At 48.0% G+C, this 71,174-nt stretch overlaps 1 protein-coding gene across 1 annotated transcript; it reads right to left on the bottom strand.

Moving 5' to 3' along the window:
• Positions 1 to 21,269: 21,269 nt before the first annotated feature.
• Positions 21,270 to 46,211, bottom strand: LOC148222323 (axonemal central pair apparatus protein HYDIN-like). The gene is made up of 16 exons (XM_088172238.1): positions 46,123 to 46,211; positions 43,090 to 43,282; positions 42,756 to 42,887; positions 41,895 to 41,994; positions 40,553 to 40,671; positions 39,168 to 39,391; positions 35,543 to 35,616; positions 31,047 to 31,279; positions 30,139 to 30,239; positions 28,774 to 28,909; positions 28,167 to 28,331; positions 27,147 to 27,299; positions 24,448 to 24,686; positions 23,785 to 23,950; positions 22,284 to 22,493; positions 21,270 to 21,419 (listed from the first exon to the last, which is right to left on the bottom strand). The coding sequence occupies exons 1-16, from the start codon at positions 46,209 to 46,211 to the stop codon at positions 21,270 to 21,272; spliced, it is 2,484 nt and encodes an 827-aa protein (XP_088028364.1).
• Positions 46,212 to 71,174: the final 24,963 nt, after the last annotated feature.

Below are 71,174 nucleotides of genomic sequence, written 5' to 3'. Positions count from 1 at the left end.
AAACTTTTGAATAGAATTTTTCTGAGAAACAAATTTAAGCAATCTTTTTTTAATTAGTTAAAGAAAAAATATTTCCTCAGAGAGAAGTGGAAAAAATAACTATTTATTTAACAGGCAAAACACTTTTCAGTATAAAAATGAACAATATTAAACAACAAAACTTCTTATTGTTTCAAAAAGATGACAGATTCAAAAGAAGGTTTTTTTGTAAGTTGCAGCTTAACTTACTTAGTCTGGTATCAGTTCCTTCAGTACTGGGAAATGCCTTGGCCCAGGCCAGGCTTGGTGGGCTACGGTGTGAGCTTCCAGTGCTTTCTTGGGTTTTCAGTCCAGAGCAAATTTAAATAATTCAAGAAAAAAAAAGAAGAAAAACACACTCCAGGGAATTTTTTACTTTAATTGGTTAAGAAAAAAAAAAAAAAAAAAACACCTAACCAAAAAGCAAAAGAGAGTTCTCTCCCGCTGTCCACTGCAGACAACTAGGTCTGTGAGCAGGAATGCAGGAGAGTCAGTGTAGTTTCTGATAACTAATTCTGCACTTTTTCTCTCCTCTTTCACTCCTGGAATCAGTCTTAAAGCTGCAGAATTCAATATTCAACACCAACTGAACAGACTATTTAAAGATACAAGCATCATAAAATAAAAAGAAACAATTTGGCTGATAATAAAGCAGGGGGGAGCCCTAGGAAAAAACAGCAGTGTGAGTGTGGCTTTTCGGGAAGCAAAAGCACAGGGTGGGGCAACATGCTTTTCCTTGGCAGAAGTGGAGGCTGTGAAAAAGCTGGGGGTAACCCTGAAAAAAGGATGAATTTTTCTGCCCAATAGTAAAAGAGCGGTGCCAGGACTTTTGGCCCAACAGATCCCAGACAGCTCACATGGGGGGATTCACTGGGGCACGAGAGCACTTTGTGACCATTTTTGTAAAATTTTATTAAAAAAAAAAAAAACAAAACAAATTACTCAAAAAAAAAAAAATTGTAATAAATCAAATGAAACTAAGGAGAGTACTGGGTGCCAAAAGCTACAGTCCATATAGAGTTAGCATAGAACCACTGTACTTTGGGACCAAGGGAGAATGTGATTTTTGTATGTGCAGTGAAAAAAAATATTATTTTACTGCTGTTTGAAATACCAGTTTAAAGTTGTTTTAAAAGGTGCATTATCAAAGTCTGGACATCCTGAATTAACTGCCTGCTGCAACCTCATTGAACCTGAAGGCAGAACAGCGCTGATGAGAAAGAATCAGACACCTAGTTGATCAATGAAAACAGCCCAGGAGGATTGAAAAATTTCTCCAAAAGCCTCCAACAGTCAACATTAACTGATTTATTTGAAGAACTACCACTCAAGAGAAAGAGACTGGTAACACCTATTATTGAGGAGGCCCAAAAACAATTAGAACATTGGCAATGTCGTACTCATGGCTTAGAATGCCGCCCATGGATTTGTATTCTTTGCACTTGCTGTTTTTAATTCATGGTGGAGAGTAACTAGGGCAAAAGAAAAAGAGAGACAATTGCTTTGTTTCAGTTGTTCAGGGCGTATGCATGATCAGCTAACAACAGAAAGATTTTTTAGTGACTTCTATGGGAAACCATTAAGACATGAAAACGGGACCTTTTATGCCGCAATTCAACTAATAGAGAATCAGGACCAACTACTCCTTGCCATATTAACTTTTGTGCAGGCTAAAGAACAAGCAATCCAAAATATTATAAATCAGAGTATCATAACTGGCAATTGCTGTGGAGAAGAAGTCTATGTGCCACGTAGTAAATACGTCTCACCAGCAAATTGGCATCGCGAGTATATCTATTGGTGGAAAATAAGGTTTAGAAAACCAAAAAGAAGAATTATTTAATTGAAATAGTGTAATTTTGTTGTGGTTGGCATATCTCCGGAGCTTTACTAAATTGGAAAAAAAAAAAAAATTATTAGCTAATCAATCTAGGGAAAGAGATAAGGCAGTGCTGCAGAACTATAAATATTTTGTGCCATCTTTGGAACAGAAAAAGTTAAAATAGATCGTGCGAACCTTATGAGGCCAAGGGTACCAAAGAAAAAGAAATCCCAGGATAAAAACTTTGCTACCGAGAAGATGGACATCTCGGCCCTTGGCTGCAACCCAAGGGGCCTTGAGACAGGTAGAAAGTTAAAATTCCTGAGGATTCTTTTCATGGTGCTTACAATAATACCCCTAGCAGCTGGCCAGAACCATAAGACTGCATGGAATGGAAAAGAACAGGCCATGCAGGAACAAATTACAAGACGACAAACCACTCAAGAAGCAGAAATAAAGACACGAACCCTTCCTGATCCCTGTGACAAATGCAATCAATCCATGTGGGTCAAGAATAAGATGGAATCAGTATTTGTGGCACACCCATATATTAGTGCAGCTTGTTATGATCATAACAGCTTCTTAGAAATTTGTGTAAAAAGTTCAAAATTGTATTGGGTAAGAAAAAATTTGGGATTCAGGGGACGAGCTCCTTACCCTAATGATAATCAACTCGGTCCTAGATACGAACATTTTTTGTGTTTTGAAAAGGATGAAAAAGAAAAAGGGTCAAAGAAAAAACTAATTGGAAAACAAAAAGAAACAATGAAGGATAGGGAAATAATCAAAAAGAAAGAGTTAGAAGAACTGGATGAGCTGTATAAACAATTAAAACAGCACTATAGCGACTGGGATTTGCCAACTTCAAACAAAAATTTGTTTGTAGATCTGATGCAAGAAATTGCCACCGAATTAGGGTTATCTAAATGTTTTGTTTGTGGAGGACTTAGGATGGCTGAAAGATGGCCATGGAGAGGTAAGGGTTTGGCTCCAGAACAATTTTTAAAATGGAATCATACACAAATTTCTAAGACCCTAAGACGGCCTGAAGGCTGGGTCCTGAGTCATCAAGTCATTGGAACAGTTTGTATAACTCGGGAAGGGAGAAAATACACTGAAGTGGTAGGATATACTCCTTGCCTATCTACTTTAGTAGTAAATTCAGACAATAACACAAAGACCTGGCAACCCAAGAGTCCTACTGGATATTGGGGAATAGCAAAAGAAATGAATTGCGAGTGGAATAATCAAACTAATTTGTGCTGGCATAACAGTTCTGGAGCTAACCCCTACCAATCCATAAAAGACTTGAAATCTTATTGGGAACAACCAGAAAATACAAAAGAAAGATGGAAAGCCCCTGATGGAATATATTGGATTTGTGGGCAACGAGCATACAGTGAACTACCCCGAAAATGGGAGGGAACTTGTACCTTAGGATTATACGACCCTCCTTCTTTGTCAGACCAAGGTCTAAGGGCGATGTACTAGGAACACCACTTTATGAAACCTTAGAAAGAAAAAAAAAAAAGAGAATTAAATCTCGACTTTCCAATGGCGGGAGGAAACCAAAAATGGAAAGATGAAGAATGGCCTGCAGAAAGAATTATAGCATACTATGAACCTGCTACTTGGGCTCAGGATGGGTCTTGGGGGTATAGAACTCCAATTTACCTATTAAACCGGTTGATAAGGCTCCAGGCCGTAGTAGAAGTCGTCTCAAACCACACAGCAGACGCTTTAAAGTTGTTGGCCAAACAGCATTCACAAATGCGAGCATTTGTATATCAAAACAGAATTGCCCTAGACTATCTGTTGGCAGAAGAAAGAGAAGTTTGTAGGAGGTTTAATGAATCTGAGTGCTGTGTGGAAATGGATGACCACGGGGAAACCATCACCAAACTTGCTGGCGAAAAAGTGGCACATGTACCAATTCAAAAATGGAATTCTATCCTGAAAGCTGACTGGTGGAATAATCTTTTTGAGGGTGTGTGGTGGAAAAAATTAGGATTCATGCTATTGTGTTTTGTTTTAGGTCTATTGTTTCTGCCTTGCATGATACCATGTCTAATCAGACTAATACACTCAGTAATTCAAGGAATGCAACTTACAGCCATACCTATAGATCCAGAATTAACAACAAAAGGAAAAATAAACTCCTTGATGGTACTGAAAGCACAATCCACTTGCACTCGAAGAAGAAAAATCGAGAAAATAGTGACTGAATGCAAAGAGAATACCCTGGCATGAGAAATGTTAACCAAATTTGAGAAAAAGTGTGAAAAGCTGAATGCCACATGAAAAATGTTAGAAAAATTAGAAGCTAGTATAAAGAAACATAGACGATACCAAGTAGCAACTTTTTAGAGCACGAATCAATATAATCAAAAAGAGAAATGGGGGAATTGTGATAAATGTGATTCGTGCTAATTAAGTTGTAACTATATTAACAAAATTGTATTTAGATCAATAGAAGACAATTGTTACAGAGTGAGAAGGGGGAGATGGGTGAGACAGGATAAAAGACATCTTACAGATGTTGGGAGTCGAAGAAGGAGGTTGGAAGAAAGTCAGATAAGAATAGTCGAAGGACGAAGGTCTGATAAGCGGCATCTAGAAATACAGCTTCAACCTTGAAGCTGTCAAAAATGGAATGATCACAAGCATGGGACTCAATTAAAGTCTTGTTATGGAAAACATCTGCTCAGTCACACAGGGCGCCTGCGCTACCTGCAGGTCACACCTCGGTCACTGATGATGATGATGAGCCTTCACCGGAAATAAGACCCTTAAAAGGATAAGAGACCCCCAACCCATTAGTAGAGCATGCGCCGTGCAGTATAGTTACGTAGATCTTAGGAATAGAAACTAGGAGGAGCTTTCTAGAAACTTCTGTAGCCTACAGTATATAAGTGGGATTGTTAGCCTGGATGCTTTGATACGTGAGGAATGGCGAACCACTCCCCGTACCCCCGGTCGGAGGGGGGCCCCTCCCCGGTCGGTTTTGCTTATGCTTTATACGAACCTCAATTATACTAAATTACTTACTGCCAAATTTTGTATATTCTTAAATATATGCACTTTGATTGTTTCATCTCCAATACTTTGTCATCTCCAATACTTTGATTGTATTCATTTTGTTACTATTAAAAACTTACTATTAAATTTAATCTTGTTGCTTGATAAATTGAGAAAAATAGAAAATCATTCATAACACAGGCAAGCAGGGGCCCCGGGAGCAAAGAGACAGGAGGGTGACAACCCCCACCAGGAAGGCAGGAGCCCACAGAGCACTTCCAGAGGCAGATGGAAACTTGCTGGTTTGTGTGGGCTCAGCAGCGCCGCTGCCGCCACTTGCTCCTGCTGTTCGTGGGCTCTGCTGCTGCCCTGCTCTGCCCAGCACCTCGCTCGGCACAGATTGCAAAGTTCACTTTGAAACAGTTTCTAATTGCAAATGGCTACAAGTGCAAAAGTTTCTACAAATGGCTACCAGTCAAAACCAAAGGTGCTGCGAACAGGAGAGGCCCTGCTCCCCTGCTTTCCTGTCCTGGAGCTGGCAGACGATTTTTACCAGCTTGCTGGGATCATCCAGAAAGTGCCTCCGAGCTGGCTTTTAGAAATGCCTGCAATCATACCCCCACACACAAGGTGTGCAGGATCTCAAAGATTCAGTAAAACTTTTGGGCACAGATTAATACAAAATACTGTAACAGTATGAATCACCCCAGAACAAACAGTTTGCAGGAAAACACCAAGTCCCGTTAGCCTGGGCTGGAAAATGCTGCATTACCATTATAAGCATGTTTCTCTTTGCAATAATGACATCAGAAGGGCAGCTTATCAAACGCTGTTTCTGATCCACATTAAGAGTTGGAAACGAAGACAGTGTCCAAGCTATTACCACCTCAGATTGCTCATTGGGAGCAAGCTGATGTGATAATTGATAAAAGATTCGTGTTAATCACAAAAGCATTGGGTTTTGCATAAACCAGAATACTGAGTTCTGAAGTGAAGCATGGACACTAGATAAAGGAAATTATATGATAAAATAATTCTTTTTGAAATCACCTTGTTATGTTATATTGTGTTGTATTATGTTACATTATATTATGTTATATTATGTTTTCCAAATAAGTTATATCGGCTACCAGGTTGCAAAATCAGACTTCCCAATAGCCCTTCCTGCCTTTGTCTGATCAATACAGCCTATCTCAAAAACCAGACTTCCAGAACTTCTCTGGTGCTTATCTCAAGGATGGCTATCTGTGACTGATTATCAGCCAAAAGCTTTGTGAATTTGTGTATGGATATTTATTCAACAACCACTGCTTATGACAACAAAAACCCAAAAATTATTGATTACAACGAGAAACCACAGTATAAGAAGAGGCTGCAAACCAAGGTTCGGTGGAGCGTGGAGTGGGCAGTGACCCCTCACGTTACCCAGCGCTGCTTGCTCTTTCTATATCAAATAAAACAATCTAAATTTTGCTGAATATTAAGACTTTTGTCTCTCATTTATAACACTGATGACCAGGGAAATAGCTACTCCCATACTATTCTCCATCGTCTATTCTAGGCTCCTTCCCTGTATTTGTCGGTTCAAAGTAACAAACAGGGGCCACCATTTCCAACGGCTCTCCTGGAATGTGGAACGTCACAGCCCATCTGAGGAGGAGGGCCAGAGAGTCTCAGCCCTCAGTAGCCCCAAGGCCGAAGATGATTGCCAGAGCCCCAAAAGTACCAACACCGTGTTTGGGCTGGAGCCACCGTCGATGGAGCTGCAGCCAGGCGAGTCTGTGGACATGGTGCTGCGAGGCTTCTCCCGCATCACACAGGTGAGGTTCCCACCAAGGGCTGAGCCTGGGGAACCATCAGATCCCCTCCCCTGCGCTTGTTCCACAGTGCCTTGACATTTGCCTGGGAAAATGACATGGGGCCTTCCAGAAACTGGTTTAAGGTCACACGTTTCTGTGGCAGCACCAATTGCTTTCCTCGCTGGCCACCATCAGACCAGCTAAGGCTTTATTGTGATTCCACAGCTACCAAAACCCAGTGCAGTTCCCAAAGTAGGGGTGGAAGAAAATACTGCTCTTTTGGGGCAAACAGTGTTCCATGCTTAGGCAGCAAAGAAGGGCAGAGAAATGAGTTACACTCAGACTAGGAGCCCAAAAAGAAAATGAATTAAACAAGTGCCAAGTGATTTATCTGGGGTAAGCACGGAGTAAAACACAAGCCATGTGAAGGGAGGGAGTTTCTCACAAGTGCCTTTTGTGGTTATTGGGGTGCTGTGTTACAGACAACTGAGTGTAGAATAAATAAGCTGCATCACAGGAAGAAAAGGGGGCAGTGACTGTAACTCTGAGGCAAGAATAGGGCTTGTGGTGGGAGGTGGGTGCTGAGCCAATGCAGGGCATTTGCTGGATGCCCTGCCACCACCCACCGGTGACAAGTGGCTCTTGCATGCAGGAGATGCAGGATTATGTGATGTGTGAACCTGCCATTGGATCAGCCAGCAGGAGAGAGAAGATAATAGAAACAACCATTGCCTGCAAGTTTGTTGATCCTTCTATAGAATTATCAGCCAGACAATTCTGTTTCCGGGTGGAGAAGGTAAGTCTCTGGATTGCATCCTGACATTTCACAGCATGGCTGAGGGTGGTGTGTGCTTGTGTTAAAGCCCCTCTTTAGCCTTCCTGAGGCACTTTGTGAAGTGAGTGAAGGTGCTTGTAGAGATGAGACTGGTATTTAACATTCCCAACATAAAATTGCAGTTACAGCTGCACTGCCAAGGGAGAGAGAGAAAGGCCAGTTTCTCTGCTCACTATAAAGGGAGGTTTATGAGGGTCCTCCAGGGCACGATGATGTCTGTACACCGATGCTGTAGGGAAGCTGGAAAAAATGGAGATTCCTGTGAATTCCTCAGGCTGACAAGGAAAAAAACCCATCATCTCCTGTGTCTCTTTGCCTTTCTTTGCTGTTGGCATAGGTGCTTTATGGTATAGCTATATGGTATAGATCTGTGCATTTCCTGAAGCCTCACCTGTTTCAAAGGACCCCCAGACATCCTGCAGCTGCAGTGATGATAACACTGAGGCAGAGCAGGTGCCCTTTGGCTGCCTCCTCTCAGGGGCCTGTTCCCTCATGTGTACATGGGAGTGTTTCTCTGTCCCCCTGAGCATCCTGTGGGTTTCTAAACATGAAAAGCATCTGGTATAAAGAAAAATATCCTGTAAGTGTAGAAACAAATAGAAAGGGTAAATAGTGATGTATGCACTTCTGGGGCTGAAAAATGTGAGATTCAGCAGAAGCAGAAGGAGGTCTGTGGCTAGTTGAGGTTGTTTTTCCTTGTCTCCTGTTCCCATAGAAACCCAGGGATGTCCTGGCTCTGCAGTACAAGCCTTTGGCTTTAAAAAACACCTGCTCCCTGCCACTCAACCTTGCACTGGACTTGAAGCAGCCCTTTCTGGTCTGTGATGTGGACCAGCAGCCCCTCCCAGATGGCCAGGTGAGCAGCCCTGGACTCCTCCAGTGGGGTCTGAAGAGGAGCAATGTGGTGGAGCCTTTCTGTGGGAAGGTTCTTGAGTCAAGAAATTTATTCTGTAGCATCAGTAGTGGCCTGGCCTGAGCTGCAGCAGCAAAGCTGCTGAAGGAATCAAAATCTTATCTGAATTGAGAAGATCCATCCTGGCTTTAAGGCACAAGGAAAAGGAGCAGGCAACTAGGTCTGGGCCAGCCGTGCAGTAAAGGTGTCTCCCGGAAAGCATCCCAGCTCTCCAGCAGCCACCCCCTTGTATTGCTGCTGAGCACAGGAACAAGGGCCTGAGGGAATCCTGGACTAGACTGTGGTGCCTGCAGTCAGACCCTTGCTGTGGAGAAATGATTGATGAACCGAGGAGCCCATGCTGGGGTCACACTTCAAGCATTTACTGTTTCAAGCTGTCAGACCTTGGGACATCATCCCACAGGTGATTAATTACTGTTCATCTCCTTGCAGCCTGTGACACTCGATGTAGGGCAGACCTGTCATCTCTACATCACATTTGACCCAGCTAATGAACTGGATTTTAATAGCTGGAGGGACAAGAAGGTTCTGAAGATAAACATGGCCAACGGCCATCCTTATGTGGAGCATATCAGCCTTCAGGGAGAAGTCCACTTCCCCAATCTCCAAATCCATCCCAGCAGCCTGGAGTTTGGCTGCATCCTGGCTGGCACTGAAGAAGTGCGTTCTCTGCAGATGACCAACTGCAGCTCACTGCCTGTCCAGTACCACTGGTCATTCCCTTTGCACAGCCAGGTGAACAGGTTGAGGTATGTGCACCTTTGCCCTCTCCTTGAAACTCTCCTTCCTGTTGTCCTGTTTGTACTTTGCAAAGAACAAAGCTGATTGTGCACTGTACTGTAACAGTGGATAACAACTGGACATAGCCAGTAGGATAACTGGCTTTTCAAACTTATTCTTAGTATTCATTGAATTCTCATCCTTCTCTACAATGCAGCTCTGCTATAAACTTCTGATACATGTTTTCACAAGATTCTAACAAGTTAGTCTGAATCTATAATTACTGAGACCAGATTGAGTCAAAATGCCAAGAGGGATGACTCTTTCTCAAAGCCTGCAGTCACACAGAGTGAAGCAGTACATAAATCATCATGTGCATCCCCATACACATAACAGTCCAGTTACTGACAATACTACTTACAAAGGGAGATTCAACATGTGCAATAATTTTTTTACTTTTGCTACAATTTGCCTAAAAATAAGCTTCAAATAACATCTTGAACGTGTTTAAATTTAGGGATGGCATTACAACATCCTAAAAACTTCTAAGGGTACCCGGTTGTTTTAGTTTGAAAGACAGGTGTCTGCCAAGAAAGGTAGGAGCCTCTTTCTAAAATGGAGAATGTAAATCCCCTCCCTCCAAATCATTATAATTTTGAAATTGAGGGGCTATCAGGCAAAGATATGGGAATAACAGTTCTGTACTAGGAAACTTAAAATAGAAATACAGTATTACAAAGAACAAACCCAAAACCACTGACACAGGCAGAATACAACCTGACACCCCATCAGTCAGGTGTTGGTAGCAGTGCCATTAAATGGTGGCTGCAGTCCTCCTGCAGTGACAGATGTGGTTCAGTTGAAGCAGTGCTCCTGTAGAAGGGTGCAGTTTTCCTCCAAAGGTCCAGTGATGATGTGGAAAGGTCCGATTTTCCTCTGGAATCCAGTGGAAAAAGGCTGCCTTGATGTTTCAGATCTCAGTTTTTATCTAGGTAGGAAAGGCTTGGTTCCTCCCCCTGGCTGGAGCATCTTCCAATGAGATGATGTAATTTTATCAGTCATTCAGTGGGACTCAATGGCCCATTAACAGACGATATCGTCCTGGAGGAAGGATGGGTTGTGGAGAAGATAAGGATGACTGCCCCACCTGGTTTTAACAGATGGCCCATTAGCAGAGAATATCTCCCACAGAGCTAAGAATCACTGCCCCACCTGCTTTCAACAGATGGTGATAGAATACATACTTTTGGTCATTTCCTGTATTGCAACCCTAGACACTGGTGCTGGTGCAGTAGTACAAGAGAGCTGTAAGTGTGTATTACTAGTTGGTATTCATATTAGGTAAAAATGGCTCAACTCAGCTCTACAAAGCAGGAAACAAGTCCTGGAGAGTTGAAATGAAGGAGTTGGGACATTGTAACCAGTCTGCTTTTTTGTGAGAGATGCTCTTAAGTAGTAGTGGTAGTAATGTACTCATATCATGTAAACTTTGCTCCTTGTGATCTATTATCCACTTCTGCAATTTTTCCTGACCTTTTTTTCTTCTTCATTTCTTCAGTTGAGTGCCAAAAGGATACACGGAAGTTCAATGCTACTACCAAAATAATATGTATTTTTTTCAAAGTCAAAAATACTCAGAGCTTTTATAAAACACAACAGAAGTGTTGGAATGGTGAAACAATAGAAGATATTGACCAATATTTTTACATTATACTACATCAGCCAAACAAATGGATAGTAGGGCTTGAGGAAAAAGGTGTAAATGACCTTTTGTTAAAAAGGCTTGTTTTGGTCTCTAAGTGATAACTGTCGTCATCATGATGTAAATACTTCACAATCTATTTCAATTTTCCTAAGTTGTAGTATTTCATGACCAGCTACGATTTATTTCATTTCTGTTGTACCCATCACTGAATTATCTGAGCACAATCTCCGGACAAGACAAGTGGTAAAGTAGCAAAGGGCTGTATAACTGAGCAGCCAACAGGATAAGTCATATTGGCATATATTGGCTTTGCAAAATCCTCTGTGAGCGCTTTCGTTTCTTCTCCTCTTTGGTGTAAAATGCAACACATTTTCATTTCTTCTGATGACTCACCTCTGGAAGAAAAAGGCAGTAGCTGTTTTCGGCAGGGTAAGTTGCATTTACAAATTGGCTGACGTCGTTGGCAGCAGAACTGCATTTTTTCTTATAAAAGCTGCTCATCAGCTTGAGTGGGGAGAAGGTGCAAAAAGGTGAGAGAGGCTGATGGAGCTCTGATGGTCTGAGGATCCAATGGTGCAAAGAGCTGGAAGGTGAAATACCATCTCTTGAGTTCAGGGTCATTAGGGAAAAGGAATGTGTGCCTGAGAGCTGGGGTCTGTCAGCCACATTCACCTAGTAAAAGGGTTTTCTCCTGCACCCGTGTGTGTGGCCAATGCCACGGGATGGCAGCTCTTCCTGCTGTGGGGACATTGCAGCCTCCAGCTGCAGAGTATGCAATCTGAGCTGTGTTGAAATGTGTTCCCCAGGGCTCCGTTTTGGGGCTGCTCCTGGTTAACGCCTTAATCGATGATGTGGATGTGGAGTTTGAGAGCAGCCTCAGTAAATTTGCAGACTCTCCAGTTGGGGGGGAGTGTGGATCTGCTGGAGGACGGGAAGGTTCTGCAGTGGGACTTGGACAGACTCGATCCATGGGCCAAGGACAGCGGTGTGAGGTTCCACAAGGCCAAGTGCCACAGCCTGCAGGTGAGCAGTCACCTCAGCGTGAGCCCAGGTGTGCCCAGGTGGGCAAGAGGCCAATGGCACCTGGGCTGTATCAGCAGCAGTGTGGGCAGCAGGAGCAGGGCAGTGCCTGCCCCTCTGTGCTGGGCACTGCTGAGGCCACACCTCGAGTGCTGTGTCCAGCTCTGGGCCCCTCATTTGAAAAAGGACATGGAGGGGCTGGAGTGTGTCCAGAGAAGGGCAACAAGGCTCATGAGGGTTGGGAAAATGTCCCGTAAGGAGTAGCTGAGGGAGCTGGGTTTGTTCATTCTGGAGCAGAGGCTCAGGAGGGGCCTCAGGGCTCTCTCCAGCTCCCTGACAGGAGTGTGCAGTGAGGTGGGGTCGGTCTCTTCTGCTGGGCCTGCCGTGAGAACCAGAGGAACTGGCCTCACGCTGAGAGAGGAAAGTCAGGTTAGATTTTAGAAAAAAATTGTCCCAGTTCAGGCCTAGGAACAGGTTGGCCAGGGAGGTGGTGGAGTTGCCATCCCTGGAGGTGTTAAAGAGGCCTCTGGATCTGACACTGGGAAATGGTTTCTTGGTTTAGGGTTTGCAGTGGCAGTGCTGGGCTGACGTTGAACTGGATGGTGTTAAAGATCGTTTCCAGCCCTGATGGTTCTACAGTTGCAAGCGCTTCCCGTCGGGCTGAGGGGAAGGCTCAGCGCTGTCCCGAGTCCGAGGGCGGCCGCGCCCTGAGGGGCCGGGCCGGGCGCCGCCCTCAGCTCCGCGGGGCCGCCGCTGCCCCTCATCGCGGCGTTCCCGTCCCTGTCAGCCCGGCCATCCCATCGCAGTCAACCCGGCGATCCCGTCCCCCTCAGCCCGGCCATCAGCAGTGCGGACCCGCCTCGCTTCGGGGTCTGCCCGGAGCCACCCGCACCGCCGGGTCAGCGATACCTGAGCCGTGACCCATTTTCTCCCTCGGGAGTCGCCAGCCCTCCCACCGAAGAACGCAGCTGCTGTTTCATCTTTAGACTGTTGCCTTCCTCACACCCCTCCACCCCGCCTTTGCATTTTAAAATTTTGATATGTTCTTTCCTTTTTATATTTGGACTGATGTGGAGTGCTTGCTAAGACTTCAAAGCCGAGCTCTGATAATGAGCTGTAAATCACACACGGCTGATCTGGGGGAGGAGCTGAAATAGGCCAGGACACCCCCAAGTCCTCACGGCCTCAGCTGCTGCTATGGGCTTTGGTTTCCACAGGACACCAACAATCCGCACTTGTCCCCTGTGGCCTTTGGTCCCTGCGTTCCAAAGGATAAGTGCCGCCGAGGCTGCCTGGTCTACTGACCGTGCCAGCCATGTGCTCCGGTGCTGCTGAACACACACATTGACAGTCTGCACTTCTCCGGGAGTGGCTTTTGAGGTTTGAGGGCATGTGACTGGGTTCTTTTCCATAGCTGATGGAGAAGAGGTAATCTGTTTTATGCGCAACCTTTGCCAGGTGCTTGTTGAAGCAAATCTAGTTGCTTGTCTTTCCACCTTACCTTGTGATGCAACAACAGAGGTGAGCTATTTGCATCTAAGGAATGTAGGCTGGCTTATAAATACTATTTCATGTGCCTTCTGTAGGTTGCAAAAGTAAAAGACCCAGGTAAGGTCAAGATGTATCCTTGTATACATACAGTTTTAAACCCCTTGTGCTTCCTATATTGTATAATTGTCTAAAGATGTATTAAATGAAACTCTTCTGAAATGCAATTAGGTCCAGAGTGAAGCCATTTTTACAGCCTTCCTTTTTTGGGGGTGGTTTTTGTTGTTCCTTAGGCTGGTGGGGTGGTAGCAGTAGGACAAAGGGCTGAGGAAGGCTCGCAAGCTTCTGCCTGTTGTGGCAGGGTTGGATTGCAGGAAAATGAAATGCATGTCTGTTATCACTTCTGAAAGGCTAAAGGGAGATGAACTCTCTAAATTCTCCCTGTCTGATGGAAGCAGCAAAGGAAAGGGGACGATCAGTAACACTAAACAGAAAGTAGGGCTGGCTGTCTTTATTAAGATGACAATGATACTGCTTTGAGCCTTTGCTCCACTTTGAGAAGGAAAACGAATCCATTATTAAGCTGGATTCACCACCGACTCAAAGTTTCTACCTGGAGCCAAGTAATTTTTTGAGAAAATGTAATAGGTTGCTGTGATGCAGGACTCAGCACTTGGACTTGTTAAACTTTGTTGTTGGACTCAGTCTCTCCATCCAGCCTGTCCAGGTCCTCTGCAGAGCCCTCCTACCCTGCAACAGATTGATACATGCTCCCAGTTTGATGTCATCTGCAAATTTACAGTCCCCTCCCCTCTCATCCCACTTCTTTTTTAGTTACTTCTTCAACCCCACCCCTCTCCCAGCTCACGGCAACACTCAACAAACCAACCAGAACAAATCCAACCCATCTCAACAACACCACATAGAATCCACAATTTTCATTCTTTAACCTAATAGCCTTTTGGCTTCAGCAAAATACCACCTCATCTCTCACAATCCTTTCCAGTCACAGCCGGGCAGGGAAGGGAGGCAAATAATGAATAAAGGCAAATAATGAGTTGGAGGAGGACTATGGACAGCAACGTGAGCTGACAAATCAGGAACTTTTAAATAGAATGAATTTAACACTGACCAGACAGGATAATTAAATCAAGGGCTTCAGCAAAAAAGGAGAATAAAAGGAACTACACCCAAGGGAAAGTGCCTGCAGCCGAGAGAAGGCTGTGGTTAGGTAGCCGGTTCTGTTTGTTGTTGCTGCTGTTGTTGTATGTTTGCCTTGTTATACATACTAGTAAAGAACTGTTCCTCCTTTTCCCCTCTCTTTGCCTGAAAGCCCCTTAATTTCAAAGTTATAATAATTTGGAGGGAAGGGGGTCATATTCTCCATTCCAGAGAGGTCCCGCAGGCACCTGTCTTTCCAAACAAGACAAGCTGACAATTAACGATTTCTTGCCAATGGTTTAATTAACAATTAGTTAATTAACGTAGGTAATTAAGAGCAAGGTGTTCAGCGGAGCTTGCAAGGGTAGCTGCAGGGGTCATCAAAATCCAGTGAGTAAAGCTCAGCAGGGAAATTGCGTGGGTTCTTCATCGCCACTGTGGCGTCCACCCCATCTTCAGTGCTGGGGGGCTGAACTCCAACCGTGCCTCCAGACCTTGCCCTGAGCGGTGCAGCGACAGTTCCAACACAGTGGCATGGAGGCGGATGTTATACGTGGGGCCTTTTGCCACCTGCAGAAGGACAGAGAAGTCAGTGGAGGGTGCAGGTGACATCTGCTGCTGTGCCCAGCCTCCTGCCTGCCCCAAGAGCTGTGGTACCTCTATGGGCAGCAGCACATCCACGTCACCCCGTGACCGGTGGGCACTTTCAAAGCACACTTCAAACATTATGGTGTGTCTGTGAGGCAGGCTCTGTATCTGGTCCAGATTCACTCTGAAACCTTGAACAGATGAAAACAAAGCAGCTGAGATACACAAGAAACATGAAATGCATCATAAGCACGTTAAGGCCTTACAGGTGTACTGGCTGAAAGGAAAAACCCTATGCCATGCTGTGACCTGGACAAAAACTTAAAGAGTGCACCTGAACACGCCTCAAACACAGTGAGCCACTGTGTGATGGAAGCACAGCCTTACCTCAAGGCCTCTTTTGGAAACCTCTTTTGATCCATCAGAGGATATCACAGGCTGTTTCCTCAATAAGGGCTGACTACAAGTGCTGTGACAGTGTCAACTCCAACCAAAGCACTTCCAAAACACAGCAGACCCCGCTGCTTTGCAAAACAAGCCCACAGAGCGCCCAGAGAGACTTGATGCTCGTGGGAGCCAAGGGCAGAAGATGCTGAGAGGTGACATAGGTGATGAGCCCATCTGGCCCCTGCACTGAAGCGTTAGGGCAGTCACAGACAGCCCAGGTGCCCTGGGCATGGCTGCCCAGGAGAATTCTGCCTCGAAAGCTCCCAGCAGGGGCGCTGAGAAGAAAAAGCTCAAAAACCTCCCCAAGTTCAGTGGCTTAAGCTAATCTGTCTGAGACACTTCTCTCAAGCCCACAGCAAGTGTCTCCTGCACTGCTTACCTGTGCCCCGCAGGGCAGATACATCGACCTGGAAGGACACCGGCATCCGCCCAGGGTTGGTGATCATCAGAGTGCGCCTCTCAGTGTAACCCTTTCTTACAGTGCCCATGTCCAGGACATACTCGGGCAGCTCAACTCTGCAAGGAGGAGTAAGGACAGTCCTTAAACCACAGCCTGGCTACATGTCCAGGTGGATGGAGGATACAAATCAAGTGGCTAGTTCTTGATTCGCTGCTGTAAAAACTCAGCTCAAGCCCATGAAACCCATGGCCTGACCACCTGGCAATGACTTTGGGAAGTCAGGAGTATAGGTCCTAGGTTTTATCAGCTACTAATGGTACCTGAAAATGAAATTAGTTTTAAATGGACACTGGCCACAGCTCCTCTGCCGTGAAAAGCCAGTATAGGTGAGGACACTGGACCTCCACTGGTCTCAATGAAACTGCTTAGCCTGGTGTATGGCCTGAGCCTGAAATTGCTTTGGGGCCTAGGAATAAGATTTGCCTGCACAGGAAATCTTCATTGCTCTGCAACCCAGATCACACGATCTGTTCTGCAGAGCATCTTCTTCCTGAATTGAAGCACCCTGTACTTGTGTTGCATCACGATGGTGTAAAGGGACAGACCAAATGACCTAGATAAGCCCTGCCAACCCACCAGGATTCACGCCATCTGATTTTGGGTTTTAAAGGGTTTGCTGGCATGTGCAGTTCCCTTCTCCTTTTATTTAGCGTGCTCTGTTAGTTGGAACCAGGACATCAGCTGGGAATTGTCTCTTTCAGAGCTAGCCAGCAGGGACAGAATTTATGCTGTCTGGAAGGACTTGAAGGTCTGCACTGTCCTCAGCTCTAGGAACAGAACCCCACACCTCTGGGGAGCTGAGCAGCCCAAAGCTCAGCGTGGTGCTGGGGAAGGGAGGACACTCCACTGCTCACATGAGTGTCACAGCCGCCAGGACCACACCCTTTCTGAAGTCCAGGTTATTCCCAGCTCAGCAGACACAAGGAGCTCTCAGGACAGGGAGACATTGCTGGGTGTACCCCACGGGGCACCTGGAGATGGGGATGGCAGTTCCTACTCACTTGACAAGACTCTGGCACAGCTCTTTGTCAGGGAAACTGTTTGGGAGATGGGATATGAGCATTTCCTGCAGCTCCAGAGCAGCCTCCTCTATTAGCATTGTCACCATCTTTATCTGCAGCTGAGTGTCTGGCTGAAGAAAGGGAAGAGAGTGCCTGGTTAGCAAAGGTCTTTCCCAAGGTTTGCATCTGAGAAAGGATCCCACTCTGCTCTTGTTGAGAGGGGATGTGGGGTCCTCCTGTCTGCCTGCTCAGTGTCTGTGACACCTCCTGCTTTCTCAGCCAGGACCTCATCTCCATGCAAGTAACTCCAGCATCTTTGCCTGCCCAGCCACTGTTAGCCAAGTCTGCCTGATCTGGCCAGGCAGACAGACAAGCCAGGAACCTTCCAGAGCTCCTGATACTTGCCTGCCCCCAGCCACTACCAAGGCACCTTGGACAAAAGCTGTCTTGAAAGGGAACTGGGACCAAGCTGGTGCCTCTTGGAGATGAGCACCACCAGCACAGTCCCAGGGCACAATCAAGCAGCTGCTGCTCAGCTCTGCAAATCTAGCAGGGCTTGGACTGGGACCAACCAACTCCCCAGCAATGACCTGAATCTCCTTCAACGCACCATCAGCTCCATCCCTTGAGCATGGCCTTCAGGATCTCTCCCTGGGGTAGCCAGGAAGCTGGTGCAACCCCAGAGGAGAGCATGACCAGAGTGGAAGTCCTAGGAGCAATGCTGAGGTGACACATGGTTGCAAGTGGGCAGGGAGATCCCCGGTGCCATCAGGGCACCAGGACGCTGCTGTGGGCTGCAAGGGGCTCAGGTGCCATAGAGAGGGTGGCATGTGCCAAACGGGGCTGCAGCTGCTCTTACTACAATGCCAGAGTCAGGCACGCGGGGCTTCACGTTCTCCATCTTCAAGATCTGCTTCCTTGGGGTCTGAGTCTTCTTTTGCTCAACTGATTTATTCCCCTGACTGTACTGTTGCAGGTGTTTTATGAGCTGCTCATATTTTTCATTTCCTGAAGGAAGAAAACGTCCACAAAGAGAAGTGTGAGGAAAGTGCCAATCTCATTGAAGCTGGGAAGTCCCTGCCTCCCAACACTGGATTCTTCCAGAAAGAAATCCCTCAAGACATCGATGCAAAGTGGATGCTGCTGCTGCTCTCTGAATCCTCACTGCTTTTGCTCCCACCCATCACGTTTGTCCCTCCCCACAGAGGAGCATCTCATTGCCTGCAATGTCACACAAATCCAACCCTGTCAGAAGCCCTGCCAGCCTCTCTTACAGCTTTCCCAAGCCTTTCAGTCTAGCCATCATCCTTCAGGAGCCTGCCAAATGTGCTGGCAAGCTCTGCAGGACAGTTCCTGGGGCAAAGCCCACATGGGATCCTCTGCTCAAGACCCATGAAGCAACCAGAGGGCTTGAGTTGGTCTGGGAGTCCTGCAAACCTCAGGCTTGGTGGAGGTGGGCATAAGCTACCCTATGGCATATGGCAGGGAACAAAACCAGAGGGGCCCTTCCTAGGGGCAGACAGGCAGTGCCCACCTTCGATGTTCCAGGGCAGACTGACACTGATCATGGGAAAGAATGTTTCTCCTTTCAGGCAGATATTTTCCGGGTCCAGGTCACCCACTTTAAGCTGGAAAGTCCTGCTGAAGGCTCCTGGTACTCCTGGCATGTAAAAGAATTTCAGCACTTGCTTCCCACCAGGTGCAATGGAACCCTGCAGGGATGGGAGAAGAGGGAGGGAATGCGTCAGAGAGTCTGATGGGGGATGGCTCAGGGGACAGACAGGCTGAAAGGACAGGTTCTCATCTAGAAGAAACCATCAGACCACATCACTTTGTGATAAATCTATTACAGTGTTGGCTTTGGCAATTATTAGAGTAAATACTATGTGTTTTATAAATGTTGGCTTTCGTAAAAGAAGCTTTGCTAAAGTTTAGAGTTCTTCTAATGCAAAGGTTGCGTTGGGATAGCAATGTTGGTGTAGAGTTAATGCAATATTAACATTTAACCAATGAAGGAATGGAAACGTGTTGAATGTGCTGAAAAGTGACAAATGACCAGGACTAGGACAACTGCACATGCTCCAAAAAGGCGGGATGGAGGAAGAACTCCGTTAAAATATTTCAATACGAAGAACCATTTGTAAATACCTATGAGGCTGATGCAATACCCAGGGTTTATCAGGGGTGTTGATGTGTTGACTGGTGTGCCTCTGGCTGCAGCTAAGCACCCAAGCCAAGCACCCAGTGCTGTTAATTTTGCTTTATTGACTCTGTCCTCTGCTGTCTCTTACTAAATTTTCTTTAAATTTTAACTGAGGAGTGGGCTTTGCTTCTCACATCTTCTACATTCCTTGTGCCCAAAAGGTCGAGACTCTGACCCCAGGGTGCAGTGCTGAGCCCCTCCAAGGGCTCCTAAGGCTGCAGCCCCAGCACAGCCTGATGTGAGCACAGCTGTGCTGCTAACGGGGTTTGTCGTCTGCCAGCAAGAGCCTCAACAAAAAATTTTCTTTTGCTACTGGCGTGGAAGAGAAGTCCCTGCACTCAGCAGGGCCAGCAGCTCCTCGCATCCCTTATAGGAGACAGGCATGAAGAAATGGGAAAGCCAATCGGCTTCCTCTTCCCACTGCAAGGAGGGACAAAGGCAGGATTGCTGCTTTGGCTCAAAGACATCCAGGCAGGACTGAGCAGCTTGGTCAGTGGTGGGATGCTGTTAATTTTTCTCCTTGCTCTCCCAGGCCTGCTGCTCCCTGGCCCCCTCACTGCCCCACAAAGCTGCAGTACAGCATGAAAGCTGGAGGAGGCAGGGAGCAGCAAGCCTAGTAAGGGATATGGAAGTGGTGCTTAGCACTGGCAGGGAGGAGGCAGGGCCAAGGACTATGTCCTGTGTGATCACACAGCCTGGCTAAGGTGACCCTCAGAAACACTCCGGTGCCAGCACAACCTGAGATCCAAGCTGTCAGGGTCCCCAGAGGAACTGTGAGGAACCAAGTAAATTTTTATTTATGCCACAACATATGTTATAGATCCACTTCCTGATATGGGGTGAAAAATTACTACAGGGGCTGTACACATGCTGGGACCCTTAACACACCCCATGCGTAAAGGAGGTTGTGAGGAGAAAATGCAGGCAGGCTCCGTCTCTGGGGGGCTGCAAGAGACTTCCCCCTTGGAGGTGGGCAGATCTCAAAGCCCAGGAAAATGTTACCCATCTGACCAATAGTCTTCCTAAAAGGGCTGGGTTATGGGAGGAATCTTAGCATACAAAAGCAGTCAAGCACTGCCAATTTTTCCCTGCCGTTTTTGGTTTGATTGGGACCACCCCCTTTCTTTCTTTCTTAAGAAAGACTTTTCAGATACAATACTTGCTCTGTTTGCAATTTACTTTCATCTGAGAAATCTAGCAATTAGAATTCTCCTCTGTTCCCCTTACAGCAGCACAAGACACTAACTGTGAAGGACAACCACTCTGCTACTGGGACTGTAACACTTCAGACCAGGAGAAGCAGAAGCAGGCAAGGAGAAACGCCCCTCAAGGTTGGGCTGGAAAGTGCCTCCCTCCCATTGGCCTTTGCAGGCACATGTTAATGTCTTCAGTTCTATTGGTTGGTACAGTTGTTCCATCCCTGTTCTGCCCTTGTTCACCTTGTATGTACCCTTTCTGGAATGTTCTTCATTTCCTTGATGCCCATTGGCTATGTTTTGCCATATTGCTCCACCCCTCTTATCCTATTGTTTCCCCTGGTTGGCTGCCCCTCCTCTGCACCACTTCTGCCTGTTCTTATTGGACCTTGACCCTCAGACCCACCTCTTTCATCCCATATTTAACCCTGTGCCCTCAACCCAGTTTTGTCTTTGTCCTTGGACTGCCTTCAAGACCCAAGAAACCTTCCCTCAGATTTCCATGCCAAGACCCATCCTTTGCCTGTTTTCTCAGCTACTTTTTGTTTTTAGCAAGCATGCTCTGGGCTCCAAAAGCACAGGCCGTTCTCAGAGGAACCCAGTGAAGCGCACTGCTTCAAGTGACCAGCACACTTGTGCCTCCCACTGGTGTCTGCCCTGTGACAGCAGAGCCACCCACCCACCCACCAGCCAAGGCCACGAGGGAGTCTATCAGGAGAACACTTGCTTCTCTGCCCCCAGCAGAAATTACTTACAGCCCTCTCTCTCTAATGGCTGGGTTTGGGGTTTTCCCCTCTGACTTTTCCCCCCGCTTCCCTCCCTCCTTTTTTTTTTCCCTTTAAAATTCTCCTGGGCCACCTGACACAGGGCTGGGGTCAGTCGCTTGTGCTACTTACAATGGTGGGGTTGACCACAAACACGCCAGGCAGATGTTGCTCTGCAATGCTAAGGTTTAGCACCCAGTTGAATTCAATCTTGCCAGTGTTCGCCAGGGTGACTGTGCTGTGATGAAGGTTATTAAACATCTGGAGAGAAGGCATAGGAGCGGGAAGTTACAGACCCAGGCCTGCTGCTGGGAGTCTCCTTCCTCTCTCCCGGGGTTGAAAGCACACCCATCATGGGAGCAGAGACCAGGGAGCAGATACGGGCACCTGGGAACCTAAGGAACCCCCAGGCACAGGGCACCTGCACAGGACCAAGGAGCTCTGGCAGCACACAGAGGTGTGCTAACAACCATGTGAGGGCCAGTAATAAATGAACCAGGGGACACAGGCCCTCTGCACTCTGAGGGGTCACCAACAGCCAGGAGAAGTAGAGACAACACTGAGGCGTCTCAGAAGAAAAGGCACCTGCATTTAAGTATTGGCAAGCAACATACACACAACAAGGGCGTCACAGGGCAACACAGACAGAGCCAGCAGCTGGAAATATCTGGGGGTTTTCAACTGAAAAAGAGTGAAGTGAGGATTATTCTGAGACAGTCTCTCCAACTATAGTGACTGAAAGCATAACTTCTTCCCTTAATTAATGTGTGGATCAAGCAAGAGCTTTAGACAAGAGCATTTCCTTGGAGGTCAGGCTTTAGGAGTGGATCAGTAAAGGGATGTCGCAGGGACATGCCCCTCAGAGGATCCCCACTGGGACCCTGCTTGCTGCAAGAGGCAGTGTTAGGTACCCTGAAAAAGAGGCATTCCCAACATCTTAGAGAGGCTTGGAGATGGCCATATTAAACCAGCTTGGGTGCCGGATGTGTCCCTCAAAGGTTGTACTTCCAAGCCCCAGAGCCAACAAAGGGGCTGGAAGGGAAGAAAGCCCTGGACTGAGGTGGGCAGGAACCCGCTGGCCGTGGTTCCAAGGCAGGGAGCTGTGCCAGGGCACATGTGTGGTACCTGAAAGCCGCAGTTGATCTCCCGCTGGCTCAGGGAGTAGCTGAGGTGTGAGGCCTCCCCAGTCAGCCCCACCTCGTAGGTGGGGCCTCCCTCCACGTGGCACAGTGCTGTGACACTAGCAGTGGTGTTGGGGTGGCCAGAGAAGGTGAAGGAGACTTGCTGTCTCTCTCCTGGCTGCAGCACGCCCGACTGTGGCAGGATACTGAAAGCCTGGAGGACAGGAGAGATTGAGATGTTGAGTGTGGAAATGGATGCAGAAGAGCATCTTGGAGCAAACTGCAGCTATAGCCAGAGGGGCCTATTCCTCAAACACAGCCAGAATCACCCTGATGTCATCCTGCATCCATGCCACTGACCAATGGAGGGACCATGGGGAAAATCTTCTTCCACACTCACAGATCAATGCATTCATTAATCCAGTACATTCAAGTGAACTTGGATGTCTCCTGGCAGTAGAAACTCTCTCGGATGCCCAGCTTGCCTTTAGAAAGCATTTCTTACTGCTTTTAGAAAAGGAAGAGACTCAAAGTGAGAGCTCTTGGAGCTCAGGGATGTCAGCGAAGGACTCCAGCCCAGATCATCTGACTCCTGAGGCTTTTCCCCTCGCTCTCTGACATATATGCTGCATTCTCAAGGTGCTACAGCAAAAGCTCCTGCAAAAATTTCCTATGGACCACCTGATGAGGTCCAGGGGGAGCAATGCCCTCCATAGGTGCTGCACAGCATCCTTGGGCAGCCCTACATGTCCTGCACAGCCTTTCCAACAACCAGTTGTTTCAGCAGCGCTTTGTGATGGGTCTGGAGGGATGTGAGGCCCCTCTGTGTGCAATGCTGAGGGCCACCAATGGGACTGGGAGCTACAGCCCTGCTTGCCACACTGAAAATGTGGAAGAGAGAGATTCCCTCTTACTCTCTCCACTTCGAGGGCACTCTGTGGTACATCCGCGGATAACCTGAATCCCCCCAAACCTAGTGGGACGTAATACTTTTCACAAGTATGTGGCGGCACCTGAAAAACAAGCCATTTTCTATGCTAGGAGGAAGAGACAGCCACTTTGCAAAGTCTCCGTTTGTAAGACAGCTTCAGGGCCACCACTGCAATACCAGCTGTCAGGTGAAAGCAGACACCTGGAAACAGGTGGTCTGGCTGGGTTGGGAAGAGGCTACATGGAGATCAGGACTCATCACAGCTTGCTCTGGGAAAAAAGCTGGAGGTCTTGTCATCATGATGCAGATAAAAGCCTCATCTTACATTGTGAAGAAAACATGGCAAAAAAATCCCACACTCAACACAGGTCTGCAGGATCTCAGCAGTCTTCTCCAAGGAAAACTCTCCTATTTCTCCCTCCCACACACCTCATGTCCAACCACTGGCTCTGCTGCCCAGCCCATTCTCAAGGCACAGGACAGCAGGGCAGCAAAAAGGGAGGTCAGCAAGAGCATTACTTGTTGGTGGTAAGGTGGGGAGGCAACACAAGCAGTAGTGTACAAGAAAATCTACCTCTGCTCCTAAAGACTGGGCAGGATCCCACGATTCTCTCAGGGCTGTGGCTGGGTCCTCCCCATTTCTAATCTTGAAGCGTCTCATTTGAAACGCCGAGTAATCCAAACTCGTTCTCTTCTCCTTTGGTGGCTGGGGTTTGAACTTAGGTGGGTAATGCTCATACCTGGAAAATAACATAGCTATGAACAGGGACCTGCTGTGGGAGGAAGGGACACCTGCACGAGTAGCTCCTGGTCAGGATGCAGCTGCTGGGTGGGTGCTGGTGCCTTGAACTGAGAAATGGTTTGATCCAGCCCTTCTTAATCCAGGCTGGAGCAGGTCTGTTCTAAAGGCAGCCCAGCGATGATGGCACTGAAGTAGCACTGGTGCAGGCAGCTGCAACTGCTTGCATCGAGGGACTACAGAGGACAGGGATTAAAACCTTGTGGGGATGCAAAAAGCACAGTGGGAGAGGAAAAGACAGAGAAGGCAAGCAAAAAGGTGAGATTTGAGTCACCAAGGGGCACACCCGGCCAGTGATGAGCCAGCACAGCCCTCCCAGTGCCCAACGCTAGAAACTCTGCAGCTCTACCAGGTATTTATCAGGAATGTTTCCTTGAGAGCAGTGGAACTGCTCCTTGTTGAGACAGGAGGAGAGGTGGGAGTGGAGAGATCTCCTACCTGAATTGGCATCCCAAGCTGAGCTCTGGGACGAATGGTTTGTCTGTGACAATTTTGGTGCCAGTGCCCACAGCCACCAACATAAATGTGGTCCAAAGGCTGTTCCCAATGAACAGCTGGACAGTGTCAGCAACAAGCCCAGCGTCATCCAGGGTTGCTGTGATAGTCACAGGAATCTTGCCCCTAGTGGGGATCACTCCTTGTCTGGGTTCAATAATGTAGCAGTGGGGTTTGCAAACCTGTAAGACAAGCATAATATGCATGTAGGATGGAAACCATACAGCCTGCTGTCTTGTGCTATATAAGAAAAGGAAAGACTAAAGAGGGGAGGATAAAAATCGTAAAGGCTCAATTTCCCTAAATTTAAGCAGCAGTATCAGGCAACAGCAGAGCTTATACCACCTGTATTTTCCTCTCCTTTAATGGACTCACCTAATTAAGCCAGTTTTACCCGACCCAAAGGACACCTATCCTCAGGAGAGTGTTCCTTTCCCAGTCTTTCTCTGGAGTATGTGTCAAGGAAAGCTGCTTTCTCTCTCCTGGCTTCTTACAAAGGCTTAAGGCCCGAGGAAGCCAGGACTGCTCAAATGCCATTCCAGAAACCACACAGCTGGAGGACACTGCTGAGAGCCTGAAGAATAAGCCTGCAAAGCCAGCTGAGCAATACCCCAACACCAGACTATTCTTTCCCGAGGGGCCATCAGTGCTTCTCAACATCCCCTAAAGGACTGAAGCCCTCACTTCCCACTGATCATCAGCTGTAGAGAGGTGCCCCAGTGCCCTCTGCTTTGGAAAAGTCACCTCTGAATGGTTACAGCCGAGCAGGAAAGCAGGAAGCAGAAGAAAACTGAATGACATGTCATGGGTGGGCATGGCCCACTCTTCCCAAGAACTCTTGTCATCTGCTTTCTCATGGACTTCATGGATTGGGCAAGAGAGCCCCGGGGAGGGGGAAAGGCCTTGCAGCAGCACAGCTGCACAAACACAGCTCTGCAGGTCCAGCCCTGGTACGAGCATGTGAAACCCATCCTTTACATGCCAGGCCCAGCCAGCCAAGGTGCATTGCTCCCTGCAGAGGCTGAAAGCAGAATTTCATTGTGGAGTTAGAGAAAGCTGTCCTGGAAAAATCCCTCACTTTAAGGTTGCATTTATCCCCCAAACAGCTGGAAAAGCAGCAAGAGGAAAAGTTCACGCCCCTCTTCCTTGGCTCAGGAGGCTGAGCCTGGACTCTCCCACACACTCTGATGCTTTATCCACGGACTGAAGTCCACAGTATCAGGTTGTATCCAGCTCCACAAGTTCAACGCACCCAGCATGAAGAAGAACAAACCTCCAGCTCCTCAAAGGTCTCCCCCTCCAAGCAGACATCCCAACCCAGCCCCAGCCCCCATCTACAAGCCCTTCCTGGCTGCACCAGCCCTGCTCCCCATGCCAGGGGAGCAACACCAGCTCCTTCTGCCCTATGCAGCCTCCACATATTAAGCAGCCTTTCTCAGCAGCTGCTCCCCAAAGGTGTGTTTTTTCTTAAATGGTTTGCTCCTGTTCCCCCTAGGTTGTAGGTTTAGCCTAAGTTGTACCCTCCTACCCAGGTGTCAATCTTCCCTAAGACCTACCCTTTCTTATAGAATGTTCTCTGTGCCTCCTGCTCCTGAATTGTCAATCCCACATTGTACCTGCCTCTTGTGGAATATTCTTTGCCCCTTTCCCCTGCCAAGCTGTCAATCTCTGCTTGTGCCAACCCCCTGCTTGGAAATCCCCTGCAGAAATCCCCTAATCTTGGAAGCCCCATTTGTTTAAATTGCTCCCTCCCGCTATGTTTCCTCACTGCTTAAAGTACTGGAAACCCTGCCTCGTGCTCCTCCCCAGTCTTCCCCCTCTTGGTTGAGAGTTTGTACCCTCCCCTAGAACCTCCCCTGTAGAAAAGTCCCCCGCACAGGCAGTGTGTGTCTTTTGTCCCTGAGCCCTGCTTGGAATGGATTGCCTGGGATTCCACGCAAAAGTTCCCTCTCTGGTCTTTGCCTCTGTCCTCGGTGCTTCAATGTATCTGTGTGCTGTAGAGAGCAAGCCCTGCTCTACTGCTGTGCAGACCATTGTTGGTCAGGGAGCAGCCACTCTCGGCGTGGGCTCAGGAGCTAGCTGGGGAACTCGGGCACCACGTCAGGCACAGAGGTCACAGGCTGTGGGGTGTCTACCCCCACACGGGGCTTTGTGTGGACAGCCCAACTGGCATGACCCACAGGAGATGTGAAAATTGCCTCCTCACGAGCAGCCTGAGGACACACCTCGCACTCGGCTCTCTAGTATTAACAGCAGTTTGGCACAAAGCAAACGTAGATGGAACAGGGAAACCACAGGGAAATCCATGCTCTCTGGGGAGCACAGGACCACAGGTTTCTCCTGATCTCAGAGCTCCAAAAATGTGACACGCACAGCTAAAGACCTTCCCTAAAATTAAGGGAGAACTTGTCAACACAATCCAGACTAATTTCTGCTCCAACATCTCTGCACCTGATTTCACTGAGGGGTGCCCCTCAGATAAAACCTCCAGAGCCAGGCTCTTCCTGCCTCGCTCAGATGGAATATTGGAGTATCTTGCCTCCTCTCACACAGGGTGATACGGAAATGTTGCATATAAAAACCAAGTCATGGCTGCTTCTGACCAGTCCATTTCCCTGGAAAACAGCCCCCCAGATACTTACTGTCTCTATCCTGAAGTCTCTAGGGACAAGACCTTCATTGAAGAGGCTAAAAGTTTGTGATTTAGGCTGTAGCACTGGGATCCTGCCAAACTCTATCAGCCTTGGAACTGGGTAGATGTCTGCCAGCCGTCCAGTGCTCTGTAATACTACACTCTGTTCCAGGAAGCAGGTGAGAAAGATGTTTTTAACAACCAAAACAAACCACAACACGGAAACCTAAAAAAAGCTTAAACAGCTCAACCCCTCTCAAGTTATTTCTTTAGGGACAGCTACCACTCTCCAGCTGAAATGCTGGGCTTTTGGGGAAAAAAAATGACATACTCATCTCTAAATTAAAAAGGATTAAGGTAAGAGAAACTTTCAAGCTACAAATTATTGATCCCAAGGTAAAAGCTTTGCAAGAAATCTCTGGTTAAGAGCAGGCTACAGTTAAACAACTGGTTATTCTGATGGGGAGAAACCCTCCTCTTTAAGGTAAGCAGCCTGAAAGCAACTGTTTTGTCAAACTTCAGATTCCCTGGCACAGCCGGCACTGCCTGTCCTTCCTGTTGACTGATTTACATGCAGTGCCACAATGGCCCAGGTTCAGATGTTTGGTGTCATCCAGGGAATTTGGCATCATCATTTCCATATGTTGTAATACACGTTTAAATCCTTGCAACTACTCTTCAACTGCCAGCTTTCCCTTCTTTTACAGGAAGCTCAAGGTTCCCAGAAGTCTTTCACATCCTCTTTTGTGCTCAGAGAGAGGAGAAGACATTTTAAAACAGATGTTTCCAAAGTTAATAGCATTTTAAAGGTTAGTCAATTAAAATGACCCTCAATTCCAGCTTAGATGAACTACATTCTGTGTCAGACACTGAGATTACCAGCTGTAATGTAAGGCATGAGCTGTTTACACCACCAATCCCTTCTGGCCTCCACAGCAGCCTGTGCCTGTTTTCCCCAGAAGAATCCCTGTACACTTTGCACCCTGGCAGGACGAGTTGCACAAAGGCACACATCTCCCCTCGCACTCACCCGTGGGTTTCTCTCATCCCCGAACACGCCGATAACAACACTGGTGCGATGCTCGCCCAATGTTTGGACTTCGAGTACAACTGGAATCTCTGCAATGCTGTGAGGCTGGACAATCCCACAGGGCTGGGGGCTGGAGTAGAACACAGGAGTGTCCTCCATGCGTTTCTAGAAGGGACAGAATCAAATGCAATTTCAGAGAGACCTCTGAAGAAACTTTATAAACTCCTTAACATCCACCATAACAGCAACTGACACACATTTTTAAAAATCCCCAGGACAAAGGTAAAAGGCACAAAGAAGATGCAAGAATTGTAGGCTTAGCATTCTCAGGGCTCCTGCAAGGAGGCTGCCAGCACAGGCATTGGTGTCTGGGCTGGCAGCAGCTTTTCACAACCCTCTAAGATCTCCCACAAGAAATCACCCTGCAGACTAGAACATAAACTGTTTCCTCAGGAGGTTAAACTTCATCCTAAAGTTCATATAGGATCCTGTTCTCAGCAGATCTTTAAGACTGAATAGAAACCAGCAAGGTCTTATCCAAACCCTTTTTCCCCCTAATAATCTCCTCAGTCATCTTTGCGACGAGGAGGTGGATGCGATGCCAAACCTGGGGAACAAGCCCGTAGCAGCCAGGAAGGTCGGTGTCATTCACAACGAGGAACTTCCTCTCATATGGCACCTTCGGGCGGCACTCATCGTACAGCAGCATGTGGGGGTACACTCGCAGCTCAGGAACGAGACATCTGGGCAGAGATGACCCCAAGAGAATCAGAGATACTGAGGGAACGGAGAACGTTTACCCCCGAAGATTGTGAAATGGAGCATAATACATTTGTCACTGTCAAACAGACATTTAACAGCCCTACAGTGATCAATTGCCTTCAAAGTCTTCCCACTCAAACATGTCTTGTCAAGGAGGGGCAAACCCTGAGAGGCAGCAGCCAGAGGCTGCCAAGTGCCCTAGGCAGAGCACTTTGTCCCACAGCTGCCTCAGCCCCTCCTTTACCCAAGAAGGCTTGCAAGGACTCCTGTAACAGTCCCAGTGATCCATGAGCTCTGAGGGAGCCTTCCCAAAAAGGATCAGTGCTCACTAAGGCTCAAGGAACACACAACTAGTGTGTCAGTAGAAATGACTCCCTTCTCTCCCATGGCACTGTTGCCCTGCCTGAGAACTCAGCTGTTTGCCCCAGCCTTGGAGGGCTCGGCACACCACCTGCCCTACAGAGTGGGTGATCACCCCCTCCCAGTTCCTACAGCTCTCTCAGTCCTTCACAGGTCCATGCACTGCCTGTCCCCAATTTTACACCTGCTTAACGAAACTGCAGCCCAGGCACTGACTGGATGGCTCTGCCTGGGAGAGGGAAGAGCACCAGGGAACTGCATCCCTCTTGTCATAAACTGATGCTCACAGTGGCATAGCAAGATAGAATTTGGCTGCAGCAAGAACAAGTTTTGGTTTAAGTCTGAGAACATTAAAGCTTCAACATGGGAAGCAGAGGGAAGGAGAAAAACGAGAGCTGGCCTGCCACATCAAGGGCTGTTTATCCCTCGTAAGATCTTGCCCTCACCACTCTTGCTGTGAGCCACTTCCCCGCTGTCACGTGCCCTCATGAACAGAAGCAGACCCTGACTCTCAGCAGCTGCTTGGTGTGTCCCAAAGCAATGCAGGGTGGTTGCAAGCCAGCACAACTCCACCTCTTGCAGGAAGAAGGAGAGGAGGCCCTCGGGAAATTTGTTGCACCTCAAGCACCAAAAACCAGGCCAAGAAATTATATCATTCCTGGTCCCTTTAGAAAAAGGCCCAGGACCGTGCTGGGCTGTGAGCAGCGGTGCTTTTCACCACAGGCTGCTTTCCAAGCACTGCTGTTCTCACATGCAGCTGGGCAGAACATGAGGCCATTAAACATGGGAGCTGAGCCAGCAAACCCTGGTCAAGGCAGTGTGCTGGGGGAGGCCAGGGAAGTGCTGGTACCTGGCCGTGATGCTCAGTGATGCCACTCCACTGCCAAAACCCTCCAGGTCCACCAGCATTCTCCGGTAGAATTCCATCACGGTGTTGGAACACAGGGTCACCTGGTGGAAGAGAAGAGCAGTGAATTCTTCCTTTAAAAAGCTCATTACCCACATGTGATATTCTCCAGTTCTTGTTGCGTGATAAGGAAAGGGAGGATTTGGCCTTAATTCTTCTGCTGGTCCATGTGTAGAGCACAGTCTGTGAGAGTAACAAAAGCTTTCTGGCAATACCAGATTTGATCAACACACCTTGCTATCAGGGTCAGCTAAATGAAAACATTAGACTAAAGCTTTCCACACCACTGTATTCAAATTAAGGCGCCAATTTTTCATCTGACTACAATGACGTAAATGCAGAGGAAATCTGCTGACTTGCACAGAATGAGCTTTACAGCAGGAAGCTGAGGGCAAAGGGTGGCCCAGCAAGTGCTGGGCAGTTCGTAGCTGCAGAATGTTTTGTCTCTTCTGGAGATCCCTGCAGGGAACACAAATCATTCTGCTCCCCAGGACAGCAGAAGCCAAACCAAGAACAAAAGGAAACTGCTTTATACAATGGCATCTCTCTAGCTGCCACCCTCTGTCCTCATCCTTCCTCTGCCCATTTGCAATCAAAGAAATTACTCTCAAAACCCCAAGAATGGCTTCAGTACTTGACTATATGGTATGTGATCTCGGCATATGGTTTTGGAAACCAAACAGTGCTCCTTGAGGAATATCCCGAGTAAGGCAGCTAACAGAGGCCTCAGGCCAGTGCAGATCTCTTCCTCACACAATGCTCAAAGCTGGCAGCAGAGCTAAAGCCCTCCCACACTGCAGTGAAGCTTCAGCCCTGGTGCTGAAGCACGTATTGCTGGACTCTTCCCATACCTCGATATCCTGGTGTCCCTGGGGAGGGATGGTCCCTTGTTTGGGATTCATTGTAAACTCCCTTGGCTCCACATAAAAATGAATTCCTTCTGTCCAGGATGGGTCGCTGTCGTTGCGTATTTGGTCAAAGCTACTAACAGCAGGCTGCGTGCCGTCGTCAGACATGCGGAGCTTGAAGCTCAGGGGCACTGGGGAGGGGTTAGTGAGGCGGCAGGTCTTGGTGGAGGGAAAGCCTAGGAAAAGGACACAAATATCCATTTAGGCACCAGTTATGTCACGACTCTTGGTGGGAATATCCTGCTAGGATAAAAGTGTGATTGGGGTTTAGCTCCTTATTATCTGAACCACAGCTCACCAAAGAAGCTGCATGAGAAATTAATTGTCACTTAGCTCTCTTTGACACTGATTGCAGACTGCAGTCTTGAAAATGCCCAGTCTTAGCCCTGCTGAACACTGCAAGCTTCTCTCTTTCTGATGGAGAGGAGCTCCCTCACCTGCCCCAAACCAGCATGAGTTATTTGTCACTGATGAGTATGCACCCAGACCGAGCATTTACTCTGAAAATTCAAGCTGTAAAATTCCCTGTTAAGTCTGCCAACACTCCCACCATTTTCAAGAGATATAAACAGCGAGTTGTCATTGAGAGAAGCTACAGCAAAAGAACGAGGATGGAATCAGGAACTAGAACGTGATGCAAAGCACCCTACTGCAGTTTCTCTCTGCAGGATCCTTAAGGTATCTCTTGGTTTGGGCCAAACAGACAAAGCACGTGACGGCTCAGAGCCCACTCAGCTGGAGGCAAACGTGAGCCTTGCTTCGAGATTAGCAATCAGGAGCCATGTGTCCCATCTCACCCAACAAACAGGGACATCATACCCATGCTGTTCACTGTGATTGCTGCCTGCAAGGTTTTATTCTGCTTTAGCTCTGAGATTTGCTTTCCATACTGGAAAGCCAGAGATAGAGCCACGTATGGTGCGGTGTGGAGGCCCAGGGGCCTGCCAGGGAGATACCAATCTCCATGCCCTGGAAGGACAGGCATGCCTAAAGGGCATTTAACTCAGGACGACAAAAAGGGTTTCTCCCCACAGTTCTTTGCTCCTCTATGTTAATGTACATATACATATATACATATGTACATATGTACACATGTACATATACAGTTATGTCATCCCTAACGCCCTCCCCAGTTCTGGGAAATTCTCCTTTCCCTGTTTAGCCATTGCCTCAAATTTTCCACAGTGTTCCACCCCCGTTTCCTTATTGGTTGTTGCCCTTTGCCCCAGCTTTGTACCGTCCCTGTGTTCTCAGCCCATTGGACCCTCGTGTTCTAGTCTGTCCCTTCTTGCCTTAAGCGTTGAATCTCCTTTGTTCTGGCTCTACTGCTCCTGGACCCCTTTAGTGTGTGGCCACAATAAACCTCCATCAGAACTCCATGCAGAAGACCCCTCTTGTCTTTTCTCCATCAGCTCCTTTCTGCTAGTTGTGGCTGTGTGGACTTAGTGCATGTTCGTGTGCCTGCCTGATTGCGTTCTACTAAAGGCACTTTTCAGGAAGGTAGCGGCACTTTAGCATCCAGTGCACGCCCCGACAGTGGGGATGTCCTGCAGAGCCTGGACACCAGCCACAACCTGCTCTGCAGTGGACATCTGTCTTGGCTGGCCAACTCTGTGTGGAGGAGACTTCTCCCTGGGCCTGCTCACCAAGTGTCATTTGAACACAGATGGGGGGAAAAAACAACTGCAGGCACAGTCTAGGCCTTCTCCATGCCTATCAAAAATGATCACTGCCAGCTCCAGCAGGGAGGCAAGAAAGGCACAAGAAGGACAAACACAGATGTCAAAACCTCAAATGAGACTGAGGTCACCACATGCAGACAACAATCTACAGTTAAAAAAAAAAGCAAAAACACAACAGTTGCCTTCAGCTGAAGAGACCTTAGGAATGAAATGGGATTAAGCCAAATGAATCTCCTAATATAGAATCATATGTCTAACTGTTGCCTTTCTTGTTTCATTTATTTAAAAGGCAACTTAACAAGTGCCTCATTGGTGATGCAGGGTGGGGATGAAGCAGCTCAGGAAAGGCAATTACTTTTCTTAAAAAGTTCATGAACATCATTGTTACGGGTTTAGGCTTTGTAGTGAATTCTCCTCTTAGTCTGGGAAGGGTGATACGGGTTTGGGGGGGTTTGGGCTGTGGGGGTGGGCTTTTCCATTCGGGGTTTTTTAGGAGTTGTGGCGTGATGTCGTGAGTGGTTGTGAAGTCCGGACCTGAGGTTTTGCAGGGAGCGGACCCTTCCTTCCTTCTGCTCGGGAATGGGGAAGCTTAGCTGTGTGGTGCTGCGGGAGGTTGTGTGCTTGGCCCTGGCACTTCACTAGGCTGCAGCTCAGCACCATGATCAAACCAACCTTCCTTCCTTCCTTCCTTCCTTCCTTCCTTCCTTCCTTCCTTCCTTCCTTCCTTCCTTCCTTCCTTCCTTCCTTCCTTCCTTCCTTCCTTCCTTCCTTCCTTCCTTCCTTCCTTCCTTCCTTCCTTCCTGCCTGCCTTCCTTCCTTCCTGCCTTCCTTCCTGCCTTCCTGCCTTCCTTCCTGCCTTCCTTCCTGCCTTCCTGCCTGCCTTCCTGCCTTCCTTCCTGCCTTCCTTCCTGCCTTCCTGCCTTCCTTCCTGCCTTCCTTCCTGCCTTCCTTCCTTCCTGCCTGCCTTCCTTCCTGCCTTCCTGCCTGCCTTCCTGCCTTCCTTCCTGCCTTCCTTCCTTCCTTCCTGCCTTCCTTCCTGCCTGCCTTCCTTCCTGCCTTCCTTCCTGCCTTCCTTCCTTCCTTCCTGCCTTCCTTCCTTCCTGCCTTCCTTCCTTCCTGCCTTCCTTCCTTCCTGCCTTCCTTCCTGCCTTCCTTCCTGCCTTCCTTCCTGCCTTCCTGCCTTCCTTCCTTCCTTCCTGCCTTCCTTCCTGCCTTCCTGCCCGCCTTCCTTCCTGCCTTCCTTCCTTCCTTCCTGCCTTCCTTCCTGCCTGCCTTCCTTCCTGCCTTCCTTCCTGCCTTCCTTCCTGCCTTCCTTCCTTCCTTCCTGCCTGCCTTCCTGCCTGCCTGCCTTCCTTCCTGCCTTCCTTCCTGCCTTCCTTCCTGCCTGCCTGCCTTCCTTCCTGCCTGCCTGCCTTCCTTCTTTATCCCTCCCCTCTTTCCCTCCCTCCCTCTCAGTGCCAGCTGGGAGGAGATCACTGCCCTGCCAGAGCCCACGGATCCTCCTGCCTGTGATCATAACTACTCCAAAGGGCAAAAACAGTACTTGGGTTGGAAACTTCTCTTATTGCCTTGTTGTCTGTGCTGTCCTGATATATTCTAGTAAAGAACTGTTATTCATTTTCCAATATTTTTGCCTGGAAGTCCTGTAATTTCAAAGGTATGTGATAAATGTGATTCGTGCTAATTAAATTGTAACTATATTAGCAAAATTGTATTTAGATCAATAGAAGACTATTGTTACCGAGTGAAAGGGGGGGGAGATGGGTGAGACAGGATAAAAGACATCTTCCAAATGTTGGGAGTCAAAGAAGAAGGTTAGAAGAAAGTCAGATAAGAATAGTAGAAGGACGGAGGTCTGATAAGCAGCATCTAGAAATACAGCTTCAACCTTGAAGCTGGCAAAAATGGAATGATTCCAAGCATGGGACTTAATTAGAGTCATGTTATGGAAAACATCTGCTCAGTCACACAGGGTGCCTGCGCTACCTGCAGGTCACACCTAGGTCACCGATGAAGATGATGAGCCTTCATCGGAAATAAGACCCTCAAAAGGATAAGAGACCCCCTAACCCATTAGTAGAGCATGCGCCATGCAGTATAGTTACGTAGATTTTAGGAATAGAAACTAGGAGGAGCTTCCTAGAAACTTTTGTAGCCTATAGTATATAAGTGGGATTGTTAGCCCAAATGCTTTGGTACGACAGGAAGGGCAGGCCCCTCCCCGTACCCCCGGTGGGTTTTGCTTATGCTTTATACGAACCTCAATTATACTAAAACACTTACTCTCAAATTTTATCCATCCCAAATTATACAACTATAATACTTTACTTGGATAGTATTTAGTTTCAATAATTTTTGTAATCATCTTTAATACTTCTGATTGTATTCATTTATAATTGTTACTATTAAACATTTGTTGTTACTTTTAATCTTTGTTGTTTGTTTAATTGGAAAAATAGAAAACCATTCATAACAGGTACAATAATTGGGAGGGAGGGGGTCATCTTTCTATTCCAGGAAGATTCCCGCCTTCCTTGGCAGACAGCTGTCTTTTAAACCAGGACAGAGACACCAGAAAATACTCCCTTTCTATTCCTTGGTACTCTTTGATCTCACAATGGCACCAGCAGCCCTGGAGTTCACACCCTGAAGAGGCTGCTGTGGCAGAACATGAGTGATGGATGCTTTCATGTTCAAATGGTCCATTTTGGAATGCACAGATCCCTCATGCTGTGTCCAAGCCCAGGGAACACTCACCAAAGGAAATGTCACCGAAGTCGAGCTCATTGACATTGAAGTGTAAAGTTGGTTCAGGTTCAGAGACACATCCCCTGCGATGAGTAGGACAGAGGAGGAAATGAATTGGTTAAAGGGAATTGCAAAGTGTCTGGCTATCGTGGCTTGGGGCATAAAACCTGGTCAGGGGCACTGTGGGTTTCAAATCAACACAACGCCACGTGCTCAGCACAGTGTCCACGTGGACAGGAGGCAGATAAAGCCCAGTGGCATGCAACCAACAGCCACTGATGGGGCTTTGGCCACAGGGCAGGCAGGAAAAGTCCCCGAGTTGTTGGTAGTCCCATGAAGGACCCTGAAAACACACTCAGACATGGCTCCATGCCTTAGTTTCCCCATCTGTAATGTGATGCACATAAAGGTGTGTAAGAGTTGGTCTGGAATTTTTCCCTCATACGCCTCACGACTGTCGCAAGGGCAGAGGCTAAGGCCCCGAGGACTCCCACCCGCTTCTGGACAGGAGTTCTGGCCTGGTCGAGGTGGATGCTTGCCAAGTGATTGTTTGTGTGTGTGCTGTCCACGGTACAATGCTTTTGAGCAGGCACTAACTGAAAACTGCATGTTCTGTATGCCTGCACCTGCTTCTCAGAGCACCTCACAATGGCCCACAAATCTCCCCACCTCTTGGCCGGACACCACTCCCTTTGGAAAAGGACTATAAAAAGTGACTGTCTGAAGAAGATTTTTGAGAAGTCCCTGCAGAAGACACTTCTATTGGCCGGACCACGAGGATGCGTCTCATCTGTTGGTAGCTGTTCCCCCATTCCCCTCTTTCTCTCTCTCTCCCTTTACTTTGTTTCCTTTTATATTTCTCCCCTCTATTGCAAACACTGAGTAGCTGGCACTCAATAAAAGTGCACTGTTTTGAGTAAACTGATTGTTGTCCCCTGTTGTGTCTTCTGCACCCCTGAGATCACATGAAGCAGCAGGACTCCCGCCTGTATTAACAGTGGATTGTGACAAAGTGTCCCTACAAACTTCTGTAACCAGCCTTTCCTGCTTTGCTACTTCTTAGCTGCAACTGCTGTTCCATGGAGGAGCTTTCTCAGGAGATTTTGACCCACACAATCATTACAGAGTTTTGAGACATGAAAACCCAAGCATTCTCTGAAAACAGCAGCAACAGTTCTACACAGTCAACAGGTGAATTCTAGAGGAAAGTATGGAGGCTCAAGAGTCTGCCCCTGGGGCTGGAACACCAGCTCTGGAGGGGCAGAAGAAGGCAAGGAGAAACAGCACTCTAAGCTTATGGTGAGAAGTTCCTCCCTCCCATAGGCCTTTGCAGGCACATGTTAATGTCTTAAGTTCTATCGGTTTGTACAGTTGTTCCACCCCTATTCAGCCCCTGTTCACCTTATTTGTATTCCTCCTAGAATGTTCTCCCCTTTCCTGATCTCTGTTGGTTCTGATTTGCTGCAGTGCTCCACCCCTGTTATTCTGTTGGTTCCCCTGCTTGGCTGTCGCTCCTCTGCACCACTTTTCCCTGTCCCCATTGGACCTTGACCCTCAGACCTGCCTCTTTCATCCCATATTTAACCCTGTGCCCTCAACCCAGTTTTGTCTTTGTCCTTGGACTGCCTTCAAGACCCAAGAAACCTTCCCTCAGATTTCCATGCCAAGACCCATCCTTTGCCTGTTTTCTCAGCCAGTTTTTGTTTTTAGCAAGCATGCTCTGGGCTCCAAAAGCACAGGCCGTTCTCAGAGGAACCCAGTGAGGTGCACCAGTTCAGGACAGGACCAGTGTGGAGGGAGCAGAAAACATTCATTGAGCAGGAAACCTCTCTGTGTCCCTAGAACAGGCCCCATGGAAAACCATAGCTTAAAGATAAGAAACTGCTTGTTAAATGACAAATTAAAAAAGGAATTCAAACCCCCATTAGTGGACCCCCTGTTATCTTTCTGGTTCGTTTAGTGGTTCGTTTTCCTTTAGTATCTATAGGCTAGATTTGAATGTCAAATCCTTCGTGGATTGGTCAGAATGCAGAATTCCCTTGGTAACTGGTGCAAAATGTAAAACCCTCAAAAGATACCAAACCACCTTAGAAAGCCCAGCCGTTGAATATGCTAGACTGGATACCTTCATCGAATAAACTATGGAATTGCCCCTCTCTTCATGTTCCGATCTCTTCACTCTACTGGTTTGAGGGGGAGCTCCGAGCCAGATTCTATCCAGGCAAGGCTTGGAAGCGTGCCCTGTCTCTGAGGATGGCTTTGGCAGTCTTGGGGATCACAAGGGGACCCCAAAACCCACCGGCAACTGACCAGCTTGTCACCAGTGCACCAGCTGGCACAGCCAAGAGCAATAGGACATGCATGTCCTGAATCTACCACACCACCTCACTGTCCTTGATCTCAGCAGACTCCAAAAGTCACCAACATCCGCTGAAATGAGCACTTGAAGCTGCACAACACTCACGAGTTTATTTCATGCTTGATGCCAGTCAATGCCTACTCTGCCTTTTGGTTAAAAATCAAGGACCAGTGAACTGTGCCTTCTGTTGTGTTTACAGGACTGCCACTGGCTCTGCTCTACACATCTCAACAAGAGACACCTGCCCTTGCTCAAGGACAAAGCTGCTTATGCAATAACATCCCATGACCAGTTTGGGGGAGGGACAGAAGAGAATCAATTATTTGATGGTGAAAGGTTCCCTCTCGATTCCCAAAATAGAAAAGCAGTACTTCTCCTCCAAAAACAAAGCCAGCATAATTGTTTCTCTACTATGGACAGACCTACTCACTGCTTTTCTCTTGCTAAGCAATAACTTTCTTGTTCTTTTTTATCCATCTCCCTTATATTATTGGTATAATCGACTGCAGATTGCTTTCATTTCTTTACTGCCTTGAGTCAGGGCCTCCCAACTGCAGCAGGTAGCTCCAAAGCTCCAGAGCAGCCAGCATCAGCTTTCCTGCTTACACTACATCATGCTACCAGCACATGGCTCAGGCTAGCAGGGACAAGCCCCTCATGCTGCTGTGGTCCTGAGACTGAGCTCTGCCTCCCCTGCTATCACCCCTTCTCCCTTTTGCTGGGCCAGGATTATCTCTTGCAATGGTACCAGCCTACAGGATAATGCCCATGGGATCAGCCCTTTCCTGGCTGTAGAAAGGAGGCACCAGAGCACTCTCTGCACAGGAGTGGGGAGCACAGCCTGTCCCCCACAGCATGGCCATGACAGGTGAGGTGAGGCTGCTGCTGCCCGTTTGGGATGGATTCTTAAGGGAAGCTTTAAAAATCACTGCTGCTGGTGCCGAATCACCCAGGCTGGCCCATCTCCAACGCCCTCGGGGCCTTGCTGGGTGTTCAGGTGGGACATCCCAGAGCAGCTACTGCCCAAAGCTGATCCATCCCACTGCCTGCCACGGCCCAAGGCAGAGGGAGATTCCTGCAGGGAGGAGTCATTCCAGCTCCCAGGTACGACACATGGCAGCAGGCACCCCCACATGAAGGCAATGCCAGGATCAGAGCAGAGATTAAGGCCTCAGGCAAGACCCTTTTTTTTTCTGCTCAACCCCAAAATGAGGCAGGTGGGGGATGTCGCAGAGACAGCTGCAGATGTGCCCACCAAGTTCCCAGAGCCCTTACTTGATTGTCAGGATTGCAGACGTAGGAGATCCAGCCACGGAGAACTGGAATTCTTCCTCAAACCTCCCTGCTACGGCGGCATTGAAGGAGATCTGGATGGTCTGGATCCCACCTGGTGCAATGATGCCCTCCTCAGGTGCAAATTTGAAGCAGTAGCCCACGTTTGCGGTTGTCTGGATATAGGTGAAGGGAGCATCAATAGCTCCATGGTTCATCAGTGTCACCTGCAGCAGCAAGAAAATAAAATGGAAATACATGTGGAATCTTCCCTTGGTGTGAGTTACTGTCTAATGATGCAACTAACACCCAGGAAAGGCAGAAGATGCTTTGTGCTGCTGAATGGCAGAAGTCAAAAAAATACAACAGGACAAGTTCTGCCTTTGGGTTTTCATGCAAAGCAGTGGTAACTCCACATAACTGGAATCACCCTGGGGTTATCCCATGGACACAGAGCAGTCCACCTCTGGTCAGCATCACCAAGCTCATTCAGACCTGGCCCTGAGAGCAATGTGGGGTGATTGCAGCTGCACAGTGAATCACCACAGAGCTGCTGCTGCCCCAGCTAGCACAGCTCCAGCAGTACCATCAATTTATTCACCTTTTCCCATCTCATGAAAACAATACATTGATAATGAGGCATGAGCATCCATATGCATAGACAGCACCATCTTTTGGTAAGAAAACTCAGCATGTCTTTCCACATCCAAGCTCTTGAAAGTGTCTGGCATGATGTAGTGCCTCATTTTTAAGCTCTTTCAGTTGCTCTTTTTTTTTCTTTTGTAAACTTGACACTATTGAGGGGGAGGCAAATAGGTAGAAAAATCCTTTGCTTTATTCCCAGGGACAGTCTTCTCTTTCTACAGTCAGAGATGCACCAAGGCTGAAGTGAGGGACTGGTCAGCAAGGGGAAGAACTCCCAAGGCCTTTGTAAGGGCCAGCACTGAGCCAGGAGGCTGGATGGCTTTCCTGTGACTTCCAGGAATAAGCAGGAGACACTTGACTGAAAATTGTTTGCCATGGACTGAAGGTCAAACGTGGCCAGTTTGTTCCAGCTGCATCTGAAGAGCTCAGTACAAAGGTGCCTTGTGTCTGGAGCTGCCACAAAAGCCTCTGAACAAGCAGCTTTTTGACCCAGTGTTGCTTTCATGTGTCAAGCGCTTTTGCAGGAAGCCTCCCAGCTGATCCCCAAGGAAGGCTGCCCAAAAGCAGGGATTGGCGTTTCATGAACAACAGACACACCTTTGTGACCCCCCAGATTTGACCAGAACGTCAAATATCCCCTGCTCACAACTGCCCAGGTTGGCAGGAATTCCACAGGTCCACCAGGCTTGCTGCTGCTGCTGCCTCAGGAGCCATCAGGATCCATCCCAAGCCCTGCTGCTCACCTCACAGACGTAGGTGGTGTTGACAAAAATGTTCCCAAGGTTCAGTGCACGACAGCTGAATTCAACCAAGGGTCCTTGGCCTTGCCCTCTGAGGCGCAGGGGCAGCCTGCTCTCACGGCCTGCGGAGAGATGTCCATTTCAGTACAAAAATTCCCTCTGTTATACTGTATTTTCAAGGCTGCCTCAATGCCAGTCCCTGACTCTGAGACGGATGCAACCAACTCCTGATGCTGCAGGAGAAGATATGGACCCTTCTCGTCTCTCAGGAGATTTCCCTTGGGGCTGACTTCCAATTTCTAACCCATTCCTTGGGCTGCTTTCCAATTTTAGCCACCAGTTTGCTGAGTTTGAAACATCTCTGATGTCTTGTAGTGACAGGCCAAGAAGTCATGGGTAAAATGGAAAGAAAGAAAATTTAGGTTAGATAATAGAACACATTTTTTTACTGTGTGGTTGGTGAGACACTGGAGCAGGTTCCCAGGGGAGTTGTGGAGGTTCCAGCCCTGAAGTGTTCAAAGCCAGGCTGGATGGGGCTTGGAGCTACCTGGTCTAGTGGGAGGTGTCCCTGCCCATGGCAGGCCTTGGCACTAGACGATCTTTAAGGTCCATTCCACCTTTAACATACTATGATTCTATGGTTTCCTTCCCATGCACTTAGAGGAGATTTGAAATCCATTCGCCGAAGGCACAAAGCTCATAAAGAGTTTGGCAATTGCCAAACTACCTGGCCCAGTAGCACAGGATTTTGTTGCCAAAGTCCTCAACTTCTGACACTCAGCACTGTGTTCTATTTCCACAGCCAGAGCTGCCAGGGGACAATTCCCACACAGGGACAGAAGGAGCTGCTGGCCAAGGGTGGTCCTTCTACAAACACCCTGGGCTCAGTGGGGCTCAGCCACCTCTGGTCTGGTGGTGTCTGGGCAGTGGGATGTGATCCAGGGTCAGGGAGCACATTTCTAACTCAGCTCCTTCCCTCTGATGATGGATCCATGTCACATGGAGCCATCCTGGAGGTCAGTGGTCTAGAGGGACTTAGTGCTGGTTCACTAAAGCTGTTCTGCTCTCTAGCTCTTTGGCCTTTGTGGAAATGCTGGCAAAGTCACAGCATGAAAACTTTTCCCTGCACTGCCTGCGTTGTTGTGGGATCGGTAACCCAGACACAGGTGTTCTGAGCCCTGGCCTTGCACGAGAGACTCCATGGAAGCTGCAGGGACAGTGGGGATGTGCCAGCACTGCCCTGCTGACCAGGGACTCTTCCCAACAGCTACAGGGGAGCCCAGCGGGCTCGGCCTTGCACCATGGCTTCACTGTGGGTGAGAGAAGCAGGGGAAAGGAGCTGTACCTGAGATGCTGCAGTAAGCCACACTTAGATACCCTAGTGCTTCTAGGGGTTTAAAGGTCACCTTGATTTCGGCCGAACAATTCGGCTTGATCTCTCCCTCCTAAATCAGAAAGAGACAGTAAAGCATTAATCTTCAAACTTCGCATTTCTTGTTTTCAACCACAGTCCCGTAAGCCTTTATTTAGAGCATTAGTGATGAGTGAACAACACAAGGAGCCCTAGGAAACACTTCAAACCCCAGCTCAACACACTGCTGGAAGCTCTTAATGCTCAGCTGATCAGCTCCCACTCTCCACAACATTCCTACTGCTCTGACACAGGCTCTTGGTCACATCATGCTGCTGTTACCTACAGTGGTATGCAACTGCCATTGTGCACTGGTGGCTCTTCTCAAGAAGAGAACCCTTCCTTGGAAATAAAAATATTAGTTTAACCTGTTTTGAAAGAAAGCAGACGTTAGGATTATTCTAGGTTTTACTCCAAGATGAGAAGGGATTTTGCACCGTGCAGCCACCAGGCATTCCTCATCTCTCACAATACCAATACTCAGAATCAAGGCTCTGGTTGATGGGAGGACTTGGGGGGTTTGCTTGCATAAACAGAAAAGAAAAAGTTTTCTGTCCCTGTGTGCAAGAGAATTCAAGAGGCCCATTTCAACCTTCCACCTTTGTGTCCAGGCTTACAGATGACACTGGAAGGGAGACTCAGAAATAGTGCAAGTCATGGTTACAGGAAGGGATTGGCATTTCTGTGATGAACCTTGGGCTGAATTTGGCCTCCTTTTCCCAGTGACCCAACGCATGCTTCAGGTCAATATGTGAACTGGCAGTGCTCCAACAGCCTGTGCTAAACCCCACGCACCACGTGCCGGGGGAGCCCCTGCCTACAATAACTGCTCCCTGTGGACACTGCAAGGACACGCACCGAGTGCCCTTGAGCTCGAGCCCTGGCAGCAGAGCTCGGCTTTGTCAGGCTCCCAGTCTTGCCTTGAGCCTGCAGGGCAGAAATGCTTTTAGCAGGGAGCTCTGCAGCCGCACACAGAAACTCCATGACTTCCCTCTCAGCACATGGAGCCAGCTGAGGATCTGCCGAGTGACCGCAGCCGGCAGGATGGGGGCGGGGGAGGATGGGTGGGAGGAGGAAGAGGAGGAGAAGGAGGAAGAGGAGGAAGATTCGGTTCTCAGCGATCACTTACCATTGGCTCAATGGAAAAAATGTCATCAGAGAAGAGCATGGGGTCTTCTTGCACCTTTTCCATCTCCTCCTGGACCATGTAGCTCAGGAGGGCAGTGTGATCTTCACTAGAGCCTTCCTCCTGCTCTGTATCTTCCTGCTCGATGAAGTTGTCCGGTGGCACCTCTTTCAGTGGCTGCAGCAAATAGCACTGCCTGCAGCCACAGGGAGAGACAAAGCCAGCAGGTTGTTTAATAAGCCACATACTTGCAGAGAGAAGTGTGAGTGCAGGAGAGCAAAGCACCTGGGGAGGAGGAGCAGCAGCAGCTCCCCAGCAAGGGCTGACCACAAGCCATGGGGGTCCCAAATGGATCGGAGGATAACTTGTCCACTGGCACAGCAGGTAGTTTTACTCCACACCTGCTAGCTCAGGAGAGTTTTGGAAAGCCAGCATCCCTCAGGAGAACCTCCTGGCTCAAAGCCTCTGCCAAAACTGAGGGAGAATCCACCAGTCACCTCAACTGGCTTTTCCCACCACTGAGCTGCTCGGGGGAGGCAGATAAAGATCACGGAGCACCCACTGCAGGACTTTCCTGGGAAGGGGAGACGATGCTGGGTTGCAGCTATGTGTTACCAGCATCATCACTCTTTGTTTCTTCCATTTTGGACCTGCCCCGTTCCCTGCTCTGTCTTTCACAAGAGCACTTCCAAAGGAAATGGATGGATTCAGGCACCACATCCCTTCAGTGACATTCAGGGTTTTATATGCATGAAAAGAGAGGCTCTGAGAGGGGGTGAGACTTGGTTGTGCAGGAGGGAGACAGCAAACTCCTGGAGAGACCTTTTCATGATCCAGAGCTTTTTGAGTCCCATCCCAGTACACGATAGTAGAATGTCCTGAGAGGGAAAGGATCCTGCACTATCTCCTCTCATAAACAAGTCCTCTCTGCTCTGCGATCCCAAAAGCTTCTGTGACAGCAGGATAGTGGCTTTGGAGCTAAAACCATCCCTAAGACTGGAAGTCAGGAAGAACAAAATGTCCTCGTGACAGTCTAACTGGCATGAAGACAGATGTAATTGGGAAAAAACCCACAAAACCAAAAGCAATTGGAAGTTGACCTTGAGGAAACCTAGTTGCTTCTGAGGGGAAAATAGATCACCTGGGCTCCAGGCTAGTGGGAAAAATGGAAATAAGCAGCCCAGGGAAGTAGCCAGAGAAGGTAATGGGATTTTCTTTTAACACAGAGAGCTTGTATGGAAGTCAGACACTGTGTAAGTAGATAGAGAACAGTGGAAAACCAAGAAACCCAGGGCACTAAAGGACCCTCTTGCCAGCCATTCGATCTCCCGGTCCTTTGCAGGCAATTTAAAATGGCTCTGGGGAGTGCGAGAGACCTGGCCCGAAGGAAACAGAGGCTTGCTACGGCAATTTGGGCACGGTAGTTTTGCACAGAAGTTTTCACACGGGAGTTTTGGCACAGCAGTTTTGGCACAGCAGTTTGGCACAGCAGTTTGCTCGGTGTTGTTTCAGTTTCTGCACAGCAGCTCACACAAACAGGCTGAGCAGAAAGGGAGCAGCCACCCACCCTCCTTGTGTAGTGAGTTGTGTCTTTTGGCTTGTTGTGAGGTGATTGCATGGTTTTTTTTCTTTCTTTCCTCTTTCTGCTTTTTTTTTCCCCAGCAAATTATTAAAAGCCATTGCTGCTGCCAGCAAGAGTGTACTAACTCAAACAGAACCCCCCAGGAAGGACACAGCTGTCCAGGGCCCTGGCTGCAGGGAGGGTCTGAGCCTGGTGTTAGTATCAGAGGATAGTGCAAGAGACACCTGAGTGCAGTGTGAGCAGGTGAATGATCTGCTCTGTCTGGTGGCAGAGCTCAAGGAAGAAGTGCAAAGGCTGAGGAGCATTAGGGAGAGTGAAACAGAAATTAACTGGTGGAGTTACACCCTTCCAACCCTGAGAGAAGCTCACTGGAGTCTGAGGAGCTCTGCCCTTCTTGCGATCAGGCAGAAAGAGGACACCTAGGAGACGGTGGGGAATGGAAATGTGTCTCTGCTAGGGAGATAATAAAATTCCATCCTGACCCCCATCACCTCCCCAGGTGCCCTGACAGGATTGGTATGAGGCCCTGTATCCAGAGGGTCAGGCAGATGGCACTAAGGAAAAAATTCTGTCTGGAAAGTCTCCCAGTTGCTCTTCATCTGCCAGACAGATCACAGCCTCAAGTATTAAGAAGAAAAGAAGGGTAGTGGTAGTAGGTGACTCCCCTGTAAGGGGAACTGAGAGCCCTGTGTATCAACTGGATTCATTCCACAGGGGAGTCTGCTGCCTCCCTGGGGTCTAGGAACTAGATAGCACCAGGAAATTCCCTAATAACTAATGAACTTCATCTGCTCACCACTGTCTCTGGGGCGCAGTGACCATGAAATAATAGAGTTCTCAATATTTGGTGAAACAAGGAAGGGGCATCAACAAAACTTCCACTCTGGACTTCTGGAGGGCAGACTTCAGCCTGTTCAAGAGACTGGTTTGGAGAGTGTCTTGGGAAACAGCCCTTATAAACAAAGGGGTCCAGGAAGGATGGACATACTTCAAGAAAGAAGTCTTGAAGGCACAGGAGCAGACTGTCCCTGTGTGCTGAAAGACGAGCTGACAGGCAAGACAGCCAGCCTGGATGAGCAAGCAGCTTTTGAAGGAACTAAGGGGGAAAAAAACAAAAAAAAAAGAAAGAGGAAAGAGGGGCTGGCAAGTCATGAAATGTTTAAGGATGTTGCCAGGTCATGTAGGAAGAAGATTAGAGAGGCAAAAGCCCAATTAGAACTTGCAGAAATCCAGTCATTGCAATCAACCTTTCTTCCCAAAATGCCATCCTTGGTTGGAATAGACATGGAACTGCAATGCTAAGTGCTGAGCTCCTGAAGCCTAGGACACACACCCTAGTGCCAGAGATGGTTTACTTGGCCTAACCATTCAAAAGCACCAACACCCCCCTGAGGCCATATGTTAGTTTTAGTCTTGGGCCATGTATCTGATTGAAATGCATTTTTCAAACCAACCTCCTCTTCTCTTCATTCTCATCTTCCTCAGTAGGAAAAGTCTTCCACTGGAAGTGGGCTGTGATGTTACTCCTGTTCTCAATGAACATGGTTGTATAGTTTGACGTGTTGATAAAAGTCTTCCCAATCTTCATGGAATATGTGCTCAACCCAATGTTGGCATCTACAGCTTCTCCGTGAAGGTTTGTCTGGATGCTTTTTTCACCTGGAACAAAGCAATGAGGAGTCTTTGCTCAGCTCACTTGCTGATGGAAGCACAAGGAGCAGAGCAAACAACAGGTTGCACTAGAAAGTGTCACAGCTTTTAGCTGTATTAGCAGTTCCATGGATCAGTACATTTGTCACATCCTGACAGCTCTGTATGTACGGCGTGAGGATGTCCTGGGCACCTCCCTAAACACCTTATTTCTGAGTGTGTTTGTAGAGATTTGGCCCCAAGCTGACAGTAGGTACAGTGAGATTGGTCAGATGTGCTCAGGTGACCCACTCAGATCACTGGGATTTCTGCATCAAAGTCCTTCAGGTGACGCTGAGGAGCCCTGTTCAGTCCTGCCTTGCCCAGGGTGTCCCTTGGGTACCCCACGAGACTCCTGTCTCTCCAGATCCCTTGGATCCTTTGTTGCTGACAAGCAAATATGCCTGGGGGCATGTGGGCAGAAAAAAGAGGCCCAGAGGAACAAGTGAAGTGACAGCCCACCGAAGGAGGGGACACGGGCAAGGAAACACAACCAGCCCGGCTCTGCAATGTGACAAACCACTACAAAATGAACACCATGAAAATCATCATCATCTCCCTGTCCAAACCCACAGCCACATCAGTCTTGAAATACTTTATATTGTTCTGATCTCAAAACCCAACTGGAGCATTTAAAATGAAATAAAAAAGAGACAAAGGAAATATTAATAAGAACCGAGCAGCTTCTATATGAAGATTGAATGGGATTCCTCAGTCTAGAAATCAAATGGGAGATAGATATGAGAGGTCTGCAACAGCATGAATGGCCTGGGAAATGGGGACGAGGAAAGATTTGTCCTGATTTGTCACCAAACAGGAACTTGAGGGCCTGAAAATGTTATTAGACAGAAACTAAATATATGTGTAGAGGGCAACATAGAAAAAGGGTCTGTGACAAGCCAATGGAGAAGCAGCATACGGGACAGAGGTGTGCAAGAAATACATTGCATTGGAGAGGGTCTGCTGGAGACCTCACACCTCACATACAGCACTGCTCAGCAATAAAATCAAACTTCTCCCAGGCACAGCCACACGATAGTGGAGAATCAGGGTTCCTCCTTCCTCCACTCAGCAACTGCCAGCAAAACAGGATTCCAAAAATCTTAGCCCTGTTAGAGGGGATCCACTTTATCAACCCCCTAAACACTAGGGAGTTCTTAGTTTTCTTTAGGGTAAAGCTGGAACAGGGGAGGGGATTGCTGGAAACATTGCTGGAAAGCTGGAACATCTAGAGGGAATTGAGGAAGATGTGACAACAGGGAGTGATGTGGAGAACTGTCCTGTGCCCTGTGCAGGGCCCAGCACTCACCTGTGTTGCAGCACACTGCCAGGGACGCGGAATGGTCACCAATAGTCAGCGGGTGAAATTCCACTGTCACCTGCATGGTGTCACCGGCGCCCAGAGTTCCCCTGGCTGGAACCACGGAGAAAGGACTGCAACACAAAGACAGGGATCAGGACTCAGGGGGACATCTGGGGATGGTACTCCTTCTGCAGTGCAGGTCACTTCAGCTCACTTGGGCAAGCGGGGAGCAAACAGATGACAGTCAACAGAAGACAGACAGAACAGATGGGATCAGAAACAGCTACTGACCCACTTGTGAGGAGATCCAGCCCTCAGAAGATCCTGTGGGATAAAACGACCTCATCTCCCCCATACTCTGGCAGGAGCACATCAAAGAAGCAGAACAGGAGGTTTCTGTGTATTTACCAGCAATGCAGTCTGGGACTCTGGGTTGCCATCCAGGCTGGTAACAGTTCGCTTGGCCCACCAGAGAAACTGTGCAATGTGTTGGAAATAATTATGTAAATGTGTTGGTGCACTTTGGATTTAGCAGGAGCAATTAGGATTGGTCACCAGGTAAAGAGCTCTTGAGCCTGACAAACACAAGACTCTGTGCTTTGATGCTCAGGGACAGCTCAGGTGAAATGTGCTTCTGCCCAGCAGCTGCTGGGCTTGGTGCTCTTCTACAGCCCCACTGAGGAAACAGAAGTTCCTGGCCTTGGTGATTTGCTGGTGATCAATCTGTCACTTAAGAGTGTGTTCTGGGAGTTTGGTGATGAATGCATCACATGCAAAAATAAAGAGAACATCTGGCAAGCTGAACTTTACTCATGTCAGTAGTGACAGCTGATGAACTTGCTTCAGGTTCTGCTCATTGAGGACCTATGGCTGCAGTTATGGGCCTGACCTGTTCCCATTACCACTAGTGAGAACATTGCTATTGGCTGATGGAGAGGCCTTGGGCCAGCAATGTTTATGTGCTGGACGAGAGACTTTGGAGAGAGGGCAGGAAAGACAAAGCCCCAGCAGCCCCAGAGCCAGATTGAGCCTGCCCTCAAATGGCAGAATGGGAATAACAATCCTGGAGGTGACTTCAGGGGTTGTCTCAGAAAGAAAGTATCTTCTTACTTTCAAATTATCAGGAGAAGAGGATCCAGCCAAATTCAGGACTCAGTTGTCAGAACTGAAAAACTGAGTGCAAATCAGCCCCTGCAACTTCTACATCCCACCCCGGGCTGTACCCACCAGACTCCTCTATTACTGCTGTAGCAGCCATCTCTCACATAGACCTGGCTCCCCAAGACCCAAGCACACAAGCTCTACAGTTAAACTTCACTCCTCTGATTTTCAGCCAACATCACTAAGCTGTTCCCTGAGCCCACACATAGAAGGGCTGTGAAGGAGACATCCCTGACACTGTAATAACCAAATGAAAACCATTTGGTTGGGGCTGGCAGGCTAAATTTTGGCCTTTTATCTGTTAGTTGTGAGCTGTTCTTTAAGACAGTTCTCATCCTGTTAGATCTACCCTATCAATGAATCACTACTGCACCTGACAGTCAGAAAAGATAAGGTATGGAGATATGGAGGGGGTTTCAATAGGTTGAATGGGTTTTCTTCTCTTTTTAACTAGGACCATTTGCATGCTTGTTTTCTTGTATGGCATCTAAAGACAGGTCCAGATCTCCCAATGGCACCTTGCAATCCCCAGACACTGGTCTTGCTTTGAGCAGTGTGTCTGCTCAGATGATTTCCAGAGGCTCCCCTCCAGACAAAGTTATTCTATACTTCTGTCTTCTAAATCAGCCCAATTGCTTTTCACATATTCACTAAATGTCTCCTATTTCCTATACACCTGTGCATGTACCTATGGGCATGTGGTATATTGACAGGCATTAGAGGAGCTCGCCCTTTATGAAAGTTGCCAATGAAGAATTCAGGATCTCTTGGCAAACATTTAACACAAACCAAAATGAAAAAGCAGCAGAAACACAGGAACTTCGGAGTATTTAAAAAGAAATCTCAAAGAAAGGGGGAAAGACCTTATTCAGAGATTTAAATCATCCCTTTGAAATTTTCAACTGGCTTTCAAAGGTTTGTCATAGAACAGAAGAGGTCACTGATGTCCTCAGCTGACAAGGGAAATCAGATCAGCTTTAAGTACCAGGACCTGCACCGGCTGCCCAAACATAGCTCATGTTGGGACCACTGGAAAGCCACGTGCCTGTGGCCTCCCAGAGAATGGGTCTATTTGGCTGACAGTGGGGAGTAACCATTTCAGAAGCTGCTTGTGCCCAGGAAGGTGCAAGCCAGCTACTAACATGTTCCAGCAGCCTGCAGGAAATCTGGGACAGAGAAAGCTCAAAGGCTGCATCCTGCATAAAACACGGGAAGCAAGAGCAAATTGCCCCACATGTCCTGCCCATTTCCAGCCAGGGCTGCAGGGCAGCAGCTCCGATGCTCCGGTTCCTTTTGTTGCTCTTGACCAGCTCTGTTGTCTCCCAAAGGGGTTTTGCACAAGGACAGATGAGCTGCCTCACCTCTGGGTGCTCAGCTGGTAATCAGCTGCCAGGTTCCCGATGTTGTGAACCAGCAGAGTCTTCCGGGTGCTGTACTTGACTGGGCACTCCGAGAAGTCCAGCTGGTCGGGGAAGTCCAGGATAGCTCGGGCACCAATGGCCCGAATTGGCACAACTATCCGTTCCCTTGCAGTGAGGCAGACGAGCTCGTGGCAATAATTCTGCAGGAAAAGAAACTAGCTCAGCACAGGGCATTTAGTGCATCCCCATGGCAGAAAAAAACCCATTTCCTATAACCCTTCAAGGGCATCAATTCACCTATTCCACCCCAAAATGAAGACTAAGTTCTACTAATATGTCACATTTGAAAGGCACCAGTGCACTTTGCAAAACCTGTCTCGGTGGCATTAAGCTCTTGTGTCACTTGGGTCATACAAAGAACTGCCCTAGGCCACCACAATTTTTGCTCTAAATTTTAATGATATTAAATAATTCCTAAGTCCCTTCTAAGGAACATGGAGCTAGGGAACACAGGACATTCCTCTTTGGGCTTCTATTCCTGCTGTTTGAGAATAGGACAAAGTGTTAAACTGACTCTAAGCAGCAAAAGGAAGATGAGAAAACAGCTGCACCCAAAGCACCTCTGACCTGGTGTAAAAACATCACTTGGCTCAGAACTCCACTCTAACTTTGCCTCTCCAACCAAGTCAGGAGAAGAACAGTGCTAAGAGGTAGCGGGATGCTGTTGGAAAGAGCCTCTCTTTGTTTCCCTGCAAGGCTTCCTGCCTTCCATGATGCCAAGTCCTAAAGCCTTCTGCATGATAAAGCCTCCAGATCACAGCACTGAGATCTGACTTGCCAGGGCCTCAGCACTGGTATTCAAACCTCCACATAAAAGCTCCTTTGGCACAGAATGGGTGCCAGTTGACAGAGGAACCACAGTGACAGGCATGAACACAGAGCCACAGCAGTGTCACTGCCACAGGCTCTGGGCTCACAGATCTGCCTGCAGGTTGTACCTGCCCTACACGAGCTCTTTCAAGCAGGTGGCCAAGTCCCCTGCAGCTCACCAACCTCCTGCTGGCTAAGGGCCCCTAGAGCTCAGTGTGCCTGTGCCAGGCTGGGCTCACGGGCACAGCACATCCTCTGCCCTGGCCTTGCAGCTGTGTCGTGGTCAGTTGGGCTCTGGGACAGCACAACTGCAAGGCTGGAGAACAGAGGCTGTGCAAAAGCACCGTCTTTGCTCCAGCCCAGGGTGAGGCAGGCAAGCAGTTGCCAGTCAGGAAGGAGGAAAGCTCTCTGACCTCTTTGTTCCTCTAGTGTTTTCCATAATAATTAAACCCTTTCCACTGTACCTAGAGATGGCCGAACATCCATCAACACCCCTTGTGGGACACATATTGAGAAAGTAAGAAAATTACAGCCTGAAAAATACTCCAGGCTGGAGCTTTTCAGCTCTGTTCTCAGCCGATGAGCTGGTCCAGCTCAAGGCTAGGGAGAATTTCTCCCAGGGTGATAATTTGGTCAAAATAAAAAGGAATTAAGAACAAGATAGAACACCTGTTGGGGTACGTGACCAGGCCCTAAGCATGGGGTGTCTTCTCTCTGAACCAATCACCTTTCCTCTACTCTTGGGGTTGCGAGTCATGCTATAAAAACAAGTGTGTTTCTGAATAAACTTGTCTCTTTCTTTCTGTCATGACAGACCACCATGTAGCTGTGCATCTTATTTGCGCCGCACTTAAAGGGTTAAAACCCCTTTCCACGGCTACACACCCCTCTGTCATTTTCATACTGTTCCCCATTCATCTTCCCTCGGGAATGCTGAGCAATGTGCAAGGAGAGGAGGCAGAGCCTGTCAGGCCTGCGTGCAGTGCCTGACACCACATGCCAAGGTGTGAGTGGCTGCAGGCTGCCTGCCCACAGCCTGGAGCTAAAGCCCACAGCATGGAATGGGCCGTTGCCAGAGTGCAGGGAAAACAATGGCTTTGGAGATAATTCTGAGGTTTGGCTCCTCCAGTCTCACCTTCATCTCGTCGGGGGTGAAGCGGATGCGCAAAGGGGAAGATGTGCCTGGTGGCACGATGTGGAACACATCATTGGGGCACATCAGCTCAAAATGAGGTGATCTCTCCATGGAGACCTTCACCGGCCGAGGAAACTGCAGGAAAGACATGAAACAATGATCATGCAACTGGTGGAAACAGGACGAGAGGAGAACTGTCCATGCCCTGGTGACCCCTTTTCCAAAGCTGTGGCGGTAAAGGCACATAATTCACAGGGGTCAACTTGAATCCCTTCTGTCTGCGCCCAGCATTTTGGCCAGGGACAGTAGGGCAATGCCTGGTGGGAAGGAAGGGCCAAGCAGGTCAGCACCAGCAGGATGGAGACAGAGCACCTGAACCAAGTCATCTGCATATTCAACAAGGCCAAAAAAACCTGGTGGGAAGGAAGGGCCAAGCAGGTCAGCACCAGCAGGATGGAGACAGAGCACCTGAACCAAGTCATCTTCATATTCAACAAGGCCAAAAAAACCTGCTGGCATGTGCCCACACACAGCCATACAGTCGTGTTCCAAAGGGGGAATGTGCTGCCTGAAAGCAAAACAGCACATTATCCTGGGGGAAGGAAGAAATTCCCTGCTAGCAGATCAGGTTTGGGCAGGGCACTTCTGGGGATACAGTCATGTGGGCAGATCAGCAAGAGAGGAGACCAAACTCTGTGGCCTTACTGGGAATAAAAGCAAACCTGAAAAGCAAAAGAAGGAACACAGCAAGACAACCCCTAAACCAAGGAGATGACAAAGAGAATTTAAATGGGCAGTAAAGCAGCAAGGAAGAATCACAAAACGATGAGAGCAGTCAGCTTGCCAAAGGTGACAGAAACACAGGCTGTGCCTATCGACTATGGGCTTCCAAGGCATTTTCTGCCTGGAGGGAACATGACCAGCACTGACTCACAGTGTGGTTCCAGTATCAAAAGCCAGTCTTGGCTCTCCAGGGGTTCTTGCTGCCTATGCAGGCAAGCTGGGCTGCTGGGCATTCCTGACAGGTTCTGCCCTCTGGAATACACAGACACAGCAAACATGCGTTTTCTAGCACATAGATATCGAGCCTGAGCACCAAAATGCTCTCAAAAAGTCTAAACCAGATGATTTTGAGACCCTCCTGTCTCTTCCCACAAGCCCACTCTTGGCACAAGCCTCATTTGAGAAAATGTTTCCCTGACTGAAATTCAAATGGTCTCAGTTTTCCTCTTTACAGTGGAACACAACTGCTGACATTGTTCAAGTTTTTTTGCTCTCAACTCTCTTGGGAAACTGCAAAACAATCACCATTTCTTCAAGTGAAGCTGAAAACCTCCAGGCGCACATGGCTTTGCATGTGCTGTGGTTCTCCAAAGGGAAAGCAGAGCACCACACTGTGTTTGGAAAATCTGAGCAGAGCCGGATGAAGCTTAGCAAGAACCTGAAGTGGCACCTAAAGGCCTCCTGCTGCTTCTGCTGCACAAATCTGATTCCAGGGCTGTTTCAGAACACTTTTCCTGCACTGCCAATGCCATTAATGATAAGTGATTGCAGCATCAAGTGGAGAAGACTCAGCCTCTGAGCCTTGACGGTGAGCTGCACAAAGGGAGCCAAACAGGCTGAGAGAGACAGAGATTCCTACCAGGAGCCAAGATTAGCCAAGGAGACACAGGATGTGGTATACACTCAAGGCAAAGCATGAGAGCAGGTACATTCCTATCAATCCAGAGCTTTCAAGAGAAGGAAACTCCTTTGGGATAGATACCATCAATGCATTGCCAAAATCAGGCGAGAATTCCCTGCACAGGAAGATTTCCACCATCTTGCAGGACAAAGGCGCTGAGACATTTTCTTCTGGATGTGCTGCAGCAGATAACTTGCTTTGCTGTACACTATGGGAATGACACCACTCTCCTCTCTCAGCACAGTCTTAAAGCTCCATGTCCCAGCACTTACCTTGTCCTTATTTACGAGAGACAATAACATTTCAGAGACCTCATGAGTGACGAAGTTCTCAAATACCAGCTCTGGTGGGGAAACCTGGAACAAGCTCTGTTTCTGGAGAACTGACGGCAACTGGAGAGGCAAGAGAGAGCAGGGAGAGGTTCAGCTGCTGGGAAGAAGGTTGATGAAGGAGACTTTTACACTGAGCCCCAGTGAAGTACAGACTCTGGGCGAGCACGTCTGCCCAGGCCACACTGGGGAAACAGTAGCTCAGCTCTGAGCTGATCATGAGCTGCTGGGCCACACAGAGCAGGCTCAAGCCAAGCTGCTCTTTTGGCATGTATTTCTGCAGGTTTTCTCTCCAGAATGGCAGGCAGCACTTACCTTAAGCACATCTCTGTGCCCACGGAGTCACAGAGCTCTGGGGCACTGACTGAGCACTCATGGAGTAAGTAAAACCCATGATTTTACATCAGACTCCATGGGAAACAATTTTGGGATGTCCTTACTCTAAGAAACTGAGGCCCACATAACTACAAATATCTTTTTTGATCTAGAACTTAGACATCAGTAAAAAGAGAACAGTACCAGAGGAGGTGTGGGAGATGAGGTGATATTTTGCTGAAGCCAAATTTTACTAAGTGAAGGAGTGAAAGTTGTTGGTTCTATGTGTTTGGGTTTGTTCTGGTTGTTTTGTTGCATGTTGCTGAGCTGGGAGAGGGATGGGGTTGAAGACCTGACTAAAAAGATGCAGGATGAGAGGGGAGGGGGCAGGAAAGTTGGCGGTCGGGAGAGAATTTGAGTTCCCGAGTACCCATCCAATGGCAAAGGGGACAGGGACCACTCTAGCCAGGTATAAAGGGGATAGAAAGATTGGAGGGTGTGTTTGTTTGTCTGGGGTGGGAGCAAGAGATGCCTGGCTCAGCTGAATCGTTACTAATAAACAGTTTTCTTTTGCTTCGATGATTTTGTCCCCTATACTTGTATTTAAACGTTAGTGCGTTTCTAACAGAGGTAAAGGCAAACATAAAGTAACACAAAAGTTGGGAAAAAGACAAATGAGGTGAATGCTGAATGAGGATAAGGTTCAGTTCTTTTAGCAGCAACTTGGGTAAGAGTAGAATTGCTATCTCCTTTTTCCATGAGCTTTAAATGGGTGCTTTCTTGTAACCTAGTATTGCTGTCTTATTTGATACGATTGTAGAGGCACGTGTGGAAGGACACAACAGCAAATGCTTCTGGAGCAGACATTGCTTTGAGAAAACTCTCCCCTGCTTTGTCTGCTTTCTCCAGCCACACTGCTGTCAGTCCAGAGACACAAGCAGGTCTCCTGTGTGACCTCACAGGAGACTCAGTCTGCTGAAGGGAGTGGCTGCAGCACGCTTGTCCCTTAGTTGTGCCCCTCTCTGAGGTGTTCCTAAGGCCCCTCTCCAGGGCAATCCTTAACCAGTTTGTTACATGTCTCTTACTGCCAATTTCCTGCTCAACAGCCCACCTCGGTCACCTACCCATTTCGTCTGTGCTTTATACTGAGCCAGTCCTGCAAGAAAAGCAGCTTTAGACACACCTCTAAGTAGGCTCTGATCCAGATAAAGCACAGCCATTCCCCTCTGCCCAGGGCAAATCCCCTGTACATCTGGCAGCCTGCAAAATCTAACATCCCATCAGAGTCCCTACACATTGTTCCAACCCAAGGCGTTAATGCAATTAGTTTTGTTAAATCTGAAGGAATTACTGCAGGTCCTCGGCCTTCAAAGGCCAATGCTGCCACTCTGGAGGGAATCCTATGACCCCAAGCTCTTGATGGTGACCACACCAAAGCAAGAGGTGGCTATTTCAGCAGGAGAATGGCAAATGGTAATTTTGTGCCTTTTGTGTCCCCAGCCTTCCCCCTGTTGTTTTAGCAATGGCAGCTACACTCCAACAAATCCCAGCAGCTTCAGCAGAGGTTATTTGTGTTGGCTTAGTGCAGATCAGGACTCCAAGTCCACCACCACCAGCAGTTTGCAATGACAACAGGACCTAGACACTGAGGTATTTTGCTGGAGGCAAGCCTGTCAAAAGCACACGCCCTCTTCAAACTTCACATCAAACAGAAAAGAAAAGAACAGGAAAAGGCTACCTTTTGACTAGTTCCACTCATGGGTAGAAATGGGCCAATTCTGGGCAGAAAACTCGCCCCATTGCTGGCCTTCTTCTTCACATTGAGAAACTTCTCCCTCAGGAATCTGGAGGGAAGCAGCTGAAAGGCAAAAAAACCCAGCTAGAGCCTCAGAGATGCGCTTGTTCAGAAAGGCTTTACTTGAACAAGTGGCACTGGTGAATAATTTGTGATCACATCGTCTAGGACAGTTCCAGAAGCCCTGGAAGTTACCTGCTGAAATACTTAGCATCAGTAAACTAATAATACAGAGTGCAACACACATACTCCAACCACATGGCTCTGTGCCATTAGCTTCTCCGTGATTTGATGTGACATATTTGGGGATTTCTGCTCTTTGGGCATTTGTTTCCTCTTTAGTTTCATTGGATTGAGGCAGTGACCTTTTCAGAGAGTGGGGAGGAGCTAGCTCTCAGAACTCCCCTAACTCCATCCCTGCACAACACTCAAAACTCACAGCGAGGAGAGAGCACTGCTGAGAGAGTCCAAGAGATGCATGAAAGCAAAGTTGGCCCAAGAGTGAGGTGCACAGGAAGGTGTCCAAGTTTTAGTTCTCTCTGTTAATTAGCATTTGTGTTCTCCTTCTTGGCTCACAGACCCCTCCACAGAAGAAACCAAAGGGATCTCCTTGACAGAGCCTCAGTAGTGGGGCATCTTCAGTCAAGTGAGCTGCAGCCAGCCAGGGAACCTTTGTGGCCCTGACTCCACTGCTGTCTGCAGGGCTGGATCTGTGCCCCACACAGGAGATGAGAGAGAGCAGCTGGTTTGGAACCTCTTCTAGCTGGGACCAGCCTTGTCTCTCAAGTCTTTGGGCAGAGTTTGAGCTTCCCCCCCACGTCACACGCCCAAGGGCAGGTTGGTCAGAGCAGCACAGGTGAGTGTCCAGCCTGACAGGAGGAATTACTGTGACAAAGGGAAAGGGAGAGAAGCACATGCTGAGGGCTTCAGCTGTACATTGGTTTAACTTGGCTCCGGTGGCACAGCCAGGCAAGATGCTGGAGTGTCCCTGAAGCAGCACACGGTGTTCCCTACTGCACCAGGACAGCCCCCACCCACAGGAGAACGGCACAAAGAGGTGGGGAGGGGTCTGCAGCTTCACAGTGCTGCTGGACAACAGGCAGGGCAGGGAGAGGAGGGACACGAGGGGAGTTTCCAGCCTTAACACGGCCCCAGTGGGTACTTACAGTAAAAGACTTCAGTCTTTCCCTGGACAAAAGACGAGGTGTCGATGACTTCTCCGGGAATGCAGAAGCCATTTTGGTGGGAGGATGTCACAGATGAGTGACAATTCCTCAACAAAACTGGAAGGAGCAACAATGGAACTCTGAAAATCCAGAACCCAATTCATGGCAGACTCAAGGGATATACTGGTGCTACAAATTTTAAATTCTTTGAAAGTAGCTAAGTGCTTGTTTGGCGTAAGCAGCCAGTTTCCTAAGGCGTCTAGTTGGACTTTCTTTGAACTATATGGCTACGTTTTGCAATTCCAAGATGGATCATACTGAAACCCGGAGCTAAAAATCTGAACATTAATAATAGTTAGAACAGACAAAGCTGTAGTTTAAATATTACTTTAAAATAGCTTGAGTTGACCTCCTCTTCTTTAGGCTAAACAACCTCTACTCTCTTAGCTGCTCCTCACAAGACTTGAGAGACTGGAATGTTACAGCTAATGGCTTAAATATTGTTAGAAAGGACTTTCTGCCCATTGTGAAAAAACTGTATAATGAAGCTGTGACCACCAAAGCCCACCCCTCCCTGAAAATGCCTCCTGACTGGAAGTTTGGACTGTGAGTTAAGCCACCTAAGGGAACTTGAGACAAGATAAAGGGGACTCTGTTGTCCTATTCTCTCAGGTCTGGGGAGAAGTAAACAAGGCTGAGGGAGAAAAATGTATCCACAACAAAGCCAAACCCAGCAGCTGTCCTGAAAATCAGCCCTGTCTGGGTTCAGGCTGAGCAAATCATAGGCACAGACTCATCTGCTGAGGCCAGCTTTGCACACAAACCTCCCATCAACAGAGGGAGAAGGAGGAAATTTTGGGGGTATGGCATAACCTCTGGTAATAGGCAGTGGACACCCATCCTCCCTCCCACAAACTGGCTCAGCTCTAAAACTGCCCAGCCCAGAAGGCCCCATCCAGGGGATTCCCATGAGGGGCTGTAGAGAGCCTGGTGCAGGAATGGCTGGGAGAAAAAGGCCATAGTCAGATCAACTTGGTGAGGCTAGCAAAGTAAGCCTCAGTCTCACGGATACAGTGTCCTTGAGATAAGGAAGGCACGCAGAATTGAGAAAAACATGAATGCCGAAGTGCTTAGCTAAGCAGCACATCTAGACCAATGATGAGCTCAGATTTTGCACTATGCATGAGCTAATTAAGCATTGTATTTAATCGCCACTCTGCGTATCAATAAACGAGAATTTGCTGATGACCATATGGTGTCCGCGTCTCCCTTCTCCGACAAGGGGCAGCTGAGGAGGTGTCATAACCCATCAAAGTGCCCCCAGACCCATGCCTGAGGCCTTGAACCAGATGACTGCATGGGATGCAAAGTAACACAACAGATCTGAAAATACAGAACCCAATTCATGGCAGACTCAAAGGATGTACTGGTGCTAAAGATTTTCTATTATTTGAAAGTAACAAGAGACAGAGTCAATCTTGTCCCACTGCAGGGAGGTAAGGTGATAATTTCTATTTAATCATCTCTGTCACTCTCTTTCTCCCTCCCCTTCCCAACCCCCCTTCCCCCACTCCTCCTTTTTCTATTTATTTTTCTCTCTCTCTTCCTCACATTTACTGTTACATAAAATCCAGGCTTTTGACTTTGGCAAATGGTCTCGTTTGCACCTTAATTCAGAGGCATCTCCCTAATAATTTTGGTAACCAGATCATAATAACCCGCTGAAACTTGAACAGAACTCATTCATCTTTAAGCAGGTAAGTAATCACTAGAGGGAAAAACGTATAGACGAATATATTTAGGAAATGTTGCTTTTCTTCAGTGAAAAAAAAGCCCCATCAGTAGACCATCTATTGTACATCCACTCAGCTGTACATGCCACTGAACTGCTGTACCCGAAGACTGGCATTATTCACATCCTGTATTTCCCTCTGGCATTCTCTTCAGAGCACAGATGTGACAAAACCAAAAAGTACAACGTTAGTCAACCTTTACCTTCAAACCTAATTCGGGATTCGCTCACAGAGCCCAATGCTCTGCGAGATCAGGACCCGCTCGCAGAGCCCAATGCTCTGCGAACTCAGGACTCGCTCGCAGAGCCCAATACTCTGCGAGCTCAGGACAATCCCGCAGAGCCCAATGCTCTGCGAGCTCAGGACAAGCCCGCAGAGCCCAATACTCTGCGAGCTCAGGACAAGCCCGCAGAGACCAATGCTCTGCGAGCTCAGGACTCACAGAGACCAATGCTCTGAGAACAATTCGCTTGGCGACTGGCGCAGTGTAGCCGTCCGCACACGCTCAGGCTGCCAACAGCGGGCCAGGAGCGCGTTCTGCGGGAGCTGAGGCCGCAAAGCCGTCACAGACGGTGGGGCCGCGTTCGCGGTTACCGGGCAACCACGGCACCCGACAGGCGGGCCGGGGCCGGGCCGGGGCCCGAGGGCGGTGGAGCTGGGCGGGCCTTGGTCTCTCCTTCGGTCCCGCCTCCGTCCGCTCCCGATCCCGCCTCGTTCCCCCCTCGCTCTCGCCTTGTTCTCCCTTCGATCCTGCCTCGTTTCCGCCTCAGTCCACCCTCGATCCCTCCTCCTTCCCCCTTCAGTGCCCCCTCGATCGTGAAAGTGGGAATCAGCGAACTGCAGATCCTGGACTCCCTTCAAGACCCAATAAACTTTCCCTCAGATTTCCGTACAAAGACGGGTCCTTTGTCTCTTTCGTCAGACAGTTTTTGTTTTTAGCAAGCGTGCTCCGGGCTCCGAAAGCACAGGTCGCTCCCAGAGAGACCCATTGAAGTGCACCGCTTCAAGGGGTGCCCAGACAAGTACAGGAAGAGTCTCTGTGAGCGACTCCTGGGACAAATTGGCTGCACCATTGTCCCAGGAAAGAAGACGCCTTTGGCTCAGCCACAACCCTAAAGCGAGACCGGACTTATATCAGGGCTCGCTGAAGGGAGAGTTGGCACCCTCCAAGCGGCATGAGGACCAGTTTTGGCTGACGACGCCCACGGGACATTTTTCGAGACCTGTACCCGGACCCGCCGGAGAGGGAGTTGGTGGGCAGGCGCCTGGGGTTCAGGATTGTTGGGATTGTTTTGTCCTGTGAGTGGGAATCCCTTTTGATCAGGGACAGTCATGGGAGGTGCTCTTACTAGGGCTGACAAGGATGTATACGTTCGGGTTAGGCAAGTTCTGAGGGGAAATACGTTCGTAAGGGGAGCTTAAAATGTTTTGTTCATTGGTTGTTTAAAGAGCAAAGAGGAAGGGGAAATACAGGTTGTATAAGCTCTGCTGTTGCCTGATACTGCTGCTTAAATTTAGGGATATTGAGCCTTTACGATTTTTATCCTCCCCTCTTTAGTCTTTCCTTTTCTTATATGCCACAAGACACTAGGCTGTGTTATGAATGATGTTCTATTTTTCCAATTTATCAAGCAACAAGATTAAATTTAATAGTAAGTTTTTAATAGTAACAAAATGAATGCAATCAAAGTATTGGAGATGACAAAGTACTGGAGATTAAACAATCAAAATGCACATATTTAAGATTCTACTAAATTTGGCAGTAAGTAATTTAGTATAATTGAGGTTCGTATAAAGCATAAGCAAAACCGACCGGGGAGGAGCCCCCCTCCGACCGGGGGTACGGGGAGTGGCTCGCCATTCCTCACGTACCAAAGCATCCAGGCTAACAATCCCACTTATATACTGTAGGCTACAGAAGTTTCTAGAAAACTCCTCCTAGTTTCTATTCCTAAAATCTACGCCACTATGTTGTATGGCGCATGCTCTACTAATAGGTTAGGGGGTCTCTTATCCTTTTGAGGGTCTTATTTCCGATGAAGGCTCATCGTCTTCATCAGTGACCGAGGTGTGACCCGCAGGTAGCGCAGGCGCACTATGTGACTGAGCAGATGTTTTCCATAACAAGACTTTAATTGAGTCCCATGCTTGGAATCATCCCATTTTGGCCCATTTCAAGGTCAAAACTTTCTATTTCTAGATGCTGCTTGTCAGACCTACGTCTTTTTACTATTCTTGTTTGACTTTCTTCCAACATCCTTCTTCGACTTCCGACATCTAGAAGATGTCCTTTGCCCTGTCTCACCCATCTCCCCCCTCACTCTGTAATAATTGCCTTTCTATTGATCTAAATACAATTTTGTTAATATAGTTACAACTTAATTAGCACGAATCACATTTATCCTACATGCATACTATGCTTGTCTTACAGGCTTGCCAACCCCACTGCTATGTTATTGAAGCCAGATAAGGAATGATCCCCACTAGGGATGAGGTTCCTGTGACAAGCACAGCAACCCTGGATGACACTGGGCTTCTTGCTGACACTATCCAGCTGTTCACTGGGAACAGCCTTTGGACTACATTTGTGTTGATGGCTGTGGGCACTGGCACCACAATTGTCATAGACAAACCATTCGTCCCAGAGCTCAGCTTGGGATACCAGTTCAGGCAGGAGATCTCCCCAGCTCTCCTCCTGTCTCAACAAGGAGCAGTTTTGCTGTAGTTCTTCAAGAAAAAATCTTCTTCAGTGTTCAAAGCCCTGACTCCTTCCCTGAAGGCAGAGATTCCTTTAGAAATATGTGATGGCCAGTTGAGAGTTGTTAGATGTGATAAATGTGATTCGTGCTAATTAAATTGTAACTATATTAGCAAAATTGTATTTAGATCAATAGAAGACTATTGTTACCGAGTGAAAGGGGGGGAGATGGGTGAGACAGGACAAAAGACATCTTCCAGATGTTGGGAGTCAAAGAAGAAGGTTAGAAGAAAGTCAGATAAGAATAGTAGAAGGACGGAGGTCTGATAAGCAGCATCTAGAAATACAGCTTCAACCTTGAAGCTGGCAAAAATGGAATGATTCCAAGCATGGGACTTAATTAGAGTCATGTTATGGAAAACATCTGCTCAGTCACACAGGGCGACTGCGCTACCTGCGGGTCACACCTCGGTCACCGATGAAGACGATGAGCCTTCATCGGAAATAAGACCCTCAAAAGGATAAGAGACCCCCTAACCCATTAGTAGAGCATGCGCCGTGCAGTATAGTTACGTAGATTTTAGGAATAGAAACTAGGAGGAGCTTCCTAGAAACTTTTGTAGCCTATAGTATATAAGTGGGATTGTTAGCCCAAATGTTTTGGTAGGAGAGGAAGGGCAGGCCCCTCCCCGTACCCCCGGTGGGTTTTGCTTATGCTTTATACGAACCTCAATTATACTAAAACACTTACTCTCAAATTTTATCCATCCCAAATTATACAACTGTAATACTTTACTTGGATGGTATTTAGTTTCAATAATTTTTGTAATCATCTTTAATACTTCTGATTGTATTCATTTATAATTGTTACTATTAAAAATTTGTTGTTACTTTTAATCTTTGTTGTTTGTTTAATTGGAAAAATAGAAAACCATTCATAACATTAGATACCCTCAAAGCCACTGAAAGGGAAACCAGTTGCTAAATGGCCACTGAATTGTCTTGATTCCTAACACATTTATGTCCTGACTTGATCAAGGAATGCTCTCGCAGGCTTCCTCAGAACATGAGGTTCCCAAAATGGCGCCCGGATGAGGCGGTCCCTCGGTGTGGCTGAGGGACCGAGGGAAGATGGCATCACACCCTTCCCTTCCAAAATGGTGCCTCCCAGGCAAGCAGGGGCCCCGGGAGCAAAGAGACAGGAGGGTGACAACCCCCACCAGGAAGGCAGGAGCCCACAGAGCACTTCCAGAGGCAGATGGAAACTTGCTGGTTTGTGTGGGCTCAGCAGCGCCGCTGCCGCCACTTGCTCCTGCTGTTCGTGGGCTCTGCTGCTGCCCTGCTCTGCCCAGCACCTCGCTCGGCACAGTTTGCAAAGTTCACTTTGAAACAGTTTCTAATTGCAAATGGCTACAAGTGCAAAAGTTTCTACAAATGGCTACCAGTCAAAACCAAAGGTGCTGCGAACAGGAGAGGCCCTGCTCCCCTGCTTTCCTGTCCTGGAGCTGGCAGACGATTTTTACCAGCTTGCTGGGATCATCCAGAAAGTGCCTCCGAGCTGGCTTTTAGAAATGCCTGCAATCATACCCCCACACACAAGGTCCCAAAGTGCAGGATCTCAAAGATTCAGTAAAACTTTTGGGCACAGATTAATACAAAATACTGTAACAGTATGAATCACCCCAGAACAAACAGTTTGCAGGAAAACACCAAGTCCCGTTAGCCTGGGCTGGAAAATGCTGCATTACCATTATAAGCATGTTTCTCTTTGCAATAATGACATCAGAAGGGCAGCTTATCAAACGCTGTTTCTGATCCACATTAAGAGTTGGAAACGAAGACAGTGTCCAAGCTATTACCACCTCAGATTGCTCATTGGGAGCAAGCTGATGTGATAATTGATAAAAGATTCGTGTTAATCACAAAAGCATTGGGTTTTGCATAAACCAGAATACTGAGTTCTGAAGTGAAGCATGGACACTAGATAAAGGAAATTATATGATAAAATAATTCTTTTTGAAATCACCTTGTTATGTTATATTGTGTTGTATTATGTTACATTATATTATGTTATATTATGTTTTCCAAATAAGTTATATCGGCTACCAGGTTGCAAAATCAGACTTCCCAATAGACCTTCCTGCCTTTGTCTGATCAATACAGCCTATCTCAAAAACCAGACTTCCAGAACTTCTCTGGTGCTTATCTCAAGGATGGCTATCTGTGACTGATTATCAGCCAAAAGCTTTGTGAATTTGTGTATGGATATTTATTCAACAACCACTGCTTATGACAACAAAAACCCAAAAATTATTGATTACAACGAGAAACCACAGTATAAGAAGAGGCTGCAAACCAAGGTTCGGTGGAGCGTGGAGTGGGCAGTGACCCCTCACATTACCCAGCGCTGCTTGCTCTTTCTATATCAAATAAAACAATCTAAATTTTGCTGAATATTAAGACTTTTGTCTCTCATTTATAACACTGATGACCAGGGAAATAGCTACTCCCATACTATTCTCCATCGTCTATTCTAGGCTCCTTCCCTGTATTCGTTGGTTCAAAGTAACAAACAGGGGCCACCATTTCCAACGGCTCTCCTGGAATGTGGAACGTCACAGCCCATCTGAGGAGGAGGGCCAGAGAGTCTCAGCCCTCAGTAGCCCCAAGGCCGAAGATGATTGCCAGAGCCCCAAAAGTACCAACACCGTGTTTGGGCTGGAGCCACCGTCGATGGAGCTGCAGCCAGGCGAGTCTGTGGACATGGTGCTGCGAGGCTTCTCCCGCATCACACAGGTGAGGTTCCCACCAAGGGCTGAGCCTGGGGAACCATCAGATCCCCTCCCCTGCGCTTGTTCCACAGTGCCTTGACATTTGCCTGGGAAAATGACATGGGGCCTTCCAGAAACTGGTTTAAGGTCACACGTTTCTGTGGCAGCACCAATTGCTTTCCTCGCTGGCCACCATCAGACCAGCTAAGGCTTTATTGTGATTCCACAGCTACCAAAACCCAGTGCAGTTCCCAAAGTAGGGGTGGAAGAAAATACTGCTCTTTTGGGGCAAACAGTGTTCCATGCTTAGGCAGCAAAGAAGGGCAGAGAAATGAGTTACACTCAGACTAGGAGCCCAAAAAGAAAGTGAATTAAACAAGTGCCAAGTGATTTATCTGGGGTAAGCACGGAGTAAAACACAAGCCATGTGAAGGGAGGGAGTTTCTCACAAGTGCCTTTTGTGGTTATTGGGGTGCTGTGTTACAGACAACTGAGTGTAGAATAAATAAGCTGCATCACAGGAAGAAAAGGGGGCAGTGACTGTAACTCTGAGGCAAGAATAGGGCTTGTGGTGGGAGGTGGGTGCTGAGCCAATGCAGGGCATTTGCTGGATGCCCTGCCACCACCCACCGGTGACAAGTGGCTCTTGCATGCAGGAGATGCAGGATTATGTGATGTGTGCAGCTGCCATTGGATCAGCCAGCAGGAGAGAGAAGATAATAGAAACAACCATTGCCTGCAAGTTTGTTGATCCTTCTATAGAATTATCAGCCAGACAATTCTGTTTCCGGGTGGAGAAGGTAAGTCTCTGGATTGCATCCTGACATTTCACAGCATGGCTGAGGGTGGTGTGTGCTTGTGTTAAAGCCCCTCTTTAGCCTTCCTGAGGCACTTTGTGAAGTGAGTGAAGGTGCTTGTAGAGATGAGACTGGTATTTAACATTCCCAACATAAAATTGCAGTTACAGCTGCACTGCCAAGGGAGAGAGAGAAAGGCCAGTTTCTCTGCGCACTATAAAGGGAGGTTTATGAGGGTCCTCCAGGGCACGATGATGTCTGTACACCGATGCTGTAGGGAAGCTGGAAAAAATGGAGATTCCTGTGAATTCCTCAGGCTGACAAGGAAAAAAACCCATCATCTCCTGTGTCTCTTTGCCTTTCTTTGCTGTCGGCATAGGTGCTTTATGGTATAGCTATATGGTATAGATCTGTGCATTTCCTGAAGCCTCACCTGCTTCAAAGGACCCCCAGACATCCTGCAGCTGCAGTGATGATAACACTGAGGCAGAGCAGGTGCCCTTTGGCTGCCTCCTCTCAGGGGCCTGTTCCCTCATGTGTACATGGGAGTGTTTCTCTGTCCCCCAGAGCATCCTGTGGGTTTCTAAACATGAAAAGCATCTGGTATAAAGAAAAATATCCTGTAAGTGTAGAAACAAATAGAAAGGGTAAATAGTGATGTATGCACTTCTGGGGCTGAAAAATGTGAGATGCAGCAGAAGCAGAAGGAGGTCTGTGGCTAGTTGAGGTTGTTTTTCCTTGTCTCCTGTTCCCATAGAAACCCAGTGATGTCCTGGCTCTGCAGTACAAGCCTTTGGCTTTAAAAAACACCTGCTCCCTGCCACTCAACCTTACATTGGACTTGAAGCAGCCCTTTCTGGTCTGTGATGTGGACCAGCAGCCCCTCCCAGATGGCCAGGTGAGCAGCCCTGGACTCCTCCAGTGGGGTCTGAAGAGGAGCAATGTGGTGGAGCCTTTCTGTGGGAAGGTTCTTGAGTCAAGAAATTTATTCTGTAGCATCAGTAGTGGCCTGGCCTGAGCTGCAGCAGCAAAGCTGCTGAAGGAATCAAAATCTTATCTGAATTGAGAAGATCCATCCTGGCTTTAAGGCACAAGGAAAAGGAGCAGGCAACTAGGTCTGGGCCAGCCGTGCAGTAAAGGTGTCTCCCGGAAAGCATCCCAGCTCTCCAGCAGCCACCCCCTTGTATTGCTCCTGAGCACAGGAACAAGGGCCTGAGGGAATCCTGGACTAGACTGTGGTGCCTGCAGTCAGACCCTTGCTGTGGAGAAATGATTGATGAACCGAGGAGCCCATGCTGGGGTCACACTTCAAGCATTTACTGTTTCAAGCTGTCAGACCTTGGGACATCATCCCACAGGTGATTAATTACTGTTCATCTCCTTGCAGCCTGTGACACTCGATGTAGGGCAGACCTGTCATCTCTACATCACATTTGACCCAGCTAATGAACTGGATTTTAATAGCTGGAGGGACAAGAAGGTTCTGAAGATAAACATGGCCAACGGCCATCCTTATGTGGAGCATATCAGCCTTCAGGGAGAAGTCCACTTCCCCAATCTCCAAATCCATCCCAGCAGCCTGGAGTTTGGCTGCATCCTGGCTGGCACTGAAGAAGTGCGTTCTCTGCAGATGACCAACTGCAGCTCACTGCCTGTCCAGTACCACTGGTCATTCCCTTTGCACAGCCAGGTGAACAGGTTGAGGTATGTGCACCTTTGCCCTCTCCTTGAAACTCTCCTTCCTGTTGTCCTGTTTGTACTTTGCAAAGAACAAAGCTGATTGTGCACTGTACTGTAACAGTGGATAACAACTGGACATAGCCAGTAGGATAACTGGCTTTTCAAACTTATTCTTAGTATTCATTGAATTCTCATCCTTCTCTACAATGCAGCTCTGCTATAAACTTCTGATACATGTTTTCACAAGCTTCTAACAAGTTAGTCTGAATCTATAATTACTGAGACCAGATTGAGTCAAAATGCCAAGCGGGATGAGTCTTTCTCAAAGCCTGCAGTCACACAGAGTGAAGCAGTACATAAATCATCATGTGCATCCCCATACACATAACAGTCCAGTTACTGACAATACTACTTACAAAGGGAGATTCAACATGTGCAATAATTTTTTTACTTTTGCTACAATTTGCCTAAAAATAAGCTTCAAATAACATCTTGAACGTGTTTAAATTTAGGGATGGCATTACAACATCCTAAAAACTTCTAAGGGTACCCGGTTGTTTTAGTTTGAAAGACAGGTGTCTGCCAAGAAAGGTAGGAGCCTCTTTCTAAAATGGAGAATGTAAATCCCCTCCCTCCAAATCATTATAATTTTGAAATTGAGGGGCTATCGGGCAAAGATATGGGAATAACAGTTCTGTACTAGGAAACTTAAAATAGAAATACAGTATTACAAAGAACAAACCCAAAACCACTGACACAGGCAGAATACAACCTGACACCCCATCAGTCAGGTGTTGGTAGCAGTGCCATTAAATGGTGGCTGCAGTCCTCCTGCAGTGACAGATGTGGTTCAGTTGAAGCAGTGCTCCTGTAGAAGGGTGCAGTTTTCCTCCAAAGGTCCAGTGATGATGTGGAAAGGTCCGATTTTCCTCTGGAATCCAGTGGAAAAAGGCTGCCTTGATGTTTCAGATCTCAGTTTTTATCTAGGTAGGAAAGGCTTGGTTCCTCCCCCTGGCTGGAGCATCTTCCAATGAGATGATGTAATTTTATCAGTCATTAAGTGGGAGTCAATAGGATGATGTAATTTTATCAGTCATTCAGTGGGACTCAATGGCCCATTAACAGACGATATCGTCCTGGAGGAAGGATGGGTTGTGGAGAAGATAAGGATGACTGCCCCACCTGGTTTTAACAGATGGCCCATTAGCAGAGAATATCTCCCACAGAGCTAAGAATCACTGCCCCACCTGCTTTCAACAGATGGTGATAGAATACATACTTTTGGTCATTTCCTGTATTGCAACCCTAGACACTGGTGCTGGTGCAGTAGTACAAGAGAGCTGTAAGTGTGTATTACTAGTTGGTATTCATATTAGGTAAAAATGGCTCAACTCAGCTCTACAAAGCAGGAAACAAGTCCTGGAGAGTTGAAATGAAGGAGTTGGGACATTGTAACCAGTCTGCTTTTTTGTGAGAGATGCTCTTAAGTAGTAGTGGTAGTAATGTACTCATATCATGTAAACTTTGCTCCTTGTGATCTATTATCCACTTCTGCAATTTTTCCTGACCTTTTTTTCTTCTTCATTTCTTCAGTTGAGTGCCAAAAGGATACACGGAAGTTCAATGCTACTACCAAAATAATATGTATTTTTTTCAAAGTCAAAAATACTCAGAGCTTTTATAAAACACAACAGAAGTGTTGGAATGGTGAAACAATAGAAGATATTGACCAATATTTTTACATTATACTACATCAGCCAAACAAATGGATAGTAGGGCTTGAGGAAAAAGGTGTAAATGACCTTTTGTTAAAAAGGCTTGTTTTGGTCTCTAAGTGATAACTGTCGTCATCATGATGTAAATACTTCACAATCTATTTCAATTTTCCTAAGTTGTAGTATTTCGTGACCAGCTACGATTTATTTCATTTCTGTTGTACCCATCACTGAATTATCTGAGCACAATCTCCGGACAAGACAAGTGGTAAAGTAGCAAAGGGCTGTATAACTGAGCAGCCAACAGGATAAGTCATATTGGCATATATTGGCTTTGCAAAATCCTCTGTGAGCGCTTTCGTTTCTTCTCCTCTTTGGTGTAAAATGCAACACATTTTCATTTCTTCTGATGACTCACCTCTGGAAGAAAAAGGCAGTAGCTGTTTTCGGCAGGGTAAGTTGCATTTACAAGTTGGCTGACGTCGTTGGCAGCAGAACTGCATTTTTTCTTATAAAAGCTGCTCATCAGCTTGAGTGGGGAGAAGGTGCAAAAAGGTGAGAGAGGCTGATGGAGCTCTGATGATCTGAGGATCCAATGGTGCAAAGAGCTGGAAGGTGAAATACCATCTCTTGAGTTCAGGGTCATTAGGGAAAAGGAATGTGTGCCTGAGAGCTGGGGTCTGTCAGCCACATTCACCTAGTAAAAGGGTTTTCTCCTGCACCCGTGTGTGTGGCCAATGCCACGGGATGGCAGCTCTTCCTGCTGTGGGGACATTGCAGCCTCCAGCTGCAGAGTCTGCAATCTGAGCTGTGTTGAAATGTGTTCCCCAGGGCTCCGTTTTGGGGCTGCTCCTGGTTAACGCCTTAATCGATGATGTGGATGTGGAGTTTGAGAGCAGCCTCAGTAAATTTGCAGACTCTCCAGTTGGGGGGGAGTGTGGATCTGCTGGAGGACGGGAAGGTTCTGCAGTGGGACTTGGACAGACTCGATCCATGGGCCAAGGACAGCGGTGTGAGGTTCCACAAGGCCAAGTGCCACAGCCTGCAGGTGAGCAGTCACCTCAGCGTGAGCCCAGGTGTGCCCAGGTGGGCAAGAGGCCAATGGCACCTGGGCTGTATCAGCAGCAGTGTGGGCAGCAGGAGCAGGGCAGTGCCTGCCCCTCTGTGCTGGGCACTGCTGAGGCCACACCTCGAGTGCTGTGTCCAGCTCTGGGCCCCTCATTTGAAAAAGGACATGGAGGGGCTGGAGTGTGTCCAGAGAAGGGCAACAAGGCTCATGAGGGTTGGGAAAATGTCCCGTAAGGAGTAGCTGAGGGAGCTGGGTTTGTTCATTCTGGAGCAGAGGCTCAGGAGGGGCCTCAGGGCTCTCTCCAGCTCCCTGACAGGAGTGTGCAGTGAGGTGGGGTCGGTCTCTTCTGCTGGGCCTGCCGTGAGAACCAGAGGAACTGGCCTCACGCTGAGAGAGGAAAGTCAGGTTAGATTTTAGAAAAAAATTGTCCCAGTTCAGGCCTAGGAACAGGTTGGCCAGGGAGGTGGTGGAGTTGCCATCCCTGGAGGTGTTAAAGAGGCCTCTGGATCTGACACTGGGAAATGGTTTCTTGGTTTAGGGTTTGCAGTGGCAGTGCTGGGCTGACGTTGAACTGGATGGTGTTAAAGATCGTTTCCAGCCCTGATGGTTCTACAGTTGCAAGCGCTTCCCGTCGGGCTGAGGGGAAGGCTCAGCGCTGTCCCGAGTCCGAGGGCGGCCGCGCCCTGAGGGGCCGGGCCGGGCGCCGCCCTCAGCTCCGCGGGGCCGCCGCTGCCCCTCATCGCGGCGTTCCCGTCCCTGTCAGCCCGGCCATCCCATCGCAGTCAACCCGGCGATCCCGTCCCCCTCAGCCCGGCCATCAGCAGTGCGGACCCGCCTCGCTTCGGGGTCTGCCCGGAGCCACCCGCACCGCCGGGTCAGCGGTACCTGAGCCGTGACCCATTTTCTCCCTCGGGAGTCGCCAGCCCTCCCACCGAAGAACGCAGCTGCTGTTTCATCTTTAGACTGTTGCCTTCCTCACACCCCTCCACCCCGCCTTTGCATTTTAAAATTTTGATATGTTCTTTCCTTTTTATATTTGGACTGATGTGGAGTGCTTGCTAAGACTTCAAAGCGGAGCTCTGATAATGAGCTGTAAATCACACACGGCTGATCTGAGGGAGGAGGGTGGGGAGGAGCTGAAATAGGCCAGGACGCCCCCAAGTCCTCACGGCCTC

The sequence above is a fragment of the Sturnus vulgaris genome, chromosome 12, assembly GCF_052056855.1.
Source record: "Sturnus vulgaris isolate bStuVul1 chromosome 12, bStuVul1.hap1, whole genome shotgun sequence".
In the NCBI taxonomy this organism is placed as follows: Eukaryota; Metazoa; Chordata; class Aves; order Passeriformes; family Sturnidae; genus Sturnus; species Sturnus vulgaris.
The sequence above is the reverse complement of the archived record's forward strand: the minus strand, read 5'-3'. Positions and strand labels throughout refer to the sequence as shown.

Coding starts and splice junctions, on each gene's coding strand:
- LOC148222323 (XM_088172238.1), bottom strand. CDS start 46,211: ATGTTCATTGAGAACAGGAGTAACATCACAGCCCACTTCCAGTGGAAG. Junction 31,280..35,542: donor CTTCGGTGACATTTCCTTTG/GTGAGTGTTCCC, acceptor TCCTTTTCCTAG/GCTTTCCCTCCACCAAGACC. Junction 22,494..23,784: donor CCCAGTCTTTAGGAGCAGAG/GTAGATTTTCTT, acceptor CCTGTCCTCCAG/GCTTTCAGTATCCTGCCACA.